The sequence below is a fragment of the Lathyrus oleraceus genome, chromosome 5 (assembly GCF_024323335.1).
Source record: "Lathyrus oleraceus cultivar Zhongwan6 chromosome 5, CAAS_Psat_ZW6_1.0, whole genome shotgun sequence".
Taxonomy (NCBI): domain Eukaryota; kingdom Viridiplantae; phylum Streptophyta; class Magnoliopsida; order Fabales; family Fabaceae; genus Lathyrus; species Lathyrus oleraceus.
Window position 1 is genome coordinate 150,217,893 of NC_066583.1, and position 72,089 is coordinate 150,289,981.

Here is a 72,089-nt window from a genome sequence, read left to right on the forward strand (position 1 = left end):
TACTCCTTCTGAAGTTCCTCAAGAGTCTTGAGAACCAGAGGGACAAAGGTAGAGGACTCCCCCTGAGTCAGAGCATTCTGTTTTTCAACACGGCGAGCTTCAGCAACAACTTTTGCTTCAGCTTCAGCAGCAGCGTCAGCTAGAGCTTTGGCTTCAGCTTCCTTAACCCTTTGAATTTCTTCTTGCCTTGCTTTTTCTTCTGCTTCCTTTCTGGCATGTTCCTCAGCTTCTTTAGCTAAGCGCTCCTGTAGTCTAACTTCAGCGTCTCTGATGAAGTCGTTTCTGACTTGCTCAGAGAGGCTCTTCAGTTTAAAGGCTTCAGAGGTCATCCAGCCAATAACTATGTTCGAGTGTGTCCTAACAGCTGAAGGATCATCACTGATGCCAGAGTTGATGGTCAGAGACTTGACCTTGTCAATTGAGGCTCCTGCAAACAACATAATTGCTTCCTCTAGGGTTGGCAGGGAGTTTTGTGGTTCATATGGTAGAGGTGGAGAAGTGGGAGGGCTTAGGTTGAGAGTTTGTGGTTCAGCGGAAGTGTTTGGAGGGGGTATGTCAGAGGTATTTGGGTCAGAGGGTTGAACGTCAGATGGTGTTAGGTTTGGTTGTTCTATGGGTGGTGAGGTTACTTCAGGTTCAGGTGGAGATTGTTGTGGTTGTTGTGAGGCAAGGTTCTAAGTCTGAAGTTGGGCTAGAGTGGGAGAGGAGGGGTCAGAGGGTTCTGTGTCGGATGAGATGGTGAAGTAGGGGGGTGATTCTGGGGAAGAAGATGAAGAGGTGGTTTCATTCAGCCTTTCAGCTTCAGATAGGGGTAAGGTGGTGGTGGCAAGGTTGAATTTTGGAGTGGTTGAGATGTTCTGGTGGTTGAAGGAGAGGTTTCAGATTGAGTGTATATGAGTGTTGGTTGAGGGATAGAATAAGCAATTGACTGTGTTTGTGTAGAGGGACCAGGAGAGACAGACTTACCAGAAGGCTCATGCAGAGGTGTTGGAGGTCTTGATCTGGAGGATTCTCCTAGTTTTGCTTTCTTCACCTGCGATGTCTTCTCAGAGGGACCTCTTTTATGCCTCATGAAGTTCGGATCCTTATCTGGTAGATCGCTTAAATGGAAGTCTGAGATATCCACTCCTTCGTCCTTTAGACCTTGTAGATAAAAGAGGATTACATCTCAGGGGTCTTCCTTTGAGAACAGATATAGACCATGGGGGATTTCCCTCTGATCTTTTAAAGCATCCCAAGAAGTGTCCATAGTAGGTCTAACGTTGACCTTATCCAGAATCCCCATGCTCTTCAGATTCTTGGCGTTGATAGGTTTTCCAACATCGATCGCCACATCCTCCATGAGTCTGTGCTTTAACAAATGGTCCACCAGGCGACTTTCAATCAGAAAGTCAAAGATTAACCTTCCCAGAGGGATGTAGGTTCTGGGCTTCATGTGATTTTTGGTATCCCGTACAGAGTCTCTGAGGTACTTGAAGAGAAGTGCTGGAAAGCAGAGCTTCAGACCCTTGTGAATGCAGTACAAAATGCATTTTTGATTTGTTTTGATGTAGTCTGAGGAGTTTGACGTTGGGCGATGATGGATGGTACCTAGAATGATCTTCAGCCAAACCCGGAGGTTCTGAAGTAGCTCCTTGTTCTTGGAGGGATTGCCTTCTGCGTTTTGCTTGAAGATTGTTGGGTTAATCTCTTGGGACAAGTATTTTGCCCTAGGATTGATGTTGTAGATTCTTCTGCCTCCATCCTTTTCCATACCCAGAAGAGCAGCAATAGCCTTTTCAGTTATCACAATCTTGACTCCCAGAACATAGGAGACAATGAAGTGATCATCAGCATCTGCGAATCTCCAGAATTCCTTCACAAGATTTGGGTAAACTGGACCATAGAGACGTTGAAAGTAGTTTCCCCAACCTTGTTTGTTGAGTTCTTCAGTGAGGTCTATGTCATTCCTTTTCATATTGTCAAAATCCACCAAGGATTCACATAAGACTTCCAGTTTTTCAAATGGCGTTGCAAGATGAATATGAGGCTCACGATCGAGAATGTGAGGCTCCTTGTAGATTGGTGTTGTGGTGACGCCTGTAACTGTTGGGTTGCTTGAGCTTTGAACTTGTTCGCTTGAACCCATTTGTTGAGAGAAGTTGTACACAGCTTGTTGTTGAGCATCCATGATGTTGATGAAGAACTGGGATGAAGATGAAGAACTGCTTGCAGAAATGCCTTGAGAGAACTTAGGTTTTAAGAGTGCGTGAAAGTGAAAAGTGTGCAATGTATGAAATGAATGTGTTTAAATACCCAAATTAGGGCGCATGCAAAACGACACATAAATCAGAGTTTAGCACAAAAACCAAGTTAACACGTTTGGAGGGAAAAATGATTACAGCTCATAAATGATGTCTAATCCCAACAACTAGTACACTGCTCGAGGAGATTTCAAGGGACTGTTCCTTGATTACTGCTAGAGAGCTGTCTAGAAGTTCCAAGGTCAGACGCAAGGCACTCCACGTGTTTGATTTATCTGAACTTCAAGAATACCAAAGGATTGGTTCCTGGAGAATTCTAACTCAGATAACTTCTATCTTGGTAGAAGCATCAGAGTCAGAGGCAGAATCCATTGTGTTTGCATCAGAGTCTCATTTTACAACTTCAGAGGCACATATTATTCAGGTCAGTTTTGAATGTTCAGATTTTCTAAAATAAAGAGGAATCTATCTTCAGCTAAGGGTTTAGTAAAGATATCGGCCCATTGATGATCTGTATCAATGAATTTCAATGTGATTACCCCTTTCTGAACATAGTCTTTGATAAAATGGTGTTTTATTTCAATGTGCTTAGCTCTGGAGTGTAAAATGGGATTCTTACTTAAAGAAATGGCAGCAATATTATCACAAAAGATAGGAATGTTACTCTCGAAGATTTGCAGATCTTCTAACTGATTCTTCATCCAGAGCATCTGAGTAGTGCACAGTGATGCTGAGATGTATTCTGCTTCTGCCGTGGACAGGGCAATGGTTGATTGTCTTTTGCTGGCCCAGGATATCAGATTGTTTCCCAAGAGCTGACAATTCCCATATGTGCTTTTTCGTTCCAATCTATCTCCTGCGTAATCTGCATCACAATAACCAGAAAGTTTATACTCTGATGTTTTCTCATACATCAGGCCCAGGTTAGGAGTTCCTTTCAGATATTTGAAAATTCTCTTAACTGTTGTTAAGTGAGTTTCTCTAGGATCTGATTGAAATCTGGCACAAAGACAAACACTAAAGAGAATATCAGGTCGAGTAGCAGTCAGATAGAGAAGGGAGCCTATCATACCACGATAGAGCTTCTGACAAACCTTTTTACTGACTTCTTCCTTTTCAAGAATGTAGGTTGGATGCATGAGAGTCTTTGCAGAGTTGCATTCAGCCATATCAAATTTCTTCAGAACATCTTTTATGTATTTGCTTTGATGAACATACGTGACTTCTGAAGTTTGGTTAATTTGAATTCCTAGAAAGAACTTTAGTTCTTGCATTAAGCTCATTTTAAATTTTGTGTGCATTAACTCAGAGAATTCTTGACATACAGAGGCGTTAGCTGAACCAAAAATGATATCATCAACTTATATCTGGCATATCATGAGATCATTGTTAAGGTTTTTACAGAAGAGTGTGGAGTCAACTTTCCCTCTGATAAAATTATGTTCCAGAAGAAAATTACTTAATCGTTCATACCAAGCTCTAGGAGCTTGTTTAAGTCCATATAAAGATTTCTTAAGTTTAAAGACATGTTCTGGAAAATTTGGATTTTCAAAACCTGGAGGTTGGTTGACATACACTTCTTCTGATATATAACCATTAAGGAATGCACTCTTGACATCCATTTGATATAATTTGATAGAATGATTTATAGCGAATGATACAAGTAGGCGAATAAATTCTAACCTGGCGACTAGAGCAAAGGTTTCATTGTAGTCAATACCTTTTTGTTGACTGTAACCTTGAGCCACCAATCGAGCTTTGTTTCTGACGACTTCTCCTTTCTCATTCAGCTTGTTTCTGAACACCCATCTGGTTCTGATAACGTGAGTGTCTCTGGGCTTAGGAATAAGATCCCAGACATCGTTCTTTGTGAATTGATCTAGCTCTTCTTACATGGCTAGAACCCAGTCGCGATCTTGAAGTGCCTCATCACAGGACGTAGGCTCGATCAGAGATACTAGTCCTAGAGGAGTTTCTTCAGAGGTCTGGAAGGTGGACCTGGTTCGGACAGGTTCGTCCTTATTTCCCAGAATCAACTCTTCAGATATGTTGAGGCGACTTTTAGCTTTCTTTGGGATTACTGGGAAGTTAGTTCCTTTTGGAGTTTAACTGGCAATTGCTTCTGGAGCTTCAATCTTCTTGTCAGATCCTGCAAGAGTGATCTCCAAATCTGCAAGTTTTTCAACTAGCTTTGACTTTTCAGGGTCAAGCTTATCATCAAATCTGACATGAATTGATTCTTCCACAATTTTGGTTTCTGTATTGTATACTCTGTAGCCTTTAGAGCGTTATGAGTATCCTAACATAATACCTTTTTGTGCTTTGGAATCAAACTTGTTCAAATGTTCCTTAGTATTTAAGATAAAGCAAGAACATCCAAAAGGATGAAAATATGAAATGTTTGGTTTCCTTCCTTTACACGGTTCATAAGGAGTCTTTTCCAGAATAAGTCTTATGGAGATTCTATTCTGAATGTAACACGCTGTATTTACAGTTTCGGCCCAAAAGTGCTTAGCCACATTTGTTTCATTGATCATAGTTCTGGCCATCTCTTGGAGTGTCCTATTCTTCCTCTCTACAACTCCATTTTGTTGTGGAGTTCTATGGCAGGAGAAATCATGGGATATTCCATTAGAGTCAAATAATTCCTCAATTTTTTTTTTCAAATTCCCCACCATGATCACTTCTGACTCTTACAATTTTGGAGTCAAATTCTTTTTGCACTTTGGAACATAAGCTAGCGAATACAGAGTGAGACTCACTCTTGTGCTTTAGGAATTTCACCCATGTCCAGCGACTGAAGTCATCAACAATGACTAGTCCATACTTCTTTCCATTGTCTGATGTTGTTTTCACAGGACCAAATAAATCAATGTGAAGAAGTTCCAGAGGCTTAAAGGTAGAAACAGTATTTTTCTTTTTGAAAGATGTTTTTGAAAATTTTCCTTTCTGACATGCTTCACACAGAGCATCTGAAGAAAACTTCAGCTTAGGTAGGCCTCTGACTAACTCGAGTTTATTTAGCTGAGATAATTTCCTCATGCTAATGCGGCCCAAGCGTCTATGCCATACACATTGCTCTTCGTGAACAGACATCAGACATTTCACATTTTGTTCTTTTAAATCAGAAAGATTTATTTTATAAATATTGTGTTTCCTCTTGCTTGTGAATAGGACAAAACCATTGTTTTGATTTATGGCTTTACATGTCTTTTGATTAAAGATTACATCATAACCGTTATCACTTAATTGACTTATGGATAACAGGTTATGCATTAATCCTTCTACATAAAGGACATCAGATATAGAGGGAAGAGTACCATTACCAATAGTTCTGGAGCCTCTGATCCTTCCTTTCTGATCTCCTCCGAAACATATGAATCCAGCATCTTTAAGTTCCAGGCTTTGGAACATAGACTTTCTTCCCGTCATGTGTCGCGAGCATCCAGAGTCCAGGTACCATGACTGGTGTTTGAACTTTGCTGCATAAGATATCTGCAACATAAACAATCTTATCCTTTGGTACCCAGAGTCTTTTGGGTCCTTTATGATTAGTTTTCCCAGAGTTTCTTATCACTTTGGGTTTTCTAACATTATCAAATTTTTGCTCTTGTGTGTGTGTGTAGTGATATGAGAATGGAGATTTAGGTTGGTCATTAGTAGAAGTTTTATCTTCACAAGGATCATACCCAATTCCTCTTCTATTGTTTTGACTGACTCCATAAATCATGGATGCCATAATACTCATCCCTATCCCATTTTTCAGAAACTTTTGAAAAGCTTTTTCATATTTATAAATTATTGTGTTTTAAGTTTGTGGAGCTTGAGATAACGCTTCTTCAAGTTTTGAGCAATTTTTCTTTGTTGCATCTCTTTCTAATGTCAAAGATTTGTTTTCATCTTTTAGTTCTGAAATGCTTTTCTCAAGTTTGCCACATTCTTCAAATGTTTCTTCAAGAACGCCTTTTATAGCTTTAAATTTTTGTTTTAGTTTCTGATATGAGCTGAGAGTTTCAGACAAACATGATTCTAGGTCAGGCCGAGAGAGTTTAGAAAATACCTCTTATGATTCAGATTCTTCATCTGAGGTGTTCCTGGATGTGGTGGCCATGAGCGCCACATTAGCCTGTTCATCAGAGTCAGATTCTGATGAGTCAGATTCGCTATCATCCCAGGTAGCCATCAATCCCTTTTTAGTTCTGAGGGAATTTTTCTTGAAGCTTTCTTTTCTGGAACTGTCTTTCTTTAACTTGGGGCACTCATTCCTGTAGTGACCTGTTTCTTTACATTCATAACAAGTAACATCTTTATTAGTTTTACCTTTTGAGGATGATTCTGATCGATCCCCTCTGGGTCTTGGTCTCCTGAAGTTATTATTCCTCTTTTTCCAGAGTTGTTTTACTCTTCTGGTCAGGAGGGATAATTCTTCTTCATCATCAGAATCTTCCTGTTCAGAGTCATCAACATCTTTTGTTTCGGCCTGGAAGGCTTTGTTTCTGTCAGACCCGCGCCTTTCAGATCTGGACTTTAATGCTACAAACTTGTTCTTCTTCTGAGGCTCATCTTCCTCCAGTTCTATCTCATGACTTCTGAGTGAACTGACAAGCTCTTCAAGGCTGATGTTGTTCAGATCCTTTGAAAGCTTTAAGGCAGTGACCATGGGTCTCCACTTCTTTGGCAGACTTCTGACTATCTTTTTGACATGGTCTGCAGTTGTGTATCCTTTGTCTAGTACTTTAAGACCTGCAATAAGAGTTTGGAATCTAGAGAACATTACCTCTACAACTTCGTCATCCTCCATTTTGAAGGCTTCATATTTCTGGATTAGAGCCAGAACCTTTGTTTCTTTGACCTGAGAGTTTCCTTCATGAGTCATCCTCAGGGAGTCGAGTATATCTTTAGCTGTTTCCCTGTTGGTGATTTTTTCATACTCATTGTAAGATATGGCATTGAGAAGTATCGTTCTAGCTTTGTGATGATTTTTGAAATCGCGCTTCTGATCATCTGTCATCTTAATTCTGGGAACTTCAACTCCAGGATCTGTTACATGAGGTTTGTATCCATCTGTGACAATGTCCCAGAGATCAGCGTCATAGCCTAGAAAGAAACTTTCAATTCTATCTTTCCAGTAATCGAATTTCTCTCCATCAAAGACAGGAGGCTTAATATTGTAACTGTCTCTTTCATTTGTGTGGGCCATAGTTTTTCTTGTTCTGGATCTCTCTACACGGTTAAGTGTTGATTAGAAAATCAATAACAGAGCCGAAGCTCTGATACCAATTGAAGGTGAGAAAAACAAGAAAGGGGGGTTTGAATTGTTTTGGAAAATAAGCGCTTTTGCAGAATAAGAACACACAGGATTTTATACTGGTTCGCTTATAACACAAAGCTACTCCAGTCCACCTGGCCAAGGTGATTTCGCCTTCAAAAAGGACTTAATCCACTAATCTTGAAAGATTATTACAACCAACGTCTAAGAGAAAGATCTCTTAGTCCTCCCAAGTATACTGACTACGCATAGTCACTTAAGGAACAAAAACAATTTGACAAAAGGAATTTGTAATCTAAAGTGCTTCTAAGATTAAGCAAATATTATAACAAGTAGAGCAAGCAAGTGTTTTCACGTATGAGCAACAGCTCGTGAAAAACTAAGAGAGAGGGTAGAGAATTTCTGTGCGTTCATGTGTTTCTCTCACTGAAGTATGTCGTCCTTTATATAGTGGTGAAAGGACCGTTGTAGTGATGGCAGAATATTTGTCTTTGATGAGAGTTTAATGCCATTACTTCTGTGTTTCTTGCCATAACCAATTTGTCTCCCTGAATAACTTCTTTCCAAATATACTTTCTTTCCATTTGAAGTTGTTGTTTTCATTACTCTTTCTGGATTTGGAGAACCTTCGTCAGAATCTACGTTATCTCTGTCAATCTGAGATGTGTTGAAGTTACATCAGAGCTTCTGATAGTCCTGGTCTTTTTAGCTCATCAGAGTTGATTCTAGTGGAAGTTTAGAGCTTCTGGACTTCTGCTGTCTTGGTTTTGCTCAAAGTCAGAACTTCTAGAGCGCACTTCTTTTTCAGATGCTTCTGATCTTCTAGTACTTGTATCTGATTAGAGTCTGTATCTGATAAAGCGATCAGATTACTTTGTTTTTGTTCAGAGTTTTGCACACTTAGAGAAATTTCGTTAGAGTGCCATTTTTGGTTTCATCCTTTGTTATCATCAAAATCCTAGAATCTATTGTAGAACTAATTTTGTTCTTACACCTTTAACGACGGATTGTCGCCAATAACAGACAATATTTCATCGCATATTAGCTGAGAGCTTAATTTCCGATGATCCTGCGTTGGGTTTGTCAGCAGGCATGTGTGAACTGGACCCATGGATCCAATCTCCCAAGATTCGCTCATCTTTCGGTACGAAGCTAACCTAAAAAGATAGTGCTCATTCGGATGATAAATTTTGTACCTCAATGCATTAGTTCTATCAAATATAAGATCAGCTGATAATTCCATGTGAAATTTTTTAATGGCTTTTACACATTCTTCTTTTGTGCGAAATGTGTCTCCTTGTTTCAAAGATCCTTGCATTTGCACATAAGGATTGTACCATATATCTGATGAAGGTTCATCGGAACCCAAATTCAACCTTGTCATGTGTTAGGGTGGACAATATACATGACTAGCTGGTATTGACTCCTCTTCCTCATCAACGTTCACCATTAAATCAACAAAGATCTCCGCTTCTTCTTCTTCGTCATCTGGAACATTCACCTCAGCTTGTTCGTCATCAGTTTCACAAAACACTTGTGACTGATCAATAAACCGAGACACTTGTTGTTGTTGTGGTAATATATACAACTCTATATCGTTGTACCCAGATTGTTCGTGACTGACAAGCATATGCTGAACATCGTCATCATCTTGAATCTTCTTCTGATAAAACTTCACCTGGTTTTCTGCAAACCAAACCGGATTTTTATAGATGATTTGGCCCACAGGACTGCACTGCAATTTCTTTTCTATTCTTTGTTTCAGATGTGAAAATTTTGATCGTCTATTTATTGTAAACTGAGTTACCTTTGTGTTGCGAAAACAAAAACCGAATAGTTGATGATCAAATATTTCACCTTCCATATGAGCACTGATCATGTAATGTTGAGAGGAAGACATTTTTTTAAATCTAACTTTCTTTTCTATACTGAAATTGAATGCATTGATATGTTGTTCAAATGCACTTAAATAGCGTAAACGTTGAATGCATTGCTCACTCTATTCATCTGCACATAATTGACCATGCATGCAGTGACAAGAACACGCAAGGAATGCATGCATTGACAAGAAAACACAATGCATGCGCCTAAGGAATCTCTGCACACAAGGAATCTCACAAAAGAATCTCTGCCCTAATAGTCCAAATATGCACCCATTCCCTAGGCGCATAAAGTAAACTAGGCACCAACAGCAAAGGTGCCCCTTCATTACAAAGACTCATAGGCGCCAAGATCAAGGGCACCCCTTCATTACAAAGACTCCTAGGCGCCAAGAGCAAGGGCTACTCTTCCTTGCATGTGACTATTCACATACAGCCGCCAAGAGCAAGGGTGCCTCTTCCTTGCATGTGAATATCACATGCATGCGCCTAAGACTATGGCTACTCTACTTTGCCATGCATGCAACCAATCACATGTTGCGTAGGTTACAAACCTAGTAAGACTCCCTCGTCTATAAATAAGTTTCAAATCACAATATCAAATCATCTCAAACACTAATCATCTATACTATTTCTTTAACACACTCTTTCTCTACCACACTCAAGCTCTGCAACATCAAATTATATCTTTGTTGACTATGGATGATGAATACAAAGGAACACTCGAGAATATATCGACATTTGTATGTTATCACTCTCTTTTTACTTATTCCATATTTAATTTGTATACCTTTGTTATCTATGTTTGTATTATATATCACTTATTCTTATTGTATTTCTTACTTATATGTTATTAGGACCCAAAGCGTTTTCAATGCCATGTACATGAATATGTACCCCACGATCATTTGATAGAACCATATATTAGAGATTATGGATTTGGAAATCTCCTCAACATTGTCTCGTACTCGGTGGACTACAAGTTCATTCTTGCTTTGTTGGAGAGATGGAGACCCGAGACCCACACATTTCACCTTCCTTTCGGTGAGTGTATCGTCACACTTGAGGACGTATACATGTTGTTGGGTCTCCGTATAGATGGTAAGGCCGTGAATGGTAGAGTAAACTAGGACAACTCTATCTGCAACAAATTATTGGGTGCCTCTTTGTGTGACGACCAAACTGAGGGAGAGTCATCCGATCAAGCAAGGGGGCAAGGTATAAATTTAAAATACCTTAAACAATATTATGCGAGTATAATATTTTCAGAAGAATCAATCAAGTACGAAAAAATAATTAAAGCTCGGTGTTATATTATGATTTTATTTGGTAATTTTTTATTTCCAGAAAGTATAGGTAATTCAGTAAATATTATGTATTTACCGTTGTTACGCAACATTAATAAGGTAAGCACATATAATTGGGGTTCAACTGTGTTGGCCCATCTATATAGTGCAATGTGTAAAAATGCAAAAAAGAATACTTGTATATTTTTTCATGTGCGTATTTGCTACAAGCATGGGGTTGGTCAAGAATGTCGTCACTCACCCTGATAAACGAGAACCCATTCATGTTCCCGTTTGCAACAAAATAAGTGTAACACTCTACCACTTAATTAATTATATTTTATATTACAATTAATTGTAAATAATATTTTTCAATTTTTTTTGATCTAATATGGTCAGTAAGGGGGATGAACTACAATAGGTGTCCAAAACACGCTATAGTAGTCTATCGCAATCTATTGGACCACATTGGACCAGACGATGTAATACTCTTACACAATTATATTTTAATTTAAAAATACTTATCAAATTATTTATCATTTAATCGTTTCGTATTGTTTTACAGTTTATCTGGAGGCCATATCTGGGTCTTGATCATCATGTGAACCATGACGATGTTGTAGTTTGGACAACAAAGACACCAATTATCTGATTCACTACTATGGAAATGCACCAGAGTGACCGGGTCAAACTGCAGTTCGACATGCAACAACAGATTCCAGAACCTCTGACGTGTTAGGGGAATTGACATAAAAAAAGAGTTGATGCCCAATGGGATTATTCTGACTAGAGAGACTTTGCAAAAGAGATGCGTCGTCAATGGAGGAATCGACGACAACACATCTTAAACGAACCAGTCATCCATGGTGCAAGATCAACTTAACAATATATGGTATGGTTTAGGTCGGTAACAACTCAACAATTTGTGTTTGAGCCACAGTATTTGGTGGATCCACGACAACTAGCTTTGTCATCGTACGCCTAACAACAAGTCCCCGTCCAACACCAATGTCAAACCACCCAAACCCAACAACCAACCTCACAACATCAACCTACTACATACACACAACAACCAAACACCTAACTTCGCAACCCATTCATGATATCCACCCAACAACCAAACACCTAACATCGCAATCCATTCATGTCACCTACCCAACCACAAAACCAAGAATCAAACCCTACCCACCAACAACCATACGATTCAACCACAACCGTCTATAGCCCAAATAATTCATATGCGTCACTTCATCGTAGCCCCCCATCAATGACCACTCAAACATCCCATCACCAAAACACACAATCATTGTTTAACTATAGTATGCCCCAAGAACCATTACTTCGTTTCCAAAACGATTCAATGTCCCAATTTGGGCAACTATATCGTCCACAATCCACCCAACCCCATCGACCTAACTACGATGACATGGGCACCGAACTCCATTACGAAAGCGTCGTTGGTTAGAGCCCCTCCGGATATTGGGAACAAATGATGACACATCTGTCAAATACCGCTGAAACTTCTGCCGGACCTCCACACCAGCCATCACTCGATCATGTCAGCACAAAAGACCCAAAACACCTCAGGAAACTCGTGGGAGACCTCAGAGACAAACTAACGCACCTGGATGTAGAACAGGGGGACGTTTCGATCGGGCCAGTCATTAAATTTTTGTCAATCCTATGTAACACTTATTATATCATGAATAATTTTTTTTACATTATTTTTTATTATTTCATAAATAAATAAAATTAAAATTAATAAATAAATAATATAAGGGTGTATGCGCTAGATGAATTGACGCATACACCACATGCATTAAGTAGGCGCCATAGGCATTGACGTCTCCTTATGAGGCACAATGCAGACGCCATGGGCATTGACGCCTCCTCATGAGGCTTCCAATGTAGGCGCCAAGGCCTTAGACATCTCCTTTTGGCACAAGACGAATGTGCTAGTTCATCTGGCGTATTTTTTTTTAAATGTGATTATTTCAGATTTTTTTTATAAAATTTGTTATTTTAAAATTAATTTTAAAAATATTGGTTATTTTGAAAAAAAGTTCTTTTTATGTTAAAGACTTTAATACAGCAACACGATTATTTAATTGAGAGAATAATTTATAATTCCATTATTATATTAACACAAGATTTTAATATCATTTTTAGAAATTCTTTGATATCCTATAATTTTATCACTTCTATCAATTTATATATTAAAAATTCATAAACTACTTCTATAATTTTTGTATACATATTTTAACGTGTTAAATTCCTTATATTGAGAAAGTAAATAAGAAATTAAATTATTCTTTCTTAAAACGATTATTAATGTTATTATTATACCTTATTTTACTTACTTCTATCAATTTTATAATACTCATGTTTTATACATCAAACTCTTTCAATTATAAGATAGAAATGAACAAATTTATTTTCCTATAAAATCTATTTAAACATTATCATTAAAGACAACCTTAGAATCAACGGAGAGGTTTTTATTAATAAAAATATATTTAAACTATAATATACATAAACTTATTATTTTAATAGATTATTTTATATTTAATTTAAGTTTTTATTAGTTTCTCATGCTAAATCTAACTTATATATTAGTATATATCAGAAATGAAAATAAATTTTTTACATGTGTCAACATCTAATATTTATTTATTTGAACATAAAGATAAATATTAAACAAATGAAATTTCTATTTTTTATTACTTTCTAATTATATTTACTATTTCAAGTTTTTATTAATTTTTTAAAATAATAATAGTATAAAATTGCGTCCTTACAACTTTTAAGTAAAAAAATAAACATTAACCATTACTATAATTTACAAAAATTCAAATTTTGTTTTATCCCCACTAATAACAATTTGACCTTACTTTATTTTTTCCCACTTATTTTAATCCAGAGACTCCCGTTGATTGAAATTTTCAAAAAAAAATTGGGGTATTCACTCCTCTGCCGAACGCCGAGACTGACAGATATACTCACACATTTCGGCGGGAAAATCAATACCCCACAGAATCGGCGGCGGGATTCAGTAACCAATGGCTGGCCGCAGCGTCACCGTCCTTAACGTGGCGGAGAAGCCGTCGGTAGCGAAAGCGGTCGCCCAAATACTTTCAAGGAACCCAGGGATTCGAGGGAGAGACGGTCGTTCTCGTTACAACAAGATCTTCGAGTTCGACTACACCATTCGCGACCAACCCTGTAAAATGCTCTTCACCTCCGTCATTGGCCATCTCATGGAGCTCGAATTCGATGCGCGTTACCGCAAATGGCACTCTTGCGATCCCGCCGATCTCTTCCAGGCTCCTGTCCATAAATCGGTTCCCGAGGTCAATTCTTTTCTCACTCGTTCTTTTTCATTATCACAATGTTACTCTCTCTCTCTCTTCAGCATCGCTGATTCTCTGTGCAATTTTTTGTTTTGTGTTGTTAACCCTAGGACAAAAAGGATATCAAGAGGACACTAGAGGAAGAAGCTAGGCGGTGTCAGTGGCTTGTTTTGTGGCTCGATTGCGATAGGGAAGGTGAGAATATTGCGTTTGAAGTTGTAGACGTATGTACTGCAGTAAATCCTCATCTCACTATCAAGAGGGCTCGATTTTCTGCATTGATCGCCAGGTTTGATGCCGCTCACGATGGTTCTAGTTGATTTTTTATTTTTATTGAAGTGCTTGCAGCATACATTTCATATTGAAGGCATATCTATTGTCCAACATGTGCAACACATTAGTTTAATAACTTCTATTTTCTTAAATTATTATAATTGTCTACGGGTCAATGTCTATGATTCAGTTTTGTGTCCGGTATCTTTGATGTTTCATAATGTTTGATTGTTGCTGCTTTGATGCAGCGAAATCTATCAGTCCGTTCAAAATCTTGTCGAGCCAAATAAGTGGTTTGCTGATGCTGTGGATGCTAGGCAGGTGAGTTGCATTTTTTCTGACTATGTGATTTTGTGTTCCAATCAAAACAAGAATCTGATATTATATGCTTCTATTCTATCACTTTACTTATACTAATAACCAAAATATGGTAATTGATATTGTCACTTTATGAGGGTGGTTAATTTTGTTGTTGTTTTAGGAAATTGATCTTCGTATAGGCGCTTCATTCACCAGATTTCAGACCATGTTAATGAAAGATGCTTTTAACATAGATACTGTTACAGATGGCAGAAATACTGTCTTGAGTTATGGCCCTTGCCAGGTGGGCTGATGTTGACAATATGGTAACATCGTGTAGTTTTTGTGCTTAAACTGGTACAGGCTTATTATGAGTTTCCATTTTACCTTCATTTTTACTATAGTTTCCTACGCTTGGATTTGTTGTGGAAAGATATTGGGAGATACAAGCACATGAACCAGAAGAGTTTTGGTCAATCAATTGCTCTCATAGATCAGATGAAGGCACTGCTAATTTCAGTTGGGGGTAGTATGCAAAGCTTTTGGTACATTCATAGTTCTTGTTGAGTTTTACTAACTACTTATAATCTGGATTCACTTGGCAGACGCGGGCATTTGTTTGATTATACATGTGCTGTCATAATATATGAGATGTGCATCGAAGAACCAACTGCAACGGTAACTCTTCCCTAAATTTTGTGGCTTGACATTTACTGAACTCAACTTACTAATGATACATATTATTACCATTTAGGTGACAAATGTTAGACAACAAGAGAAGCTTAAGTATCCTCCCCATCCTCTGAGTACTATTGAGCTTGAGAAACGAGCTTCACGATACTTTCGGATGAGTTCTGAGCACACAATGAAGGTTAGTAAATGTTGAGAATCCATTTATTTCATTGTTCGTGTTGTACTTATAAGTAATGCGCATTTAAGTCTACAACTCATTCTGGATGATTTATGTTGTTCAAAGTAGACTAACTTCACAATTTTGAACATATAAAATTAAGTAATGCATTTGTAGACGATGCCAAAGAAAAATTCCAAAAAAACTTATGACTAAATGAATCCGTGACTATGTTTGCATGCATATGTACCATGCAAGAGGTGCATTTTGTTCACCAAATTTTCTAATTGCTTTTATGCCATTGTGTTTATTCATTGGACAATTGTTTTCTGTTTACCTTTATCTCTATTTGCCACAATGTGGTGAATAAACACAACAAACTACACAACTAACATGCTTACAATTAGTGACAAACAAACACATTAAACTACACAACATGTTTTTATATGCATCTCTTTCTTTTTCCTTATTTAATTCTTTATAGGTGGCAGAAGAGCTTTATCAAGGTGGTTTCATCAGTTATCCTCGTACTGAAACTGATAATTTTTCTTCAAGGACTGATTTGCACGTGGGTAACTTCTTTTCCAAGCACAAATAGTTATTACAGTTGCTAGTTAGCCATTCTAGATAGATTTGTAGAACATGCTGTGTGACATGAATTTTTGGAACTGTTTCTCTGTGTTATATGCTACAAATAAAATAAAATGGGTTAAACAAATTACGGTTGTTGAAATAATGAAATTGAAAAGGAATTTGAGTGAATCTGCATGTCTCAATTACACCATTTAGAGTATTTTATATAATTAATTAATAAACAAATGCCTAATTACGACAATTACCCTATTTACAATAATTTTAACAATGACTTTGAAGAGGAGTTCTCTATGTCATGATTAAGGTGGAAACAATGAAATATATAGTGTTTATCTCTTTACATGTTGCTTGGAATTCATCAGAATACAGTATGAGTATATGACTACTTGTATATACATAAAGAATGGGTTGGATAAGATTGAATTAAATAATATATCATTAGAAAATATTTCACATGAGTTCTCCTTGTCATGATTTTTTTAATACTTTGTAACATACACTCATAGAATGTGTGATTTTAAATAAGTTAGGATAATCTGTCTTTTGAAGCCACTACTAAAATACGACATTTCACATGCGTTATTTGGCTTGTACTGTAGTTTGTATTAACAATTTCATTGGTTCACTCTTATTAACAGAATGAGATGTGATTTCATCTCATTGAAAAATAGAATTACATTATGTTATATGTACAACCAATTACAAGGATATCTATATCCGTCATTATCTTACACCAATCAAAGGGGGTTAACCTATACCCTTGTAACCTACGGTTTGAGCAGTTGTAACTGCTCTTATCACAAATTACCACATGGCAGAACATTAAAGAATGGAAGCTAGAAAGAATAACAGAAAAATAACAGCTAGTAGTAAGTAGTTCTATTCTAATACCCCCACAAGATCGGTATGGATCAGAGTAGTCAGTCCCGGATAACGGAGCGGAGCGGCCGACCCCAAATATAAGATAGGGTATAGCGGGATAATCAATCTTTAATAATATTTTGGACAAATTTACATGAATAATGTTATAAGCATAAACATACATTTACTGTAAAATTAAACAAATAACTGAATCCATACAACATTCATAAATCAAAACCCGAACCTTAATAAAAAACACTCAAAAGAGACAAAAAAAAAAAAACAGAGGGGAAAGAGTAAAAAAAACATAATAAAAAATAGGATTAAGATTGACAAATAATTGAGGCAAGAAAGAGTATAAAAAGAAGAATGAAATAAAAAAACATAGGGAAAGAAACAAGGAAAAGAAATGAGGAAAAAAATAAATAAAAAATAGAGAAGGAAAAAGAAATGTCTTAAAGAAAGAAGAAAAAGAAAGATGATAGGAGAAGGATGATGAAGGTTGAAGAAGGATGAATACCTGTAAAAGAAACATGCTTGAAACAGCGCATTAGATGGAAGAGGAAGAAGGACGGCTAGGCTAAACAACTTTACCACTAAAACTGAAAGCAAAAACCTCAAATTACCCTTAAAATGTTCTAATTTTTAAGGGTAATTTTGACTTTTTAAGTGAAAAAGAGAAATTGGCCTAAACCGCATCAGGCCGCGACCCGCCCGCTTCTCAACCTGAAAAACCCCTAGAAGCGGCCTTGATCTTATTCCTTGCCGCTACACGCCTTCCCATCGTGGACACCCTCCGTTCCGCCCCTTAACGTCGCGATAGCGGTGCTCCAGACCACTATTGACTTCTCTGATGTGGGTGTACGCGAGTTGGGTTGGACTGAGTTTGTCCTAACCAGTTACCCAACCCGTTCAAAATTCAATGGGTTGGGTCTGTCGTCCAATCCGTAATTTCATTGTCAAAACGACCCGAATCGACCCGTTTATTAATGGGTTGAGTTGGGTTGGGTTCGCGGGTTGTGTTTGAAATAAATAATATATTTTTATGATTTCTTTGGTCGGTTTTAAAAAAAATATAATACAACTCAATAGAATCATACTCATTTATAACACTCAAATTCAATGAAACACATATAATATCTAATAAAATTCATCAACTCGACATAACATTTTATAATAGTATAAAATTCATCAACTCGACATAACATTTTATAATAGTATAAAATTCAACAAGACACGTTATTTCTATAAAATACATAAGTTGGAAATGATACAAAAGAAAATAAGAAACTACATTTAATTTTAGAATTACATAAACTCACTGGTCTAGTAGTATTAATGGTGGAAAATAATTTTTTTTTTGGAAAAATTATGGTTATTAGTGAGATATTAATTTTATATTTTTATTTAAAATAATAAGGAATTACTAAAGGCACATCAATTGATTGGGTCAACGAGTCCTCGGGTTACAAAACTCAAACCTGATACTCGATTCAAAACTACACGGGTTGTTATCGGTTGGGTGGCGTATACCCGTAAATGAATGGGTTCGGGTTGATTTGGGTCAGCGGGTTCGTGGGTCGACCCACACCCATGAACACCCCTAGATGTGGATGTAAATCCAACGCTATAGCTACCATATTGATCTTGTCCCTGAATTCCAAAAGTCTTGTGGAAGTAAAGGGCTCGGTGAATATGTTTGGCTTTTGATCAACTCCTGGAATGTGAAGCACATCCGACTGCTTATTCATAACCTTTTTTTGAAAAAAAATAAATCAATTTCTATATGATTGGTTCTAGCTTGCAAAATATAGGATTGTGTGCCATAGCAACTGTGCTTTGGTTATCCCAGGAGATAATGGGTGGTTGAAAGGGAACCCTGAGCCCAGTGAGCAGTGTTGTGAGTCAAAGGACCTCTGCAACTACTAGGGAAAGACTTTGATACTTTCTGCACTTGAATGGTTGTGAGCCAAAGGACCTCTGCAACTACTAGGGAAAGACTTCGTTACTTTCTGCACTTGAATGAACAACCACAATTTGCTTCTTTGATCACCAATAGAGGAGATTACGATCCATAAAGACGGCTACACAGGAGGTAGAGCAATGATCATATGGGTCGGTAACGTACCTTGCATCAAAGATGGCATGAAGGGAAAATGAGAGATTCAAAGGGGCAATATTAAGTAGTGACCAAGATCCTGAGTGCCAACTAAGTTCTTAGGACTATCTTAATTGCAAGCCAATGAATACCTAGTGAATGAGTCTTGAGTTAACCCACTTCATCGAATACCTAGTGGATGAGTCTTGAATTAACCCACTTCATCGACTGCACAACTAAGCCTAGGTCTAGTGATTGTGACATATTGAATAGCACTAACCACTGACCTATAAAGAGCACGATCTAAGAAAGTAGGTGAACCTATCTTGGTGAGCCTGGTGGTAGATACCATAGGGTGGCCACAAAGTTTGATGACTGGCATGTTTGTTTTTGTTAAAAGGTCACATATGTACTTGCCTTGAGAAAGTACCAAATCGGACTGAGATTTGACTTAAATTCCAAAAAGTAGTCCAATGCGCCAAGTTGTTTAAGTGCAAACACTGTGTGAAATTTAGTTGTGATGGAAGAGATGAAAGGAAGAGAGTTGCTAGTGATGATTGTGTCATCTACATATACTAGGACATATACAATGCAACCACTAGAGCTATAAGTGAAAAGGGATGAATCACACTTGCTAACCATTAAATTGAAGTTAACTAAAGTACTTTTGAGCATTTCAAACCATTGGCGTGGAGCCTGTTTTGATCAATACAAGGCTTTATTCAGTTTACAAACTGACTCGAATTACCTTTGGAGAACCTAGGAGGTTGTTCCATGTACACTTCTTCATCATCAAAAAGGCCATTAAAAAAGGCATTGTGGATGTCTAGCTGTTGAATGCTCCACTTATGAGTCAGAGGTAGGGTTAAAATGAGCCTAATAGTCACAAGTTTGACGATTGGGGAAAAAGTCTCATTAAAATCAAACCTATGAAGTTGGTGAAAGTCCTTGGCTACCAACCTAGTCTTGTATTTGTTCACTGTGCCATATGCTTTCTCCTTGACACGGAACACCTACTCCACCCAATGGCCTTCCTATTTGGAAGGAGAGACACAAGGGACCAAGTTTCATTCTTCTAAAGAGCATTAAACTCTTCATTCATGGCTGCCAACCACTTAGGGTCTTTTAGGACTTGTTTATAGGTATGGGGTTCGGTGTTGGCAATGAAAATTGAGGGATGAAGCTTGGCTAAGGGAATTCCAAATTTAATTTTGGTTTGCATAGGGTGAGTGTTGGCATGGTTAATCGTTTGTAAGGCTTTTAGGACCTGATAGATGGAGATACATGAGTATTGAATGAAGGAGATGGAGTGGGAGTGGGCACAAGAGAAATAAGACTAAGGGAGAGACGAGTAGGAATGGATATAGGTTGGAGAGACATGAACAAATAGATCTTTGTAAAGGAACATGGACTCCTTAGGCAACACATCTTTTGAGATATAAAATCTTTCAATGGGAGATAGGCATTTGTACCCTTTATGAGAGGTAGAGTAATGAAGTAACAAACTTATTTTAAGGTGATAAAACCATGTGAATCTAGTGAAGGCATCAATAAATGTTATATAATATTTGAGTTGATTAGCGGAAACAAAAGGAGGAGGACCCCATAAATCACTATTTATCAATTCTAAAGGTGTCATGTGTTGTATGAGTGAACGGGAATAGTGTAATATGTGAGCTTTACCCATACAACAAGCCGAACAAAATGTGGAAGAGTTTTTATTAAGAAATGGCATATTACCTAGGTCAAAAACAACTTTCAAGGTACGGGGATTGAGATGCCCTAATCGCAGATGCAAATTGTATTGAGCACTAGTAAAAGGGGATTTTGTTACATTTGGGGATTCATTACTAGTGCCTATAGTAGGGGTAAAACTACTGACCAAACATGATGCATTGGATTGGAAATTAAGGTGAGGAAACTCATAGATACCATCAGGACCCACACTGCCATGGAGTAGAACTTCATTGGTGGCCTGAGATTTGACAACACGATAATTAGGATGAAACTCAGAAAACACTATTGTCTTTTGCGAACTTACTTACATTTATTAAGTTTTTGATTGTAGAAGGAACACGACTAAGGTTTTGTAATACAAAGGAATTAGGTTGAATAAGAGATTTAAAATGAGAAAGACCAGATGGAAATTTTCAAACCTTGTCCATTTCTTATGAAGAGTTGGCCAGGACCTTCAAAGGGAACCTAATGTTGGATGTTTTGGTTGATGTTGGTGTCATGAAAAGAGGCTCAGAATCAGGGAACCAAGCAACATTGGTTGTAGGAATAGTATTGATTAACATTGCCTTAGGTTAAGGATTGAACTAGGTCTAGTATAAGGTTGAATTGGAGGACAAATCCAAGGGTTGGCAAAACCATAAGGTGGAGATCCTTCTTGAGAAGGAAGACCCAAGAAACCTTGTGAATATCCCTAGAAATCATAAGAAATTGGAGCCTGTTACTAATCATTGAAACGATGATAACACATAGAAATTGTAGAAGGAACACGACTAAGGTTTTGTAATACAAAGGAATTAGGTTTAATAGGAGATTTAAAATGAGAAAGACCTGATGGAAATTTTCAAACCTTGTCCATTTCTTATGAAGATTTGGCCAGGACCTTCAAAGGGAACCTAATGTTGGATGTTTTAGTTGATGTTGGTGTCATGAAAAGAGGCTCAGAATCAGAATCAGGGAACCAAGCAACATTGGTTGTGGGAATAGTATTGGTTAACATTGCCTTAGGTTAAGGATTGAACTAAGTCTGGTATAAGGTTGAATTGGAGGACAAATCCAAGGGTTGGCAAAACCATAAGGTGAAGCTCCTTCTTGAGAAGGAAGACCCAAGAAACCTTGTGAATATCCCTAGAAATCATTAGAAATTGGAGCCTGTTACTAATCATTGAAACGATGATAACACATAGAAGCTATGTGACTAAAGCAAAAACAAACTTGACACTGAATATTGACAAATCGTCCCCTGCCACGTTCACGACCACCACAACCTCGTGATCCACCACCAAAATTAGGATTCTAAGATCCACATCCATTCTCAATTGAGGTATGATCAATATTGAGGTTAGCTTGAGAAGATGAGTTTTGATTTTGAGGCAAGGAGGACGAATCAAAAGAATATTGATTGAAGGAGAGTCAAAGTTGAATTTGCTTGTTGTACTCTGACATACACATCCCATGTGCAATAAGGAGTGCCTCAAATTCTTCTAATTGGATGTCTCCAAACTTGCTCTCAATTACGTGGCAAGAAGTTTGATATGAAGAAGATAATCCTCAACAATATGATCATCAAGCATCATTGCCCGCATCTCAGGTCGACGTTGACGAACATGCACACTCGTGTGTTTCTGAAAATGATCATGAATATGCTCCCAAAGTTGTGAAGCACGCCCGCATCCAAGAATTCGAGCCATAATTGCATTGTTGATCGAAGCCACGAAAGCAACCACTGATCTTGTTGAAGCCATGTAAGATACACATGATTTTCCACAATGGAGTTCGTAACATATCAATAATGTACTGATCTGAAAGTTCAGCAAAATACAAGAAACCATAAGATTGTGAGCGTTCACAACCGGTTCAGCTTGTTGACGCCACACTAGACAATTCTTTTCAACTAATTTCTCTGAATTCTCCATGAACTCACCATGATTGTAACCTAAGCTCTATAATACTATAACAAAATGAGATGTGATTTCATCTCACTGATAAATAGAGTTATATTATCTGTTATATGTAAAACTGTTTACTAGGACATTTATATCCTTTGTTATCCTACACCCATCAAAGGGGTTAAGGTAAACCCCTATAACTAACTGCTTGAGCAGTTGTAACAGGTCCTATCATAAGCTGGCACATGGCAGAATATTCTTGAAAGTAATCTAAAATAACAACCTTTTAATACTTATTAATCTATTTATTTTTTCTGAAGTGTCTGACCTTTTGTGCCTCTTTGTATTTTTATCTAATTGTAGGCAATTGTGCAAGAACAACAAGCACATCCTGAATGGGGAATATACGCTCAACGGTTGTTAAACCCTGAGACTGGACTTTGGAGAAATCCTAGAGGTGGTGGTCACGACGACAAGGCCCATCCCCCCATTCATCCGACTAAATTTTCTGCTGGAGAATCAGGATGGAGCCAAAACCATCGTGTCAGACAATTGCTTATGCATACCATTTTTTTTACTCTTAAATCCTTCATTTTACTGGACATTCATATTCATGTTATTTCTTAAATGACAACAGAATATATATGAGTTGGTTGTTCGCCACTATCTGGCATGTGTCTCAAAGCCGGCTGTAGGAGCTGAAACCACAGTGGAGATTGATATTGCTGGGGAACTGTTTTCTGCATGTGGGAGGGTAATTTTAGAGGTGAGATTTCTCAGTCATGTATGTATATATTCCACTTCTAGAATTTATGTGATTTCACTGGGTTGATTTATTGATTTCATAAACATGCTTTAGACAAGAATTTTTGCGGTGTAATAACTTTTTTATGTGCTTTGAAACCAAACAATTTTTTAGTTATTGTAGACTAAAATTTTGGAGCTTATATATGAGATTAGGATGACATAAGATAAACCATAATTTATTACTCTCAATTTTTTATTATAGGTCGTTTTTGACTTTTCATACGTGTTAAAACATGTAATAATTGTTGTATGAAAAAGAAAAATTATGAAGGATTTTACAAAATTGTCCTTCATTAATGGTATTGAGAAGACAAATTTACATAATTGAAAGGAAAGATAATAAATATTTAAAGGTATAATAGAAAAAATGACATTAATAATTTACTGGTATTATAAAACGACTTATATTGTGGTACAATTTTTTTTCTCAAAGCGACTTATAAAAAACCCCGGAAGGAGTAGTTTTAAAAAAAAGCAAATACTTGCATTGTTCCCCAATTTTCTGCTGCCATTATTAGAGAATAGATAGCATTCAGTTGCTCCTATGTGGATTTCTTGATGAGATGAAGTATTTTTTCTTCCTCAAATATATGAAGTCCCAATAAATATGTTGCATTTATATAAGAGTAGAAGGGTAGAAAAAAGTTAGGGTAGTTGGTTAGTTGAGGAAACTCAACTAGATACAGCGAAATTGTTTTTTAAGATATAGTGAAATAGTTGAAAGTAGACATTCAGAAAATTTCAAATTTGTAATCAAGGGAAAACCCTTTAAAAAGAAATTTTTCTGTAGGTTCTTTTTTTTTTCTTTTTTCCTTTTCTAATAATAATACAGTAAACATTGAAAGCATTATTTTATTTTTCTTTCTGTTTCTCATCTTTCTCTATGGAAGAACCTATTGCTGTGTTTTATAAATATAAAATATGATTATCTTATGATTGAATTTCATTGCCCTCTATTAAAAACTATCTCTATCTTCACACCCTTTCCTTTTTGGGGTCAAACTTTGGTTGCCTAAATGCAAATGTCAAACTAATAATAATAAAAAATTCTTTTCTCCTAAAAATGCAAGAGAATGAATTGCAATCCAATCAACGACATTGTGCAGATTGTCAAAGCAAAATTGAGAAGATTCTTTATTCCTTATAGCTACAATGAACTAACCATTATGAGTTTAATTTTTTCAGCTCATCTCTTTGAAATTCGGTTTGGCTATTCATTTTTTGCCATACTACTATTAGGAAAAGATAAAAGAGGCATAATTGAGAGAAATGATTGAATCAGTTAAATTCAATGTAACTGAGTTGAGTTAATATAGTTACATCAATCAGTATTTATAGAAATACTGATACACTAAGTTTGTTCTATTTGACAACTCAACATAGAGGTTGTTATAGTCTAACAAACACTTAACTAAGTAACTCATCAAGAGTATATTAATTCTAATATATACTCTAATATCTTCCCTTTAAAGTGAGGATTCTTCCTAGGAAGGTACTCCTTTTAATGTATAATGCAGAGTAGTTTTATCCACAACTTCTGACAAGGGTTTTGTTAGACGATCTGCATTTTGTAGATGAGCTGGAATGTGCTTGACAAAGAAGGTCTTATTAATGACCTTTTCCCTTAGCAAAAAGATATCGAGTTTCATGTGCTTAGTTTTAGCATGAAGCACAGGATTAGAGAGAGCAAATGTACTAAAATTGTCACAATAGAGGACTGGTGGAAGAGTGTAAATTCTGAGCTCTGCAAGAAGAGACTGAACTCAGAGTACCTTTGCTGCTGTGCTGGCCGGACTTCTGTATTCAGCTTCTGTACTTGATCTAGCAACAATGGTTTGTTTCTTAGACCTTCAGGACACCGGACCAAGATAGAGACAAGATCCTGATGTGGACTTTCTATCATCTGGGTCAGACCCCCAGTCAGTATTAGAAAAGGCAGTGATAGGTATAGGACTAGAGGGACTTGCTGGAAGAAGTTGCAGACCATGTTGCAAGGTACCTCTGAGATATCTCAGAATTCTTTTCACTGCAACCCAATGGCTCTGCAAAGTTTGAGATACGAATTGGCAAGCTTTGTTGACTGCGTAGCTAATTTCTGGTCTAGTAATGGTGGCATACTCTAATGCCCCAACTACTGACCTATAATAGGTTGGATCCTGAAGATAATTAGAGCCTAGCCTAGTTAGTTTGAGATTAGTGACCATAGGAGTGGGCAGACTTTTGACATCACTCATGTTGGTTTTAGCCAAGAGGTATCTAATGTACTTGGTTTGAGAGAGAAATAGACCTCCATTAGAAAGACGAGGCACCTCAATACCTAAGAAGTAGTCAAGTTGGCCTAGCTGCCTGAGGGAAAATTGTTCATGTAGTTGAGAAACCAGTTGCTGAATGTGACTTGAAGAATTGCCTGTGACAATTATGTCATCAACATACACAAGCATGAAGATGGTGTAAGCGGGCTTGGTGAGAGTGAAAAGTGATGGATCACATTTGCTTGTGTGAAACCCAAACTTGTGAAGAGTAGAGGCCAATCTTTCAAACCAGGCCCTAGGAGCCTGCTTCAGGCCATAAATGGCCTTGTTAAGTTTACAAACCAATGAAGTATCAGTGGCAATAAATCCTGGTGGCTGCTGCGTATATACTTCTTCTGCCAATGAGCCATTTAAGAATGCATTATTCACATCTAGTTGAGTGATATGCCACTTTTCAGAGATGGCTAGGGTTAGTATGATCCTGACTATGACTGGCTTTCATGGCTTCAAGCCATTTAGGATTTTTGAGTGCAGTTTTGTAGGAAGTAGATTCCAACTGTGTGAGTAGAAGAGTAGAACAAAGTCTTGGTTGGACTATTCCATCCTTAGCCCTAGTAATCATGGAGTGGGTGTTATGAGGATGAATTTTGGGTGATGGAGTTTGTTGAGTATGAATAGATGAGCTTGGTGGGGAAGGTAATTGAGTAGAAGCTGATGAAGAAGAAGTGTTATAGGTATGATTGGCAGATGTGGGATTCATGGAGGATGAGAAATTCATAGGGTGGTCAGGTCCAGAACCAGAACTGTCAGGGACAGTTTCAGAGCTAGACATGGAGTTTGAATGTTGAGGTTGAGGTTGAGTAGAACTTGAGTGAAGGCTAGGAGTATTGTGCTGAGTGTAGGTAGGTGTAGAAGGTGAGACGGTAGTGGATGAGGTGTTGAAAGAAGAGAATGTCAAGGGAACAGGAACATACACTTGAGTTGAAGGGTTAAATGTCATTGAAGATGATGAAAACATGGAGTGATAGGGAAATCTGATCTCATTGAAGATCACATCCTTGGAGATATAAACCTTACCATTTGCAGCCAAGCACTTATACCCTTTATGATGAGTGGAGTATCCCAAGAATAGACATTCTTTGGAATGATAGGCAAATTTATGAGAGTTATAAGGTCTGAGATGAGGATAACACACACATCCCAACACTTTTAGAAACTTGTAATCTTGTTCAAGTTGGTACAAAGTTAGATATGGTGAATCCATGCCTAGCACTATAGTAGGCATTCTGTTAATGAGGTAAGTTGCAGCTTGGAATGCATGATCCCAAAACTTCAAGGGCAGAGAAGCTTGAGCTAAAAGTGTGAGGCCAGTCTCAACCACATGTCTATGCTTCCTCTCCACTGAACCATTTTGATGGTGAGTGTGTGGGCAAGTGAACTTGTGAACAATGCCTAGCTTAGTGAGAACAGAAGAGAGAGGTTGAAACTCACCTCCTCCATCAGTCTGAACAATCTTAATTTGACTGTTAAATGGAGTTTTAACATAGGCAATGAAGTTAGTAAATACTGAACAAAATTCAGACTTCAGTTTAAGAAGGAATGTCCATGTGTATCTAGTGAATGCATCCACACATGTTAGGAGATATTTGTATCTAGTTGTGGACACCATGGGTGCAGGACCCCAAACGCCAGCAAATACCAAATCAAAAGGAGCATTATAAACTGTAGTTGAATGAACAGATGGCAATCTATGCACTTTGCCAAGGCAACAAGCAGTGCATAAATCAAACTTTGATTGAGTGCGAATAGGAATGTTACATCTTGATAAAACATTTTTAAGTACCTCATGATGAGGATGCCCTAATCTGTTGTGTCATTGAGCATACAAAGATGACCCTAAAGGAGTGACACTTTTATTTGCACAAGAATCCAAAACAGCTAATGATGATGAATTACTAGTGAGTGTGTGAACATCAGGTGCAGAGTTCTTAATAGAAGGAGAAGAAGTAGCCTGTAGAGATCCAAAGGAATAAACCCCATCCTTTCCAAGTGCTCCTTGTAGAAGAATATCAGATGTAGCCTGAGATTTTACAAGGCAAATATCAGGGTGAAATTCAAAGTAGACTTGATTGTCCCTTGCAAATTGGTTTACTGAAATAAGATTTTTAGTGATTTTTGGCACTAGCAACAAGTTGTTCAGTGTGAGTGTAATGTGTGGCTTGTGTGAGGATTGAAAAGAAGTAGATCCAATTGAAGTAATGGGCAAACCTTGACCATTAACAAGCATGACTTGGTCAGAGCCAGAGGTAGAGATACTGTCCAGAAAATTATCAGAAGAGTGAGTCACATGATGTGTTGCTCCAAAATCCGGATACCATTGAGACATATTAGATTGACCATTGAGAGATTCAGTTCCTGCAACATAGGCCTGAGGCTGTATGGATGAAACTGATGAGTAAGGTGGTGTGAGGGTCTAGGAGAAAAACCAGGTGGGGGAGTGCGCCACTGTGAGACAGAAGGAGGAGCAATCCACTGATTGCTGAAAGATTGATTTGAACTAGCATTTTGCCAAGGATACGTGAAGTGTGATTGAGGTAAAGGTTGAATAGTTGGATTCTTCCACTGATTTGTAGGTGCAGTTTGAGGAGCAAGACGAAAGTAGCGCACTCTTGCATCATGCCCCATTTTAGAGCAAATTTGTCATTGAACACGTGTTCTGCCACCAGATCTACTTCCTCCTCTAGAGTTAAAGGCTCTGCCACCACGAGTATTTCGTGAACCATCAAAGTGTGGTATGATCTCTTGATCTGATACATGTGACTGTGCACCTTGAGCTGTGGATACAGTAGAGTGAGAAGCAGGAGTATCAGCACCTTGGGTGACGTTAACAGAAAGAACATCATGAACTGGCGTGCGAGGTGCTCTATCCAAGCGTGCTTCATGTGAGAGCAACATTGTTTCAACAACAATCAAGTCACACGGTTGATCACGATATTGAATGATCGAGGCTAAGGCTTGATACTCTGGAGGTAAACCTTCCTCAATCGCTTCCAATTGGTCTCTGCGAAACAGGATCGCCAATTGATTCAAGAATATCAACAATCTGTTGAATTCAACCTAAGTACTGAGCGATGATGCATTTCCTTTCTCCATGCTACGAAGCTCATAGCGCAACTGTCGTGACTTCGCATAGATCTGAGTCCTTTGAAATTGATGTATGACGGACCAAACTTCGTGCGCATGAACCCATTTCACCACTCGAGGGAGAACTGAATCTGAGAGCATAGTTAGAAGCCACGTAAAATGGAGTGAATCCTCTTGATGCCATAAGAGATACACAGGATTTTCAGTATCGGATGCGCGATCCGCAGTTGAGAGAAAGCGAGGAGGAATCGAAGGATTCAAGAGATGGCGATGCAACTTGTGAATTCTCCTGATACCTTCAACTTGCTGCTTCCATGAGAGGAAGTTCGTGTTATCAACTTTGATGCTGATTTGTTGCGCGAAAGTTTTGAAAGCATTCTTCAACGAAGAAGCTTCAACAGTTTTCGAAGAAGTTCCACCTTGCGATTTGGGAGGATTGAGAGGTTTCAGTGGAAGCCATGGCTATGGTAGATCACAAGCTCATGGTACCATATTAGGAAAAGATAAAAGAGGCATAATTGAGAGAAATGATTGAATTAGTTATATTCAATGTAACTGAATTGAGTTAATATAGTTACATCAATCAGTATTTATAAAAATACTGATACACTAAGTTTATTATATTTGACAGCTCAGCATAGAGTTTGTTACCGTCTAACAAACACTTAACTAACTAACTCATCAAGAGTATATTAATTCTAATATACCCTAATAACTACTATTTCAATCATTCAAAAGTTTGTTTTCTATAGTAAAAAGGACCACTTATTCTTGCTGCCTCCATTGTTCTGTACTATTGAAGCCCATAATTTTTTTATCGTAGCTACTATCAAACCATCACTTTTGCCATTTTACAAATACTGAAACTATATAATTATGATATATCATTGAGTTTCTTTTGGGAATAACTAAATTTTGCATAGAAGTGTGAATAAATATATATGCATTTTCTTGCTGCCTTTTTTAACCAAATATCAATAAATGTGTGGGAAAGCTACAAATGTTCTGATTATTTGGTATTGCCTTGTTTTAATTTGAACAGAAAAACTACTTGGATGTCTATCGCTTTGAATCTTGGGGTGGATCAGTGATTCCAACATATACTATTGACCAACAGGTTTGTCTTTAATTATTACATCAGATTATATGCATCACCCCTTGATTTTTGTTGATTATTTTGTTATTTTTCTTTTTCATATGATATCTAGTTATTGTTATTCTATCGCAAGCTGTTCACTATCCTTAATGTCAGATTCTTGATTGAATTCTACACCAAACAAATCCCAGCATCCTTGGTTTACAAAAATTATCATACTTACTGATAATCTTATGTGAGCTTCACTGTAGCATTTAGTGCCTATTCGATGCTGAAGATTTAGATGTTTGACAAATTTTATCTTCACGAGTAAATGAAGATAAAATGATCCATACATACATGTTGCAAGTAGTTAGCCTAAGTATCCATGTTAAAGTGCCAATTAAGTTTAAGAAAGCTTATGTATATTTTACTTTTTTATTTATTTATACTTTTACCTTCTTTTCATCAATTTAACTAAAGGATCTCTTTGGTTTTTAAAATCAAACCACATTTTCTTATTTATTTAAATGATGGTTACCAGATAAAGGACTATTATCAATTTGCATAACGGCATTCTAATCCGGCAAAATTTGTTCACATTGAATTCCATCCACATCCACTACAGACAAATTACCTTTTTTCCTTGCATATTCTTAGAAATGGAGTTATTTAGGATATAGTTGGGAACATATGCATCACTAAGTCCAATTTCTCAACAAAAATTTTTAGATCCCTTTTCTATATATTTTTTGATATAATCCATGGGTTTTGGATGCACTGTATGAAATTGCATCTCAGTCCAAAAATAAGTATTAATGACAGAGCTGTTGATATTACAGTTCATTCCAACAACATTGACCCTTGATCCAGGAGTAACCAGACCACCTCCTCTTCTTAGTGAAGCGGATTTGCTGAGTTGTATGGACAAGGCAAGAATGATATTGAATCTTACAGACTTAATCATATAATTAGCAGTATCATCATTTCCGGCCCATAAGTCAAAATATGTTTCATTAAATATTGACAATTGTATAGGAGGGCATTGGTACGGATGCTACAATGCATGATCACATCAAGAAGCTGCTTGAACGATTTTATGCAACTAAGGATGCTAGCATGCGTTTCACACCAACTAATTTGGTAAGCTCATATTGTTGATTTTGAAAGGATTTTTTTTTTCTGTCAGTGATCTCCAATCTCCATGTCATTTTTCGTGGATTGTTGACTTGTTTTACTACTGTTATGAGAAGTTACCGTGTAAGGTTAGTAGATGATATAGAAAGTAATTAATGAACCATTATGTGATTAATTCTCTCTAATAAAAGTGATATTATGTTCACTGTTGGAGCATTATTCTACAAATTTGTGATATTAACTCTAGATTTATGGATTGGGCCCTATGAAGCACAAACACCCCGAATATGATCCTGACACTAACACGGTGACACCAGTAATAATTTTTAAAAATGAATAAATTAAACGTAATAACAAGTGTCGGTACAGGAGTCTGCTACCGGCATGGACACAGACACCTTTTTACAGAGGTGTCGGTGCTATATAGATTGGGCCTAACTCAACCCTACAAAACCAGCTTGTAAGGTGAGGGTTGCCCAAGCTTTATAAACACTACACATGCCATATCTTTCTAAACAATGCGAGACTAAATCCACTTCTTTAAACCCAATACAATGTAGGTGTTGGGGGTTGCATTGAATACAACAAGGCAAATGCCACAATTGAGCGACTAGGGGCGGATCACATTGAATGCGGAATTCTCAACACACCCTCTCACGCTCAGGCCTCAACTAGCCCGAAACGTGAACGTTGCGTGATTTCCAAGAGCAGATATAGGATAGGCTGAGACAGTGAGATACCATCAGATATAGGATAGGCTGAGACAGTGAGATACCATCTTAGAATTTTGGATTAGGCCTAATTCAACCCTACAAAATTGACTTGTAAGGCGAGGGTTGATCAAACTTTATTAATACTACACATGACATATCTTTAAGCAATGTGATACTAAATCAACCCTTCAAACCCAACACAATGAAGGTGTTGGAAGTTGCAATGAAGGCAAGACAAATGCCACAATTAGGCGACTAGGGACGGATCACAATGAAGGCGGAATTTCCAACAGTAATTGAAAGCTTACATTAAGTTGTCAACCATATAGTTTAGGTTGACAACTTCATTTCTTGGAACATGAAATGACTGTGACTTCTATAGGAGAAATAACTATGATATGTGTAAACAAGAATTGATATGCGTTCTGCATTAATTTTGACAAAATCTAATATACAATTACATTACATAAGCAAAGAGTACGCCTAACACAGACCAGAGATCTGCATAAAAATAATTCCCCTAAAACATGGTACACGGGCATTGGTTATTTTGTATGTTATAAATCCTTGTCATTTTATTTTCTGTAGATATGTAAAATAGAATGACATGAGCATGGTTATTTGTTTGAAGATATGTTATGATTATATACGTTTTACTCGTGCAAAGTTTTTCTTCATGTTAATGCTGGAAGAATCTTTTTTCTTAATTGTGTAGCTTTAGTGTATTTTATTCTCAAAGATGTAATTGTGCTGCTATAAGAAGTTAGTTAGTTAGCAGTCCATGCAAAATAATGAAGTACAATATTTTTCTTAACTTGTATTCTTTTTACTGATCATGGATTTGATATTACTGTAGGGCGAGGCACTTGTTATGGGATACGATGACATGGGGTAAGTAATTCCCTTTATTTTAAAGATGTCGCTTGTCTCACTCAATGGGATGTCTTGATTTTGTAAACTTTTCATGATAAAAACTGGAATTTAGGTGGAATTGAATTTTGGAAATATTAGATCGAAGAGTTTTTGATAGGTGTATTTTTAGTTTAGGAACAAATGAACAATTAACCATTCAACTATAGAGATGTTCACGATTTCGCTCGTCCTCATAGTGATTGGCATTGGTTAATGGTTTTCAAAAAGTGGTAAATGGTTCACCAACAAGTAATCGTTTGGGTTGTTTATTATTCCTAAAATGAAAACAATTATTTCTCAAAATTTCTTCATTTCTTCACTCACGTTGTTTCAATCATGTATATAAATTAAGACAAGGATCCATTTTGGATAAACTTTTCGTATTATACTCAAGATGAATGAGCCATTTCTCTAAAATGACAAAACTTATATATAGTACCCTACCTGCAGCTAGTATTGTTCTCCAATGAAAATATAATATGTCAGATTCTGCTAGACTACAATACATTGTGAAGAAATGGACGAAGGATCTTTTACGACCTCACTAGTTGATGTGGGTTCTCATCACCCATGTCATCTAGGATAGGCTATGATTGGTTGAAATGAAGGCAACCCATTGTTGGCTGCAATCAAGGTAGCAAGGGATGAGGATTGCAAAATCAGAGTATCCTAGATTGGGAACTTCGATACTATCTTAGAATTTTTAAACCTAACCCATTTCTTAAAGTCAGCTCAAGGAGTGAGGATTTCCCCAATCTCATAAGGCTTTCTTGTGATAAGGTTGGAAAAACTCTAGCACCTCGTGTAAAAGATACATGGCTACGATTTTTTTTGATAAAAAAGGACACCCTCACCTTACAAGTCGGTTTTGTAAGGATGAATTAGGTCCTATCCAAAAATCTAAGATGGTATTAGAGTTTATCCGCCAAACCACTCATCATATTATCTACGCACCCAGACCAATATTGCTGGAGCGAGGAGGTGTATTTGGAAAGCTGAAGTCCCACATTAAGAAGAGATAAGGTGTGAAACGAGTTAATAAAGAAGAATGACCTCCACCCTACAAGTCGGTTTTGTAATTATCTACGCACCCAAACCAATATTACTGGAGAGAGAGAACATGTATTTGGAAAACTGAAGTCCCACATTAAGAAGAGATTAGGTGTGAAAAGAATTTATAAAGAAGGTTCCTCACCCTACAACCCAAATTCAAAGAGTAAATTAGATTGAGGGTGGGCAATAGCTGGATATAGAAGGAGATCAAGAAAAGTTGCAAGTTAGAATTAGACTATTAATAAGGTATTTACTGGGGATTTCGGGAATTTTTTCTTTATATTTTAAAATGCGGGACAAGATAGAATCCTTTCGTTATGCTCTTTTTAAAGAAAGCGCTTTTTTGCTCTAACTTGAGAATCAAAACTGGGATTTGATTAGGAAATTCAAGACTGGTAAAAATAAAATACACTACGATTATTTAGTGGAGGTTACATTAAGAAACATATTGTAAGATACAAAAATGATTCAAATTTATAAAGGAAATGTTTGCTAAACTTGACACATTTCACGAATGGATATTTGATCCGTCAACCTTAAACTATAGTATTTATGGTGCTCAATAGAGGCTCCTCGTTCTCGTGGGAACATATAGTGAGACAAATCCTGCAATATCTTGTTGACCTTGTCTAGAACCATTATGAATTGCCTAATGAGATTAAAGAGTATATCAATAATAGACTTGGTCTATGGTTACTATTCTTCCTGGCATGATCTTTGATATGCTATAACCATGCAAATATTAACACACGATCAACAACTTGTGAAGTGAATATGTATAAATGCACATAATCTAACGACTAAATAATCAAAGTTTGTAAAAACAAAATTCTAGGTTTGCAACACAGTTCGAGTTTCACCCAAAATGGTTCGATTTTGTTGGAGATGAGAAATAGGAGATTAGAGTAAAATGAGAAAAGTAGGAAAGGGTCAGAAGAGATGAAAAATACAAAACTTTTCACAAACTCAGATGAAAAATAGGTGGTTTCACATTTTCTACTTTCGTCTATGGCTACACCTAAATATTCACTTTTCCACACGCGTACCCTATCTATATACCTAGTCACTTGATTAAGATATGCGTTTTGCATTAAAGAGTGAACCTAACACAAATTTTGTTTTGCATTTTTATTATTCTATCCGTGAGGTTTCAGGTATAAACTATGGAAACCATATCTGAGAGCAGTTATGGAACGTGACATGAAATTGGTCGGTGAAGGGAATAAAAGCAAAGGTGAAGTCCTGGATACTAGCTTGCAGCAGATGAAAGCTTGTTTCTTAGATGTATGCTACTATTTCGTTCTTTCTATGTAATTATTAGTTTTAGCAATCAAGGTTTGGTTCTGCCGTCAAATTTATAACCCTTATTTAAAAATATGTCATGTTAATGACATGTGAAGGTAGTAGGAAGTTCTATTATATCTTGTAACTTTTTTCCTGCTTCAAGATATTTTTCTTCTCTTTTATATATCTTAATCTCCTTTATACTTTTGCATATTCTATTCTTATGTTATGTTTCTTCTTGAAATTTGGCATATAAATCTCATTCCTCTTTACAAGAAACAATATAAATCTAATTGCCATATGTCACCAATGAAGAATGTCTTCACAATATAAGTATTGTACCAAACCTTTATGAATTATAAAAATGTCAAATACTCCTTAAAATTATTTTCGGAGGTATTGATACAAAATTAATTTAAGTAGGTTTTCCATGCGATCTGGCCAATATGATTTTTCCCCCCTGATTATGGACAATGTGTACTTCAATAAATGATCACTTGTAAATGTATGCAGGCAAGATTAAATAAAGTGAAACTTTTAGAAGCCATGGCAATATTTTTCGAAAGGTAGTCATCCCTTCACCTTTGGCCTCATGGATTCTTCGATATATAAAATGTTAATGGATCTTCGTCCACTCTTGCAGATCAAATAGAGTTGGCAGTGAGCATCAAAATACAACCGAGGAAGTTGTTCGGCGGTGTGGACTTTGCCAAGAATCAGATATGGTGCTAAAGAAAAATCGAGTATGTTCTTAGGTAGCTGTGGTTCCTAGGTGGAAATAATGGTATTTCATGAGGTCTGGGAGGGGGTTCTAATGTTTGTTTAATGGCTGGGTGAGCGTTTAAAGAGGGTTTAAGGTTTGTCTGGGAGGTTACGTCAATTTAATAATAATCATACACAATAATTTTATTAACAACTTTTTTTAATTAGCCTAAAAAGTGTCGATGGATCTTATAACTTGGGATGGGGGGAGTACTAACAATATTAGCATTGGCCGTTTCAAAAAAAGTTAGGCCATTTTTGTGGATTCTTTTAATGTGGCTGTTAATCAATTGGACTGTCAACAAGAAGGAATGTAGTTGTGGAAGTTAGGTTGTTGGATTTTATGGTTTGCAACATGAAACATAGGGGGAGCACGATATATCTAGTTGATATAAGATTGAAGTATGAAATAATTTATCCTTGAAACATAGGGGGAACACGATATATCTAGTTGATATAAGATTGAAGTATGAAGTAATTTATCCTTGAATTACAAGTGAATTTTGCGGTGTTTATATATTATGTACATTGTGCAAGAGAGCATGCTTAATTATATTGATATTGTAGTTTTAAATCTTTTATCTTATTCAAGTTTAATATTATATTATCATCTACCAGGATGGCAAATTTATGGTTGGATGCTTGGGTTATCCTCAGGTTTTTGTTTTTTGACCCTTTTTTGTTTCAGACTCTTGTTAATTTATTAATATAAAAAAGCTTTACACTTGGAATTGCCAATACATCTTGGAAGTGTTGTCCCTCACTGTCACTTCTATTGATTATAACCTACTGGCACTAAAATAAATTTGCCTTTCTCATAAACAGTGTAGAAATGTTGTCTGGCTCCCTGGATCAATATCAGAAGCGGTTGTGACCACCAATACTTGCAACAATTGCACTCCTGGTTTGTGATTTAATAGATAGCATTAAGATACTTGATTAGCTTCTTATTGAAAAATACATCAGTGTTTTGCATGCTAATGCATGGTTTTGGCTCTCTCTCTCTCTCTCTCTCTCTCTTTACCCCCATTTTAAATTAAAAAACTTGTGAGCACTTAAGGAGGCAAAGTTTTATGTTGTAAAACTAGAAAATGCTCACCCAACACATACTTAATGTGAACTGTTGATTTTTTTTTTCTTTTCTTTTAATTCTAAAATATTGGAAAAATAGCTCTGATATCTTAGATTAGTTCTTTAGGATTGGTAGTGGGATCCACAAGGCTGAACCATTAGTCTATAAACCAGTACTTGGAATGTGTGCACTAAGCAGCATGAGAAGTAACTGTCTGATAGTATTATTGAGTATTGACCATGAAATAATATGTGGAAGATTTGATTAATGATAATTTGTGATCTTGATAGATGGATTAAGAGGTTTGAGACATAATGTGAAGTTCAAAATATCAAGTTGGCCAAATTAAGTATGGAGGGAGTCACATCTAGTGTTTGTCAAGGAGGATCCTCTCATGAAAAAATAACTTGAGGGGACAATAGCGTCGAGATTAAGGGGGAAAACAATGGAAATTCCTACGAAGAATTAACCAAATTAAAGCAAATTGGAAGTGTATAATAGTAATTAAAGCAGTTGAGATATTTCTCTGATCTAGTTTCCTTTATCTTCTACATATATTAATGTGGCTTGGTCCTATCCCCATGATAGCTAACTTTTAAGAGAGGGTTCCCCAAGTGTTGAATACATATCGAATGGCGCCAAAACTGGTTATTAGTATATCTCAGGAAGGGCTACATATAAAGGGGCTAACCGGAAAGGCTGAGTGAAGTGTAGTAGAGCGCAGCTGTTGGGAGGTTAGCTTTCAGGGGCGGTGCTATGATAGGGACTTCAATATTATAGGGTGCATATCTGTGACATCTAGTAGTATGAGATGCTAAATGGAATATTTAAGTGGCTTGGTTCTCCCTCCTTGATAACTAGCTTTTAAGGGAGGGTTTCCCATGTGCCCGAATACTTATCACATCATCGGTAGTTTTGTCAATTCAAATGATCAATTGCTGGATGCTTTTACAAATGTTTTAGAGCTTCTTGAATAGGCTATATTTATAATATGATTGGCACATATGACCTATGGCTCAGCTTGAGGAGTGTCAGAAACTTGTATTATTATGTAAATAAATGTCCAAGTTCAGCGTACTATGTAAATATAGTAACTAGGGAAATTGTAACTTCTATATATTACATTCATCATATAAATATTTAGCTCATGGTGTAGTTGAAACACATTGTTTTCGGTATACGCCTCTCATATCTCTCTCAATAGTATAGGTCAACTGGTCTGATATATATTTTAGTGATGTTTGTTCCATGTCTTGTGTTAGATATTATTTTAATCTCTAATTGTAGAAAATATTACAGGTCCTGTTTTCTTAATTCAATTCAAGTTTCGGCAGCTGGAAATACCACCAAGCTACAATGTCAACCATTTGGGTAGGTGCATGTCCTTTTTAGATTTTCTTGATATTTTTAATTTGTGAGATTACATTCCCAACTTTTTAAATATATATGTGGACCTTTACATTTTTTAAATACCAATCTGGTGGCAACATTCATTGCAAGTTTGTATGCTTTGAAAAATGAATTTTCCCATTATTTAGTTTTTTTATTATCTGGCAAAGGAGCAATTGGAAAGAAAAGAATATGCAAAAATGATTCTTTGAAATATTGATTCTTCAACATATAAATTCATTCGCATTGATATGAGAGTTACTGAAACCCTTTTAAGTTGAAGCACTTACGTTTTGTAAATGCATGTGTTAATAGGTTGCATTGGTGGCTGTGACGAGATTCTTATACAGTTGACAGAAATATGTGGCACTGGCCCTCGCATGCCAGGTCTGTATAGATGGCTAAATAGTTAGTAACATTTACAAAAATATATTGGATTGTACATATTGTTTCATATGAAATATTGGCTCAGTGTAAGCTATGTTTAAATTGAATTAGATTGTGTTAATAGTTTATTCTGCTGATATCAGCTGCACATAACGTACAATTGTCAGCAATATAGGGTTTTACTTCCCACCTATCAAAGTCAGTATCAAGGAGATTCAATTGAGATGTTATATAGTTGCTGCTTCTAAAAATAAAATGAAACCGGGCTGTTATGTAGTATATATATATACCTTTGCATTCTGTTCACTAGTTACATCAAATAGTGACAGCATATAGTGGAGTTCCAGGCCCTTAGGTTTTTGTGATTGACTTTATATTTAATCAATGTTATAGTTCTACTTGCTCACTTTATAGGCATAAACAAACTCACTCTAGAGGAGCCTTCTTTAGGTTTTCCCTTATTTTCTTTCTCTGATTCTCTGTCTTTTGATAATTGATAGGCTGAACAATATTTGTAAGCATTTAAAACTCTTGAAATTAAAACTTTTTTAGGATATATTATGATTTATTTATGGATATTGTTATGGACCTTAAGCATGTTTTTATGCTTGGCAATTTTTATCTTACCTTCTTTGGCTATTCAGTATTTTGGACAATATATGATCTGAACATGTACTTATAAGGGGGGGCCACCCTCACCCTACAAGCAGGTTTTGTAGGGATGAGTTAAACCTAAACCACAATTCTTAACATGGTATCAAAAGTCTTGTTTAAAATCCATTGGACCACCCACCATTTATTTCCACGCTCCAGATGTCCACTTTAGGCGTGAGGGTGTGTGTTAAAAGTCCCACATTGGATAATATATGGTCCAACCATGTGCTTATAAGTGGGGCTATCCTAACCCTACAAGTCGGTTTTGTAGGGATGAGCTAGCTAAACCACAATTCTTAACACAACATAAAATGAGATTTTATAGAATTTCGCAGCTACAAGTCAGTAACAGAGTAGAATGCATTTTAAACCTGTTTACTGGCATTCCGATTGATTTCATGGATATGTATTAGAATCCAATAATTATACCTTATCATTTTTTTCCAGCAAGAGCTCGAGGACCTACTCCAGCAACCAGCAACGCCCATCCTACTCCAGCAACCAACAACGCCAATCATACCAACCCAAGGCAGTCAGCTTGTTTGCACTGTCAAGAAACAGGGCACTCTTCTAATGATTGTCCTTCACAAACTCGACGCTCCAGGAATGCCCAACATCCTGAAACGAACCAACAAAGTGGTAAGGTCTCTGGAATTTAAAAATGCCATAACAGTGTAGACAGCCTAGAGAAATAAGAAATGTATCTTAGACATTTTAGTGTGGACATTGGGAAATGAGCAAGTAGTGAGAGTCAACCAGGGAGTTTATTATAAGACGGTTTGTTATAAAACTTCATGGTAAAGGCTTTTATTGTTGTCTACTAATTTATATATCTCATTGTTACACTAGTTGAGATTATGATTTGTGTTGATATGTATATTTTTTTTTACGAGGATCTAAAAAATAAGAATTGAATTATTCTCCAAAATAGGAAAGAAATCTTAATTTTGTACTATTTTAGATTTTCTTGCAAATCACTTGTAAATATATTTTTCCGTCATTGTTTACCAGCTATCAATATCAATACTGAAATTTAAGGGATTGTATCTTTTAATAAACCTTTACACAATGTAGGAGAATCATCTGTTTCATGTAGCTCATGTGGAGCACCAGGTGTTTTGCGAACTGCAAATACAGCAAATAACAGGGGCAGGAAGTTCTACACATGTCAATCACAGGAGTGCACCTTCTTTGTGTACGTGAACTCCTAATTCATGCCAAAATCATTGACACTTGGCGATGTCTATAGTATATAAAGTAGAGTAAATAATATTCCAACCTTGATTTCTTTTCATCCATAAATAACACAAGCTGACCTTAATTTCAATTTTATTTTTAAAGAGACACACTCTGTTTCATTATGTGCTTGATAATATCTTTCGAACAGCTTTAGAGGAACAAAACATATTGCTTCTTATTGAGATAGCTATTTGCTCATGTAAATCTTATAACCTCTATTACAGATGGGAGGATAGCATCAACAATGGCACTGGAGGAAGAGGCTCTGCACGTTCAAATAATGTTCCAACATCCACCCGTGGTCGAAATGGTGGTCGTGGACCTCGTGGTAGGGGTCGGAGTGGATCTAATTCTTCTAGTGGGACATTTGTGACAGCCACCGGGGATCCTATTTCTGGTAGAAGGTGCTTTACCTGTGGTGATCCATCCCACTTTGCTAACGTCTGCCCCAATCGTGGAGTCTGATGTCTCTTGCTGATTCTCATTAGCCAGAAGGAAATTTTGGTGGGAGATCCAGAACCTCTATTTTGTACGTGTTTTAAGAAGCAATGATACATCAATTATGTTAAATATAGTGTAGTACGATACTTCATCTGATCACTGTTCATGCTTGGCATAAAGGAACTTGAAGAATTTGCTTATTGAAAACCATGAATCTTTAAAGAGTCAATTTCAATTTTATCTTTTTAGGTCAGGGTGCATATTTAATCCCCGGATCCCATCACTTATGGGATACATGTATCCCCTGAAGCCACATGATAGGATTTGTGATCTATCAACAAGGGTATTGACACATTTTGATTCCTGTCAGTAGGTCATATATGCAAACTTCAAATTATTAGGTCCCTTTAATCTGCGTGACTTTTTTTTAAAATTTTAAATTGTGTTAGTTTTACTTATTAACAAAGAAACTAGATCCTACACATGTTAGGTTTTTGTTTAGAGGTTGCTCTTCCCACCCTTAGTGGTGAAGAACTATTCTAATGAAATTTGAAAATGCCCTTCAATAAATTTAGAATTACATCTTTGATCGCACCTATTCCACACCAAAACACGTATTAAGTAAGACCCACCTTTCATTTTTTTCAAAATTTGTATGGAAGTATATATATTATGATTAATTTATACAATGATTTTGTTTATTTCAAAATTTAGTGGCAACATTGGAAGTGCAGTTCTGAGTTCCAAATTTGTCAAATGAGAAATTTAATAAAACCCCATCTTATATGTATGTTTCACTAATGACTATACCACACTTTATTCTTCAAACTGTACCAAAACCTTCTTTAAAACACAAATAATATTTTTACTTCAAAACAAGAATCTAGAATTTAAGTTAATGTACATGTATTTTCTTCCTCATTACTTGTTATAATTTAGTTTTTGGTTTGAAAAAATGAACGTTGTGTTTGAAACTGTAATTTCAGATTGTCGTTGAATGTCATATGGAATTGTATTTCTAGATTACTGCATGGTTGAATTTGGTGCATTTTTAATTTTTTTGTGCTATGATTGACTTTAGATATGGTGCATTGTGATGCTGCCCCCAAAGCTATTGTGTCTATGAATACTAAACCGGTTAATGTCAAGGTAGATATTGGTACCATATGCTCTAATGGATCCATATAGAGGGTGTCAAATTGGGGTTCGACGTTGTAATCGTGAGGTCAGATCATAGTTCTGATAGAAGATAGACATTTGTGATATTGAGATGCAAAAGAAGTGACAAGTACACAAAATCTATCGGAAAGTTGAAACGAGATGACATTAGTTTGAAGAGACGTGAGTGTCCTTTTAAGTTGCACGGGTACCTTATGGTGAATAATACATGAACATTTGATGTGATTTGTGGTTTACATATTCATGACATGTGTTAGGAGTTAGCCGATCATCTCAGTGAATGTCGCCTTAATCCTGAGGAGAAAGAACTTGTTTATGACATGACACTGAACATGGTCCAACCTAAAAACATGCTTGCAACTTTAAAACAGAAAAGATCTCAAAATGTCTCAAATATCAAGCAAGTATACAATGTTCGTGCCCATAACAACAGGGCGATAAGAGATCCAAGAACTAAAATGCAATAATTGTTGAAGCTTTTGGATGATAACCATTATGTGTCTAGGTGCAAAGTGTGCGATGATGGAGAAACCGTTTAAGATATATTTTAGAACCATCCTGATTCCATCAAGTTATTCAACACATTTCCCTCTATGCTCATTATTGATTCAACATATAAGACGAACAAGTATAAACTTTCTCTTTTGGAAATTATTGGTGTTACTTCTACGTAGATGATTTTTTAAGTTAAGTTTGCATTTTTGAAAAGTGAACAAAAGGATAATGTTACTTGGACTTTATAAGTGTCCTGAGTTATGTTGAAGGACCAAGAAAACATGCGAAAGGTCATTGTCACCGATCACAACAGTGCATTAATGAATACAATTAAAAAGAAGTTTCCTACATCATATGCATTATTTTATAGGTATCACATAACAAAAAATGTGAAATGTACACTTAAGCTTGCGGTAGGGACCAAACAAATCAAGGGCGAATATGAGAAAATGATCAAAGCTGGTATGATATTGAAAAGCATAATGGATGTTTAGAATGTTATAATAAATTATTCTATGAAAAAGTTATATGCCAAATCCCTAATACATTTTAAGAGTGTGAAAAATATCCAGATTCTTAAAATATGTTGAAAGTAAAATTCTTGACCAGATGAAGGAGAAGATTGTTTGTGCCTTTGAAGATTAGAAGATAAAATCAAAAGGTTTTAAGCAAGAAGAATAATACATAGTATAAAATCAAATATTCCTTCCACTACACTAAATGTGGATTAAGGATTGTACTATTGCACAATTTTGCCTCCCATTTTGCAAGTCACTATGCAAGGTTACAACTGCAATTTGGTACTCCAATTCTACCATCCAACGGATCTTTTCATTGCATATTTAAAGGAGACTTGGAAGATTGAAGAGGTTGATATTCTCTACACCAATTTATGTGACATACAACACTTTTGTTGAATTGAATATTATTGTGTATAGAGAAAAGATAACACACATAGAGCTTTTGTTTGTTATTGTGTGATAAATACTTTATATTGAAATTTGTGTAATCTTCCTTTAAGAAGAAATCTTGTAAACGTGATTCTTGTAGTCTCATTGATTGAGTTTGTATTCCTTGAGTGACTAGGGCTTAGTCAAATTACTCAAGAAGACATTGACGAGTAGTCTTTGTGTGTCTGTAATCAGCTTAGTTATAGTGGATTAAGTCCTTGTTGATAAGGTGAAATCACCTTGGCGGGTAGACTAGAGGTATCTTAGTTAACAGCGAACCAAGATAATTGTTTCATTATTTGTGTTCCTTGTTTGTTGTGTTGGGTTTTAAAAACTTTTCTTTTTAGAAACCCAATTCAAACGCTCATTTCTTGTGTTTCTTGTCAGCTTCAATTGGCATCAGAGTTCCGGTTCTGGTCTTGATAGGATTTTCAAACATTTAACTATGTTAGATAAAGATCCAGTTTGTGAAATACAATGGGTGTTATCCCACCTCCAATTGCTCATGTAAATGATAAACATCACTATAATGCTAAACCTTATGTCTTTTATGGAGAAAGATTTGATTACTGAAAATATAGAATATAAAGCTTCTTTCTAGGCCATGATGTAGATCTATGAGATATGGTAGTTGATGGCTACATACACCCTGTAGATGCTAGTGGCAACAAAATAGAAAGAAGAGTGACAACAGAACAACAAAAGAAAGATTATAAAAATCATCATAAAGCTAGAACTATCTTGCTGAACGCCATTTCATACACTGAGTATGAAAAGATCACCAACAGAGATACCACAAAGTCCATATTTGATTCTTTAAGGACGATTCACGAAGGAAACACCCAAGTCAAAGAAACCAAGGCATTTGCCTTGATTCGGAAATATAAAGTGTTCAAGATGGAAGACGATGAAACTGTATTGAACATGTTCTCAAGGTTTCAAAGTCTTGTTGCAGGACTAAAGGTTCTGGACAAATGATATTCTACTGTTGATCATGTGCAGAAGATCATCAGAAGTTTACCTAAAAGATGGAGACATAGGGTAACTACGTTGAAGTTATCAAAGGATCTTTACAACACCTCTCTTGAAGAACTTGTTAGTTATTTAAGAAGTCATGAAGTTGAGCTTCAAGAATATGAGCCCAAGAGAAAGAACAAATTTGTTGCTCTGAAGTCTTTGGGAAAGTCTGAAAAGACTAAAGCTCTTAAAGTAGAAGAATATGAAGATTCTGAAGAGGATTAAGAAGAAGATGAATTGTCTCTTCTTTCTAGACGTGTCAACAAACTCTGGAAGAAAAGATATAACAAGTTCAAAGGATCCAAAAGGACAGGTGGTTGTTCTGAGTCTACTTCTAAATTCAAGAAAGTTGGAGCCATCAAAGACATCACATGCTTTGAGTGAAAGGAGCCATGCCGTTTCAAGAATGAATGTCCCAAGATGAATAAAGACATACTTAAGAATAAAGACTTCAGAGGAAAGAAGAAGGGTTTGATGTCTACTTGAGATGACTCATAATCCTTAGAAGATGACTCTGAGGAAGGGCAAGCTAATGAGGCCCTGATGGCAGGCAGAAAAGCTCCTACTGAAGGACCAAGAAAACATGCGAAAGGTCATTGTCACCGATCATAACATTGCATTAATGAATACAATTAAAAAGAAGTTTCTTACATCATATGCATTACTTTATAGGTATCACATAATAAAAAATATGAAATGTAGACTTAAGCTTGCGGTAGGGACCAAACAAATCAAGGGCGAATATGAGAAAATGATCAAAGCTGGTATGATATTGAAAAGCATAATGGATGTTTGGAATGTTATAATAAATTATTCTATGAAAAAGTTATATGCCAAATCCCTAATACATTTTAAGAGTGTGAAAAATATCCAGATTCTTAAAATATGTTGACAGTAAAATTCTTGACCAGATGAAGGAGAAGATTGTTTGTGCCTTTGAAGATTATAAGATAAAATCAAAAGGTTTTAAGTAAGAAGAATAGTACATAGTATAAGATAAAATATTCCTTCCACTACACTAAATATGGATTAAGGATCGTACTATTGCACAATTTTGCCTCCCATTTTGCAAGTCGCTATGCAAGGTTACAACTGCAATTTGGTACTCCAATTCTACCATCCAACAGATCTTTTCATTGCATATTTAAATGAGACTTGGAAGATTGAAGAGGTTGTTATTCTCTACACCAATTTACGTGACATACAACACTTTTGTTGAACTAAATATTATGGTGTTGTGCCTAAAGGTAAAATCTTTTCAAAACCTAAGGCTAAATAAAAAACGCAGTCCCATTTCAACTATGCATACATGTATGATGATCCGGCATGAAAATCCAAGTTTGTTAAAAGTTCTAGGAAGACTAGCCAAAAAGGATCTAGAAAGTTTTGGGTACCTAAGGATAAGATAATCTATGTTTCAGACATCCTTAGCAGCGCAGTTGAGACAACAATCAGGGTATATGGACTCTGGATGCTCGCGCTTAATGATGGGGAAAAGGCATATGTTCCAAATCCTGAAGGCATATGTTTCAGAGGTGATCAGAAAGGAAAGATCATTGGCTCTTAAACAGTAGGTAATCATTCTCTCCCTTCTATTACTAATGTTTTATTAGTTGAAGGATTAATGCATAACCTTCTGCCCATAAGTCAATTAAGTGACAATGGTTATGACATTATTTTTAATCAAGCGTCTTGTAAAACTATCTGTCAGAAGGATGACTCAGTTCTTTTCAATGGAAAGAGGAAAAACAACATTTACAAAGTTAGACTTTTTGATTTAAAAAGTCAAAACATAAAATATCCAATGTCTATAAATGAAGAGCAATGGACGTGGCATAGACGATTGGGCCATGTTAGCATGAGAAGGATTTCTCATCTAAATAAGCTTAATTTAGTCAGAGGCCTACCAAGTCTGAAGTTTGCTTCAGATGCTCTTTGTAAAGAATGTCAGAAAGGCAAGTTTTCTAAAACTTCTTTCAAAGTAAAAAATGTCGTTTCCACCCCTAGACCATTGGAACTTCTGCACATTGACCTCTTTGGACAGGTGAAAACTACTTTTGTCAATGGTAAGAAGTATGGACTAGTCATTAGTGATAACTATAACAGATGGACATGGGTTAAGTTTCTAAGACAAAAGGATGAGTCACATTATGTGTTTTCTACCTTCTGCTCTCAAGTGCAAAATGAGAAAGATCTTAGAATTATTAAAGTCATAAGTGATCATGGCGGAGAATTCGAAAACAAAGATTTTGAAAACCTTTTTAATGCAAATTGCATTTCCCATGATTTCTCCTGCCGTAGAACTCCACAACAAAATGGAGTTGTAGAGAGAAAGAATATGAATCTGCAAGAAAAGGCCAGAACCATGATCAATGAGACCAATGTGGCTAAGCACTTCTGGACAGAGACAGTAAACACAACATGCTAAATTCAGAACATGATCTCTATAAGACCTATTCTAGGTATGACTCCCTATGAATTGTGGAAGAATCATAAGCCTAACATTTCACATTTTTATCCTTTTGGATGTGACCGTTTTATGTTGAACACTAAGGATAATCTGGAAAAGTTTGATTTTAAGGCACAAAAGTGTATCATGTTAGGATACTCCGAACACTCAAAAGGCTATAGAGCATATAACACTGAGACACAAATTGTAGAAGAATCAATCCATGCCAGATTTGATGATAAGCTTGACCCTGAAAGTCAAAGTTAGTTGAGAAGTTTGCAGATCTAGAGATCACCTATTTAGGTTCTGAAGGTAAAAATTCAGAAGCAAAAGGTGATGAGGCAAAAGACTCTGAAGCTACTCAACCAGAAGTTGTTGAAGTTCAGACTCCTCTGAGGAAGCACATACATAGATCTTTACACTCTGAATAATTGATTTTGGGAGAAACATCTGAACTAGTGAGAACTAGATCCTCATTCAAACCTTCTGAAGAGAAGTTTCTGAGTTTGGTGTCCTTGATAGAGCCTACGTCAGTTGATGAAGCGCTTCTAGACACATATTGGATTTCGGATATGCAAGAGGAGCTTAATCAGTTCTCCATAAATGATGTGTGGGATCTTGTGCCAAAACCCAAAGGAACTTATGTCATTGGTGACAATTCTGGTACGCAAATATCAGATGTCTTATGCAATGTCTCGACACTAATAACATGACTTCACACAACAATAATAGTAAGCAGATAACATATGTCGTATACGATGTCACGACACCAGGATCAGTACATATCACATCGGAAATAATTATGTAAATAACAAATGTTGTATACGATGTCACGACACCAGGTTCAGTACATGTCACACCAGAAACAATTATGCAGATAACAAATGTTGTATACGATGTCATGACACCAGGTTCAGGACATATCACACCATAAACAATAAAAGAGTAAAAAGCAGGAAAAAAATAACACAGGTCAATTGTTAACCCAGTTCGGTGCAACGTCATCTACATCTGGGGGCATCCAAGCGAGGACGGAAATCCACTATAACAATATTAGGTTGGGGTTCTAAACAACCTCTGGTTTTACAAACTTCTCAGTTAATCACTACCTGTGGAATTTCTATTTAAGACTCCTCTAGATGTGAGACCCTTCTCACTTCCCTTCAATCACACAACAATGCTAACAACTGAAAAACAAACAAAGAACAGAAGACACACTTTTAATGAAACAGAATGCACTCTTGCTTAAAATATCATGAGTGATTCACAATTACAACTCAATAAACTCAATCCAATTCAAGTCAAATGTTTCCTTAAATATTTTGATATCCATTATGCATAATCTTCTGCAGAATCAAATCAAATATGATCTAATGTTTCCTTAAAATGTCTCAACATCCCTTTTTATGAAATAAGTGCACAGTTGGAAACGAAACAAGAGTTCCTAGAATAAACCTTCTTGGACAGTTAAATATGATAGCTAAATATGCAGAGAATCTTCAAATATCTTATAATAAAATAAGTCTTCCAAGAAGTAAAACAAAACATGCAAAGATGTCTGATCAACATGTCACGAAGCTCAACATCTTGTTGTGATACAAGTTTTAACAAAATTGTTGCCAATCATAAAAACACAGAACTAACAATTGGTACAAAGCGAGTCTACAGAAATAAGATGAACGAACAAGGAGAGGTAGTAAGAAACAAGGCCAAACTGGTTACACAAGGATATAGTCATTAAGAAGGGATTGACTATAATGAGATCTTTGCACCAATTGCCAGGTTAGAATATATTTGTCTCTTAATTTCCTTTTTTGTTATCATAACATCATCTTGTATCAGATGGATGTTAAGTGTGAATTTCTGAATGGTTACACTACTGAAGAAGTGTATGTACACCAACCTCGTGGTTTTGAAAATCATAAAAACCCATATTTTATTTTCAAACTTAAGAAATCATTGTATGGTCTGAAACAAGCTCATATAGCATTGTATGAAAGACTAAGCAACTTTCATTTAGAAAATGATTTTACTATAGGGAAGGTTGACAAAACTTTGTTTTGTAAAACATTAAAAAATTATATCCTTATTGTTCAAATCTATGTGGATGATATCATATTTGGTTCTGCTAATGATGCTTTGTGCAAGAATTTGCAATGTTTATGTAGGTAGAATTTGAGATGAGTCTGATAGGAGAACTCAAGTTCTTTATGGGAATTCAGATTAATCAAAGTACATAAGGGACATATATCCATCAGAGTAAATACACTAAAGAACTTCTCAAGAAGTTTGACATGTCAGAATGCAAGATAGCAAATACTCATATGCATCCTACATGTATCTTTGAGAAGGATGAGGTAAGTGCAACGGTAGAACAAAATATATATAGAGGTATGATTGGTTCTCTCTTATACTTAACTACTTCTAGACCTGATATTTTTTTAGTGTATGTTTGTGTGCTTGCTTCCAATCATATCCTAGAGAGTCCCACTTATCAACTATTAAGAGGATATTTGGGTATTGTAGCGGGGTTTTCGTTACTTTTAGGTTTATTGACTAAACCAAAAGTCAACATTCAATTCGAGTCGCCACCGCACTTTTATTTGTCCAAAGGAAAGGCTAAAAAGCAAACAAAAGTCAAGGTAAGAAGTTTTTCAAATCAAAAACTAATAAAAATGTCAGAGATCTAGGTAAGGGGGTTGGTTATGAAACGGGAAGGTTTTATGCACCCAAAACATCCTTAGTACTCTAAGGGAACCCTTTTTGAAAATATGTGTTATAGGTTGGTATTTGTGAAAAGATTTGTGCAAAAGATTGGAGGGATGAGAAGAGAATAAATTATATTTACAAATTTTGTTGTTTGAATGGATGAACCCATTGCCTACGTACCATCACAAAGGAGGATCAAAACCTCGTAGTTCGGGGTAAAAATCTCAAAGATTGGTGAATTGATTTTTATCAAAAGCCTTAAGGTATTTTGTTATCAATGGTAGAAAACTCAACCTAAACCAACAATCCACCATGTGAGGGAGGCTTCAACATGCTAGTGAGGGGTTAACCCTATAATAAGCATGAAAGGCTTATAATCCAACTGTCGCATCACGCGAAAAACCGGCGGGAAAACAAGAACAACAGAGCCGCCACCGTGCGTTATTTATCCCAAAAGAGGGAAAGGAAACGCTCAGAGTAAACCTGGAAAAGAACATGGTCTCGCGACCAAAGAGGATGGGTTCGGGAGTCGGTTATGCGAAGGGAAGGTATTAGCACCCCTACGCATCCGTAGTACTCTACGGGATCCACGCACACTAGAAAGGAAAATTGGTTGCTAAACACTGCTCAAATACTCACACACACTGGCTGAAAGAAACACAAGAAACTGACTGAAACTGACTCGGCAGGATATCGCATCCTGGGCCTACTTAGTCTATCAGGCATAGACATCAGAGTCGAAGTAGTTCGGACTGGGAAAACGACACATGCTCGCTAGGATATCGCATCCTATGCATACGTATCTTCTCGGACGAGAGAAGAATCAGAGCATTCGTAGCTCGGCTGACACGCACACAAACAAACAAAGGCAAAGGCAAACGTGGAGCCTGAATGCCAATCGTTGGACTTATATCAGCATCCGAACCAAAACACACACAAGAAGGCAAACATGGAGCCTGAACGCCAATCACTGGACTTACATCAGCATCCGAACCAAACACACGCAACAGGTTGATAGGGAGTCGGGGACTCAGCCTATAACTGTCAAACACACACAAACAGACGGACAGCAAATGCTAAGGAGTCACAGACTCGAGCCTAGCAAAGGTCAGACAACACACACAAAAGAAAGAAAAGGCGCCCGGAGAGATCAGCTCAATCTCCTGCCTACATACTTCATCTGGTATGAAGATCAGGGCGATGTAGTTCCCCTACAGAGGGATAAAGGATTAGCCTAACCAGATAACAGAGGGAGACACAACACTAGGGAGACTACGACTCGAGCCTAGATGTTATCATGCAAAATCAACCCTAAGTTAAAGTTTCTAGCTAACTGGCACAAGGGCCAACCTATCCTAAGCATGGCTCACACAGGAAGCAAGCCACACACACTTAACTTGCACAGGAGGCAAGCCAAGCAAAACCTAACTTGCACAGGAAGCAAGTCTAAACTAATCCTAACTTGCACAGGAAGCAAGTCAAACAATCCTAACTTGCACAGGAAGCAAGTCAAACAATCCTAACTTGCACAGGAAGCAAGTCAAACAATCCTAACTTGCACAGGAAGCAAGTCAAACAATCCTACAAGCACAGATAGCACACGCTATACACAAGCAAGTGGCTCAAACAAGGGTTAGGTTTTAGTCAAAGGGTCATATCAACCTCAACAAACAAACCTCTGGAATGGGGTGAATGTGCTCTTAACCTTGCCACTGAGGGGCTAAGGTGAAGCAGATGAAAGGTGAGTGAAGATAAGACTTCACAGCTCTTATCCCTGGCCTGGGAGAGCTCAAGACAAGAATGTGTGGGTTCAGAAAGTGGGAACCCTTCTACACATTTAGAACTGACTCAACTGTACAGTTGTACAAGATCTTGGGTTTGTATCTGCAATGCATCAACACAGTGGTGTGAGCAAAGCAGATGACACACTGAATAGTGGGGGATAGATTGCATATCCCTACCTTCCACCAATTGCCTCTTCACTTAGGAGGACTTTGACTCTATGCAAGGACAAAAGTAAACAGTCACAAACATTGCCTCTTAAGGAGGACTTCAGACAGTTGCCTGGCCAAGTAACAGGCCAGGTCTTCCAGACTACATGAAGTAAAAGAGACATACCTCAATGCAGATTGCTTATACAAGCAAAGCAAAGCAAAAGTTTACAAGGAACTAAAAGCAACTAAAGTACCTGAAACAGTCAAGCAGATGTTAGTATACAAGTCAGAGTTAAATCAAGATGAAACAGACATCAACCAGTCAACACAAGCTAGTGAATGTGCAAGGCACAAAGCTTAAGGCATGTGAGCCAAGCCACCTACAAAACAAAGAGGTTAGACAATGATATTTAAGCGAGCTCAGTCAAATGAATTGGTCTTAATGGCCATTTGATGGTCAACCTGAAAACACAAGCTCAAAGGTGAGTAACAGGACCTCTAGGACAAGCCTAGGGTCAAAAATGAATGAGAAAGTCAAAACAGCAAGGGGTAAGTATCCAAAATCATGTTCAAACCATTAAGAAACACAACCAATTGGGTTCACATCCATATCAATCATCATCATCATTTCATGAACAATTTAGGTCAAAGTATGGCAAACAGAAGCTCATAGAAGTCAACAGCAAGACTTAACTCAAAAGCAATCTTAAACATTTCCAAAAATCACCAAATAAATCATGATCAATCACAACCCATAGCATGGTAAGCATGTCAAATTTCATCTCATCTGGACAAGTGGAAGGCAGTCAATGAAAATCAGAAAGTCAAAACCATTTTGAACATGCTCAAAGAAGTCAACCAAACATGCATCAACTTAGAAAAATCATAAGTCAAGAATGGTGTATGATAAATGAATGGGACTAAAACCATGGCAAAGATTAGGATGTCTAGTTATCTCATGTAAAATTTCATGTCCATCTAATAAAGTATGAGAATTTCACAAATGAAATGGGAACAAGTGTCACACAAGGTCAACATATGACTAACCAGGGGAGAAAATCTCAAACAATTAGGAAATGCCACAAATAATTCCAAGAAAATTCACATGTAAACTAGACATACCAGAGTAGGCTCATGCAAAAAATCAGATCAATTGGAGGTCAAGAAGCATGGTAATGAAAATCATGAAGTTGGTCATCAATGGTGTGACACAAATTGTCACACCCTAATTCAAAAAATCATAACTCACAAACCACAAATGATAAATTCACAAACTCTACACCAAAATCACCATGAGTGTGTCTAGTTTAAGCACAAAAAATTTGGGAGCCGCTGGATACATTCTCATCATTTCACAAATGATTTGGCAAAGTGTACAAATTTTGGTCACATGTCACAAACCCTAGCAACATTTAAAAACCACTCATCCAAAAATTCTGGAAAAATAATGATAAAACAGTAGAGATCATGATTAACACAACACAAAAAATCCCATTCAAATTGGATCAAAATTGGGCAAGTTATGAATTTTGGAAGTTTGAGTGATTAAATGAAATAAAATGGAGAGAAATAACATGTTTTAATGAGTCATGTGGGCACGCTGTGGCAAATTTGTAATTCCCTGAAAAAATAAATGAAACGCTGCGTTTAAGGGATACAGAGGAAATGAATTGATTGGTTGTTGGCCATGCAATAGTGTAAAAACATACAGCTCACGTGGAGAAAATTCTGGGAAAATACAAGTTAGGGTTTCAACACCTTCATCCCTCTTTCAATCGAATTTTACAAACTTTCCCAAAAATCTCAATTGAGGACATCAACATGATCAGCAAGCAATGGCAAACATGAATCCACTATTGATTTCCATTAAAACAACATACAAGCCAAGAATCGAGCAAAGTAAATAAGCATCATCAAACTTCCAAACAGCATAACTCCACACATACTTAACCATTTTCAAAAATAAAGACATCCCTAAACTCAGCATTGAAAGACCTACATTAAGCATGCACTAATTTCACAAAATAGGGAGATTGAAAATTTACCAATTTGGGAGAACAGTAGTGGTTCAGTTGGTATTTGGTGACTTTGACTCCAAACAGGTACACTTTAAGCTTTCAAATGATGAGTGTGAAATTGGCTTGGCTTGAGAAACCCTTGAAATGGCTTAAAGTTGGACTGCCATGGATGAGTGTTTTAGAGAAGACAGTAGTGGAAAGGTGCATACAGTTGGGACAACATGATGAAATCAAGCTCACAAGGTTGCTTGGATACTGGAACAAGGCTGGCCAAGTTGTGTTCCTTGAAGGTTTTTGGAAGACGTTTTGGAAAATGCAGTTTTTGTAGGATGAGTAATTTCTGTGATTTTGGCTGCTACTGCTGGTTCCTTTTGACAGGAAATGAAGTTCTAATTTGCTGCTTTATGTTGCTTGGATGAGAAGAACCAATAGAGCTTGCTAGGGTTACTTGAGGTTTTTGAAGATCTTGAGGAAAGTGGCCAGGAATGAGCATTGGCATGAGTGAAACTTCTGTTGGTTTGTGGTCTCTTGTGGCTGCAATGCTGAGTTTGGTTTGATGAATGGACAGTCAAAGTAGTGCAAGGCTTCGTTCTCTGAGTTTTGGGACAGAGTTTTAGGAAATGGCCAAGATGAATCTTTTAGCAAGAGGGAGTTAAACAAGGTTCTTGCTGTGATGTGGATGCAAGCAGTGTTTGTAATGACAGGAAAAGGATGTTCAAATGGATGTTGAAGTTACTTTTGGCAGGGCAAAGCTCTTGTCACTTTGGTGTTTTGACAGCCCTTTGGAAGATGACCAAGATGCAGTTTTTTAGCACAAGGTTTTTCTGCTGTGTTAGATGGTGGCTAGTAGTGTTTTGATGAATGGATGGTAAAATATCAGTGCCAGGCTCAGCTTCGTGGAAGTTTCTTTTACTGGTTTTTGAAATGGCCAAAAGCAAGGTGATGTTCTTGGAGCAGGAATTCTGGGTGCAGTGTGTTTTTTCTGCTAGGTAGAAGTTTCATTTTGACAGTAAATGAGAAAAAAACTGCTGTTGGATGTTGTTTTGTGGTAAGGCAAGGTTTTGTTTTTGACAGCAAAAATGAGGAAATATTGTTATCAAAGCAGGGCAGGGTTTTTGTTACTTTTGTGAGTTTGGACTGAAAAATAGAAATGCCAAGCCAAGTCAATGGATGAGTGAAGCTCTTGGTTTTGCTGGTTTTGTTATGACAGGAAAAAAATGCTTAAGTCTGCTGTTGGACAGTGCAAGTCATGGCATGGAAGTATGGTGTTTTTGACAGCTTTCCTCCAACAGTGCCAAAGTGAAGCCTTTGCAGCATGGAGTTCTGCTGTGTTGTGCAGCCAGTAGTGTACTCCCCTGACAGAAAATATGATGCACAAACTGCTATGCTGTGGTAAAAGCATGGTTGTGGAAGTATGGTGAAAACATGTACTTTTTCTCAATCCAAGCAAGTAAGGGATGGCTTTCTTTTTGCTGGTTTTTTGGCTGCAAATTGAGGCTTCAAATTGACAGAAAAATGATTAAGAATGCTGCTAGAAGTACCAAGCATGGCAAGGTTCATGGGAGTATGGAGTAGCATAGTGAAACTTGTACTTTTATCCAAATTTCAAGCAAGTTAAAGAATGGCTTCATGTACTGCATAATTGAGCTTGCAAACATATTTTAAATGACTTTTCCGAGCTGTTCCAATTGGCCAAATGTTAGAAAAATGTTTATTTCAAAAAGTCAAACATTGGTCAAACTTGCATTTAAATGAGATAGGTCAAAAAATGCCATTTTGATTGGTGAAGTTTTGGCTCATGAAATTTATATTTTTGGAAAGAGGGGATCAAATGTGACTTGTAGGAAAAAACCCCACCAAAATTGGCCAAACGGTTTGGGAGATATGGCCCTTTGAAGTTCAAGAATTTCTGAAATCGATTCGATCATAACTTGCCAACCACACATGGGAATTGAGAGTTCTTGGACTTTTTGGAAATGGGAGAACAAGATCTTCAACTTTCATGTTGGGCAAAAATTCATTTGAAGCTTGTATCAAGATGTAATTTTGAGGATCAAGACTTTCCATTTTTGGTAAGTTTCAGTTACAGGTCCAGTTTCCATTTTTGGAAACTTTTGATCTGGCTTCAAATTCTTCCATGGTGGTGTTTGACATGATATATGAGGCCTATTTGGACATGAGTGAGCTCTCACAAACCAATTCCAATCATCAAATCACTGATTAAATGGACAGTTGACCAACAGTTGACTTTTAGGGTTTCTGACTGTCTGCTCATTGACTGATGACTTCCAAACCCTAATTCCTTGAGAACTTGACTTCAAATGATGTCCCAAGTTGTATGAACTCTTGATTATTGATCATGGTGCCCAAATTCCACAAGAATGGCCACCATCCACTGCTTTGACTGACAGTTGACTTTCTTTGACTTTTGACTGTCTGTGTATGAACTGATGATCTCCAAGCCTTCAACCCTTGACTTGAACACTTCAAATGGACCTCCAAGTCATGTGATCTTGTTGGACAAACCCTAGGGCCTTGGCTCCTTGAGAATTGTGCTTGCTTGCTTGTCTGACTGATCTCCTGATCAGTTTGACCTAATTCCTTGATCGGCTTGCACTTGAGGCAAAAGAGGCAATGCAATGCTATGCAATGGACCATGATATGCTATGACCTAATATGAAAATGTATGTACAATGATAGGTGCAAATTTGAGGTGCTACACCAACACTAAGGATGAGGTGAGATTTACATCAACCACTATGATAAATCAAACCTATGACTAATGTTTTTGAAAAGATTTTAACAAGTGGCCATTGGAACCACAAAACAACTTGAAATTGGTTATATTTACAAGTTAGATTTATTTACAAAATGAGGTCAAAGTTGGATTAATAGTTTATTTACAACGGGTATTTATGAAAATGGTTTTGAAAAGTCAAAGGCCTAAGGCCTAGGTTTCTAATTTGAAATAAAGTCAAAGTTTTGAAAATGATTTTTGGCTTGGTTAGAGTGGGGAGAAGAGAGAAGGACTATTCCTAAAGTATACAAAGATAAGAGGGGAAAGATAACCCTTGGAGTTCCTTTTCTTGGAGTCATAGAGATGACTCAAGATGCTCCTTTCCTTTGGATTTAGCACACAAAAAAAGCAATCAATAATTTGAATTCAAGCTCCTAGGATCTCCATTTGGCTTAGCTCTTAACTTGGCTACTCATGACAATGGTCCTCTTTTCACAATCTTAAGATGGGATCCCTATCACACAAAAGCACACATCAAAAAGCTCATAACATAATAAGGGGAATGGACAAATAATAAATTTGAGGTGAAGTCCTTTGAGGTCAACTTTGAATTTTAGCATTCTAAAGGCATGAGGCCTAGTTGCTCTTCAACAAATTTTGCATTCTAAAGGCATGAGGCCTAGTTGCTCTTTAAGCATGGATAAATCCTAATTCTATTATAATCTAAAACTAAATCACAATGAATATCATTCAACCAAGTAAAATTAGCAAAACCTAAGTCTAAGTTAGCTAACTTATCTGCACAATAATTCTCATATCTATAAATGTAAATGTGTCATCTAAAAGATACAATTATCCCATCAATTCTTTATCCTCCAAGACACAATAGAAGAACTACTATAGACTTTAACAACCAAGATAGAATTTATCTCCAACCACAAATTTGTCCAATTATGATAAATAGCATGCTCCATAGCCTTGTTCCGATTAACTCTTCAAATAAGACACTTCCTAAATCTAGGTTACAAGCAAAATTGTTAAGACGATGACACCTGTCATTTTTTAAAATAACGCCGCAAGTAGCAAGTAAAGGTATGCCCCCGAAGCGCCATCCTTATTGACTTTTATCCGACCCTTTCGAGAAAGATTCCATAGAATCTCAGAAACCACAAGAGCTTTTGGAGGATGAACATAAACTTTAAGAAATGAAAACAAAAAATATTTTTACAAATAGTGATCCTGTAAACGAAAATGTTTTTAAATAGTAGTAACATGCATGTGAAGTGACAATAATTAGTAACAACTATCACATACAACTTTGAAACTAAGGGTTTGAAGTTAATTTAATATAATAATATCAATTAGTTGAGTTATTGAGTTTTTGGAATTCCAATACACTTCTTACTAATATTTTTAATTTATTTTAGAGTATAAAATTGAAGTTTGACATATTAATATTTAAAACATTTTTTTGGAGGATATAGTAAGAAAGTGGACATTAAATCCACGACTTGTTTTTCTATGGGGTAATAAAATGTGTCTCAGAAACACAAGTTAAAAATTAAATAAAAAATTATTTTTAATATTAATTTTTAATATAAACTTTTTATAAAAACATTTTTTAATTTGTATCATTAACATAAAAAAGTGTTACTCCTTCTGTTTTAAAATAAATATCAGTTATTGATAATTTTATATGGATAATTTAATATAAAAAAATAAAAAGAATAATAATTTTATAAAACTATTTTTATTAACTTATTTTAATTATTATTAAAGTAAAATGATAAAATAATAAATTAAAAATATTATTTATAAATACAATTAAAAGAGAAAATTTTAAAATTAGATTAGAAACTAAAAATAACTTTTATTTTAAGACAGTTTTTTAAAAAATATAATACGATGAAGAGAACAATAAATGGATAAAAACTCTTACAACTCCCACGAGTTGTTCTAAAACTCTACAATTTCTAGCTCAAGTAATTGCATATTAAACTATAATTGAGATGTGAGAAAAGAGAAACTAATGTTGGGACATATAAAACTAATATATCAAATTATAAGTTGTTTTTACATTATCATTGTAACATTAATGATGTTTTTTCTTTCTTTCTATTTATTAACATCCAGTCTTCTAATTATTATTTTTTCTATGTTATTTTGTGAAGTTACACATAATTTTTATTTTATACAAAATTAATTATACTTTTTAAAGGTGTAAAATGACTAAAACATTATATAATATGAGACTAAAAGAGTACTTTGTAGAATTTGATTAATTGTCCATCCAGTAGGAGGTAGACTTCCTTCTTCAACATGTTCACTCTCTACCTGCTCGTTGTCCCAGATAAATCTATAGTTTGGGTGTAGGTTCAATGACTAAGTGGAGTCTTTCTCAAAGGTATACATTTCCTCTGCAGCATAACATGACGCTATTTTCTCCAAGTTCCTATCGAAGTCTATTTTTCCGAACTTGCCCACTTCAACTTTGTAGTGACTTTGGTCGGCTTCTATATTTTCGAAGATACCATCCTCTTTTCAAATGGCAACTCTTTGGTGCAGCGTTGAAGGCACCGCCCCAATTCCGTGTATCCACTCATGTCCAAGCAGAAGGTTATAATTAGCATTGGACTTGATGACCATGAATAATGTCAACCTGGAAGTCGAGCCAACAGATAGGTCAACCTGGATCACACCTAATATGTTATTGGTTTTGCCCTTATAATTGGACAACACCATATTATGAGGCATCAGATCTTCATATGTCTTCCCCATTTTCTTGAATGGTGAGTACGGCATCAGATTTACTGTTGCGCCTCCATCAACAAATACTTTGTTGATGGCCAAGTTGTCTACCTTTGCCATAATAAATATGGGTTTTAGGTGGTACATCATACTCGGGTCAGGCCTTCGAACATAACATGTTGTTCTTCGACCACACCATTATTCATAATGTGGTAGCACATAGGCTTCTGGTTAACAACCTCGTCTTGGATAAAGTCCTCTTCGACTTCTGACACTTCAGACACCTTGTCGTATTCAACTAGTAGCACTGAGTCGACGCCACAATTAATTTTCAATTCGACCTTGGACTCGTCCTCGGAGTTGTCTTCGACCATTTCATCATCATATTTGGGGGTGCACTCCGGTTCTTTATCCTCCGACTGGGGAGTATATTGGGGCTCCTCCTCTTCAGGATGGGGAGTATACTCTAGAGCTTTGTCCTCACACTATGGAGAATATTCTGGCGTCTTCGCCCTCACCCTTGGTGCCCCATTTCCCGTGTGGGTCTCCTTCGAAGTTGTCTTTGGAACAAGTGTTAGATGATCCTCCTTGTTTAATCTCTTTGGGTAAGGCTTCTTACGAGCCTTCGACGCAGATTTATTGCGCTTCTCCTATGGGGCATCGCGCTCAGTTGTGAAGGCTTCCTTTTCAACCTTCTTTTTCCTTTGATGACGCCTCCAATGGATATGCATCATGTGATTATTACCCTTGTAGGTCGGAGGGACATAAAATTTCCCCTTCAACTCTTTCTGCCCTTTGTAACTTGGCATCCCCACCTCGAGATCGACCTCCTTCCATTTAGGGTGATTTGCCCTCTTTTATTTGTAGGCTTCACCCATTTTTTCTTAGGTGCGCTTGTTGGTGGTCAGAAAGTTTTCTATCGAGACTATTGAAATTGCCTTCTATGCTCTTCTTTTCTACGAGGTTTGCCTCAATTGTTCAGGGCGAACTTAGCAGTCTGACTTCTACCTCGTCCTCTTCTGGGGTCGAACCTCCTTGTTCCCTCTAGCTTATTTGCCTTTTCTTCATCAAATACAGAACTACGACATAGGAAAAGTATTATCTTAGAATCATTGAGCTTGCAACGCTTAAGGAAATCAATCAATCCCTCTTCAGACTAGGGATAGACTGCTTACCTGTCAGAATCGGCCACAACGAAGATCTGTTCACCTCTGTCAACTTCCATGTTGAAGCCCTTAACAACTTCAACCATCAAGATCTCCACAAGCTCAACATAATGAGCATCTTCTATCTGCATGAGACCTGAATCCACTTTCATTGATGACTTTGGCTTTTTGCCGAATTGCAACCTTTCATCTTTCCGAGCTTTCTGAACAAAGTCCCTGAAAATCACACATTGAGAAGTTTTATGACCTAGGAGATTACGGTACTTACAAAAACCTTTCTTCTTCCTTTGTTCTAAAGGAGGAACTTTTAGGCTAGGATGTACTATAATTTGACCATCTGCGACCAACAAATCAAATATTTCGTCACATTTTGTAATATTAAAACTCTAAGTTCTAGTGGCGAATTTCTTGTTTTTCTTGGTTTCGACAGGATTTTTCCTGTTCGATGGTTTTAACAATTTACAAACATAAGGGGGTTCTGGCTTAAGTTCACCATATTTACCTCACCATCTTCAGAACATTTGTCGCCTATATCATAGACGTAATCATCTGTTTCTATATAAGCGACTTTTTCCTTTTTGTGATACTTACTTGTCCTGGCCTTTTCAGCTTTCAGGCATTCAACTTGGTGAACTCTATCTGCCAATTATGCCATGTCCCTAAGGTATTGGGTGTTTAGATTTTTCCTAATTGAATAGTCTCGGCGACCGGCGACCATCTTGACTAACTCATGCTCAGACACCAGCGTGAACACCTTGCCTTGATAGTTCTAAACCTATTAAAATAGTCGTCTATCGACTTAAGGAATTTTCTCCTAACACTCGCCAACTCCTTCAAACAAATTTTTTACTGTCCTATATAAAATTATTCATGGAATAGTCTCTCCAACTAACTCCACGATTAGACAAAGTGTGGAGGGAGAGTTGTGAACCAAGTGAAGACATTTTTCGTTAGAGAATTAGGGAAGTATTTAATTTTCAAATTCTCACTGTTTGCTATGTCGCCCGCCTCAGTCTGGTACCGGGCAACATGTTCTACTGTTGACTCATTGGTGTCTCCAACGAACTTGTTAAAATTTGGGACTTTCGATCCCTTGAGTAACTTCGTTTGTCAAACATACACTGACAAATGAGATATAAAATTGGGTATGTGGAGTCCCACATTAAGGCCATTCTGAGCCAAAATTTGTTCAACCACATTTTCTATGTTATTTTGCCCTCCAAAATTGTTTTGTTGAACATATCTAAGCACTTGGTGAGAATTTTGGTTTCTCTGCACGATCAAAGGCCTGAGGTTATTTTGTTCTATTTGCTCTACCCCTTCCCTGTTTGGGGGAGGTTCTGGTTGAAACCCTATGTTTTGGATTACAGTGGCTTGTATTGCCTCATTTTACGGAGTTTGGACCAACTTAACGTTTGATATTTGTGGGGTAGGTCGCATTTTCACTTGATGCGTGCCAAAGAAATCAACAATACGCCCCATTTAATTTGCCATTACTTATTAAGTTTGATTCGTATTTGCAATCAAAGGGTTGAAAATGGTTCCCATTTGTTGGGTGAGAGTATTAACTAATTCTAAATTACTCTCGTCCATTAGTTACCTCATAGCCATCATAGAGGTCGTATTTAAAGATGGTGTATTATGGGGAATGTAATTTATCCTTCCAGGTCGTTCCATATTATTGATGGTTGACGTTGAGGCATTATAGGGGTTGTATAATGGTGTTGTGGCCACTACATTGTCACTAAAGGTTGACATATTTGGTTGAAGGTTAACCATCATGTATGTTGGCATACCGTAAGGATAGTCTCTACCAGTTTGTGGCATTGAAAACTCAAATAAAGGTCTCACAATTGCAGGGTTAGTAAGAGGATTCCCTTATTGCGGTGAGGGTGATGCTCCCTGCGTCTGGCATCGTTGACACCACCGGAGCAGTTGTCCTAACCGATGTTGAGATAATTGGCTCTTCAACTGTCGACACGGCTGGTTATTGCACTATATTTTGAGGATTGTTCTGGGGGTTGTCATTATCTACAGGAGGACGCGACATTTTGGACAAAGCCTTTCCACTCCTTAATTCCATACAAACTACCCAAAAAAACTCATGAACATAGAACAAGTTTTAAAAGAGAGAAACACACTAATATCTATAAAAAAATATGAAACTTAGCCCCAGGTCTCACTGGACGTTCCAATTTGTTTACGCTGAAAATTGATAAATAATCGCTAGTCTCTTAATTAAAGGTTACTTGCAGGATCAACTAGTGAATCATAGGATAGTGCCAAAAACCTTGTTTTGATTCTCAGTTGACGGACAACCTAATTTCGACTTAGTCAAAATAGTGATTTAAGTGAGTAAAAGGATGTAAAAGATGTCGACTTCGACTATTTTAAAAATGTCAAGAAAATGTAACAAATACTGAAAGTGTAAAGTAATGTAACTTGAACAAGATCGAAGGTAAATTGATAAGGCAAAATAAAAGGGAATTTAAAGACTTTGTATTAAAATTAAAGAATGGTGTTTCATTATTCATACATTCTCTCGCCAATGACTCTTTTCTCTGGACGCTGGTACTTCGAGTTTTATGTGAGATTTTTGTAGTAAAATTAACACACTTGAATCCAACAAATTAACTCCTATATATAAAAGTACAAAAATAACTACTTCTTATCTTCAGAGTTCGCCACGTAAAGCTTTGCATGCAACCGGTGTTTGTGCTCTCTCCATGCGTCCTTCAGAAATCCATGTGTCCTTCAGAAATAAACCCTTAGGAAGTTATTCATGTTTGAACGTAACATCTGCATGCTTAAATAACCACCTTTTCAACCCATTTGTCGTTGTTGAGAATACCACACGGTCGAAATGTTCTTACAACATCCCAAAAAACTAAGTCCCAAATCTAGTAGAACCAAGACTCTTACGTACATGTCATCAGTGTACCTTCACCTTCGTCCTTTATTGAGATTTTTATCCTTGTCAAAAAATCCAACTAACATCATCCTAGAGATATGTAGTAGCAACTCATGATCAAATGGACGGTGGTGAATATTTCCTCTCTTTGGAGATGCAACATATAAGTTAGTCTTAAGGTAAAATCTATTTAACGAGTGTTTTTATAGTAAAATATGATTATTAAACACCTCGGTTTTATTATAAAACTTAGGTTTTTTATCTTCTCCTTTTAACTAACACCTCAGTGATGACGAAAACTGAGGTGATTAATTTTTTTTAAAAATTACATTGTTTACACAAAATATTAAAATAAATTATTTACAACCAATCTTTGCTCTTATTACTGAATATCTTTGTTAATATCTAGATTTAGTTGCATTCCCTTCTTTATTTAAAGGTTTAGCTTCATTCCTTGTTGGTTAAGCTCCATTCTTTGTTGGTTAAGCTCCCTTCTTTGTGTAACTTGAAGCAAGAATGATTTTATGCACTTGCAATCTCTCAAATGGGTACTCTTCAAAAGTTGAGCTCTCTTCTATAACTGAGGTTATTCTCAAAATACAACAACGACAACATCAACACCATTATGTGAGATAGATTGCAAGGGTAGAAAAAAATATTTTGTTCAAGATATAAGAACATTGGAGATTTTTTCTATCTTGCAATCCATCTCAAAGAATGATGCTTGCGAGTTTGGGGCGGCTTCATATTAGTAAGGATTAGGGTCAAATATGTTTAACAAGTGCTTTTAAAATAAAATATTATTATTGTATGCATCGGTTAAATAGAAAACTGAAAGGTTAGAATATTTTGTTTACACTTATAAACAAATAAAATCATAAACAAGGATAGTTGGGAATCGAAGCTTGTACTGAGTTGTTTTTTCACCTCGGTGTTATGAAAAATCGATGGAATGTATGATTTTTTATTTTTTATTTTTTTAAAAAAAATGTGTCTTGGCTTTATACATCGATTTTCTATTGTTTGAAGTGAAAGCATCGTCGTGAAAAATGTTATTTATTGTAGTGATTGTCTTCCATTTGAAGCAATTCAATGTTCTTTTGTGAGTTTGTAATCTCACCTCTTTTACCTTTTCAGCGCCTCCAAAAAATTTCTACAAGATTTATCATGCTTCTTTTGACGATTCTACATCATTGACCTTTTCAAAATTATCTGCATCAACACATTGATGAATTCTAAAGAGAGTTTTACAAACTTTCTTCTTCAATTATTTGTGTGCAAACTTTTCTTCATCCGTTGTATTTTCTAGAAGCAGCGTCACTCCCTCCTTCACAAGATCCTAAAAATCTTGACAATAGAAAACAACCTTCATCTGTTTATACCAATTCTCATAATTCTTACTCTTCAAAATTGGGAGACTCGCCGAAAAATATCCATTCAGATCATTCAACGATATCATGTTTTGCTTCCCGCGAATCGCTCAGGCAGTGCTTTAGATACCAGACGTTGGAATTCGCTAATTCCCATTCAAGAATCTCACCAAAATTTGATGAATTTCAAACCAAAGCTTGATGAATAAGAATAAATCTTTCTGATTGATTAATCCTCTTGTTCTTCACTCTTCACTCGAGTGAATCAACCACACTTAGGTTGCAAGATTTTGCTTCACATAGATAATGAAAGAAGAAAAGAAAATTGAATTTGGGAAGAGAGGAATTAGGGTTTATCGAGAGAAGAAGGAAGAAGAAGAACTTGTTTTTTCAGAGTTTCTCTTTACTCTCAAACTTTGCAATCTATAGTTAGTCACTTACAAATTACAATCAATAATAAGGTTGCTCCCTATTTATAGGTTGTGTTTGCTTGCACACCAAACAAATCCTAATTAACTCGGCTGAACAAAACAAATAAAACTAAATCAACATTTCAACCGTTAATCTAATTCGACACACGTAGATATTTTGACAACTTTCTTGACTCTATCGAACAATCTGTTTCGACACAAAAAATTACAAATTAACAAAAAAAATATAATTATAACATAATATATATATATATATATATATATATATATATATATATATATATATATATATATATATATATATATATATATATATATATATATATATATATATATATATATATATAGATAGATAGATATCAAATAAAATTTTATAAAATTGTTATGACACATAAATTATTCTCAAACAACTCCAGGCTCCAGTAATTTCATATTCTTTAAAAACAAATATTTAAACAACCCCAGGCTCCAGTAAATTCATATCTTTTAAAAACAAATATTTAACTACTTATAATATTATAATATTGTAACACAAAAGTGTAAGAAAGGAAAAGAAATTAATACAAATTAAAAATATTTTTGAGCGTTCATCTTATAACAAAACACCAATATTATAAGACTTTTCAATAAACACCAACAAAAATCATCGCATCTCCTACGAACATAAAATCAGACATATGTGGAGAGATTTGTTTAGCCGGCTCTTGCTATGTCTCTCCCTCGTAATCAATGCATGTTCCCTCTGTGTTGATTTAGGTCGGTGTGAGCCCTGCATGAACCTAAAGTCGCTTAGGTTTTTTGGTCAATCTTAAAATATACTATAAATATACAGAAAACCTAGTGACACCGTTTATCTGATGAGAACGTGATGGATAGGCTGTTTGTGACAAAACAGTCCATTTTCCAAATCTGCATAACCATGTGCTTGCTAGGATGAATGCTGCAAATTAAGAAGCCAAGAATTAGCCCTATTATTAAGGACTACTACTTGTTTAAGCATCGTGTTGTAAAATTAATGCAACATTTTTGAGCGCGCATATCTTTAACATCCTGTCATTATTTTAACCGATGTATAAACATTGATATCATTACCGACGGAGAAACATTTTTAAAAAACGTGGACATCAACACAAATTAAACTTTTTGGTTTTTGGAAGATCCACACATTAAACTTTATCTAGCATCAAATGATAACAGTGGGTGCCGGGTGGCATCATTTTGTCAATTGTCACAGACATAGAAAAGAAACATATCTCTGTCATATATTCTTTCTACAACTAAAATACTTCTAGTATTTTAAAATGCTGTTTTGCCTTTTGCATCGTATGCAACAAAAGCTACCCTTTGTTTTTCTTTTATTTTTTAAATTGATTTCACGGTGATACATCATGGGTTTCCAGGTAGGGAGAAGCCACAAAAATTAAATTATATTTTTATATCCATCACTTTATGGATCCATTTCCTCGCTTTATACCCACGTTAGGTAACTACACATGTACATGTTTTTTTTAGCAAAGATTCCAGGAAGACAAATTAGTAGTCTAAAACATGTGCCCACTAGTCTACAGCATTAAATTAATTAATACAAAGTTCTTCTCTTTATAAAAATTGACACAAAGTTGAAAGCTCCATGGACTAAAAAAATGGTAATTTTTGTGACAAGTATCACATCATGTTAAATCTTGTTAAATTGTAAAAAATTCAGTGCAACGCTAATTTTTACTACTATTCAGGATTTGTTTTTTGGAATGGGATTGATTCATCATTGACCATAAAAGAGTACTTGATTGTAGTTACTGAATATATTTGACTTATTCTCTTTTCTGGCTTTAATTGTTGCGGAAAGACCATAAAAGAGAATCGACGTTTCTCAATAGTCACAACTCCTAAGATGCATGAAAGGGCTATTTTCTACACAAAAATATTACTCATTTTAAATTTTTTATTCAACAAATTAACTTCATGCACATGCAGTGTGACTAATTTAATAATTTTAAGTTCTATGAAAAAATATTAATTTTTAATTTATCAAAAAAGACCATTTTTAGTCTCTATTTTATAATTTGTCATATTATTACAATTTGTCATAACTAAAGGTTTGTTCGAGTTAGTTATGTTTATTTTTTTATTTAAATTTAAAAAATATATATTATTTTTACTTTTATTTTAATGTCATTACATCACAATTACCAATAGTCATTGATAACAATTCCAACTGTTTTTGATATTTACTCTATTATTGCTTACACTTCTAATCACAAATTTATTCACTTATACATCTTTATATGAGTACATCAAACACCACATTGAGCATCAATCTAGACATTGTCAAACATCACTTTGACCATTATTTATCACTATTATAACCACCTTTCATCACCACTTTATCCATCTATGATCTATAATTTGACCACGATCGACTACCATTATGATTACCACTCAGTAGACCATCATCAAATGCCCTTATGGCCATTGCTAACTGATCGGTCACCATTTCCATTGAATTTCCACCGTTAATCCGACATATTTTCATCACTTTGGTAAGATTTATGTTTGTTTTTAGTTGCTTTGGAGTCATTTATCATGTTTTGTTGGTTTGATATCACATTGCATTCGATTACAAGTTTATGTCAAAAAGATCTCGTTTATGCTTCGTTTGGTAGTGTCATTGTTACAGGCCACTGCACAGGTTTAAAAGCAATAATGGTGAAGTTATGGATACTCAGAAAGGCAAAAATATGAAGAAACAAGAGGTCAACACGGGCACCCTTATGCCACAACACTGCCCGTGTTGTTGATCAGACAGAGCAAAATGGGAGAAGAAAAACAGAGATCAACACGGGCACCTGTGTGTCACCACACGGTCGTGTTGATTAAAATAGTGCATTAACACGGGCACCCGTGTGGAGGAACACGGCCCGTGTTGTTGCCTCTGTAGCCTGTGCTGAAAATAATTATAATGAAGAGCAACACGGGCACCCGTGTGGTGACACACGGCCGTGTTGATTGGACGCGGCTTGGAAACCCTAACTTTTGCTTTGTGAACCGATTCTGCTCATTAAGGGTAGTTTGAACCTTTTGCTTGGAGGAGATTCATCTGAAGTTATAAGAAGGCTTGGAAGAGAAAGAAGAAGGCACTTTTTGACGGACGAAAGAAAACATTGCATTGGAGAAGATAGCTATTACGAAGGATTTGAAGGCGGCGAGATTCAAGGGCATCAACCATTGAAGATCAAAATCTCCTAATTCTTTGTAATGTCTAATTTTTACATTATGAATTCTTTAAGTACTATGAGAGGCTAAACCCCCTGATGCTAGGGGGGTGGTCCTGAGGTTATCGCATGTTATGAATATGAACAAATGATTTCTTGATTACTATGTTATTTATTTCAATTCAATTGTGTGATGTTATTATGCTTTTGTATCGGACAAATACAAATTGATCTATGACTTTCAATAACAGGAGTGTGATTGTTAGGGTTTTCACACAATTGGGTTTATGAATGCATCATCTAGGACTAGTAACTTTCGTAAATCACCGTAAACCTTAATATTATGTATGATTAAAACCAATGATTAATTGAATGGACATTTGAGTAAGAATTGGTAGTTTAATAGTTTCTTCCTTAAGGACATAAGTAAGAACATTCCGAGGTTAGATGATTGAATGTTTCATATGTATTAAGGAAATCTTGACTGAATTCATAACTGGTTAACTCAACCACTCACCCTAGCATCTTTTATCTTAAGCAATTACTTTTACTATTTTTGTGTTTACTATTATAAATTCCAAAACAACCAAACCATTATCCTTTTGTTCTGATAGAATCAAATTAAAATAAGTATTTCCTACGCAATCCCTGAGATCGATACTTGGAAATAAAACTCCTTATTACTACATCGGTAAAAATAGTACACTTGCTATTTTCCCGATCAAGTTTTTGGCGCCGTTGCCGGGGATTGCCAAACTACATATTTTAATTTCTATTCTATCGAAATTTTGTTGCTCGCCAACCAAAATTTTATCTGTGACAATTTTGTTATTCAATTCTAATATTTGTCTAACTAGTGTATGCGAGGTAAGGCCTCAGCGGATTTTTCTTTTGACGCAGATCCAGAAAGAACTCTTTGCGCTAGACTGAGACAAGCTAAACGAGAAAAACTGGAATTAACAGAGAAAGCAAAGGAGGAAATTGTTTCAGTGCACTCAGAGAATTCAGATTCAGACGCAGAAACAGTTCCTGAAATCATGGCTGAAAACCCACCACCACCACCACCAGAGAGACTTCTTGGTGACTATGGTGGAAACAACACTCCGGGTGGTCGTATGACAATTGTCAACCAACCGGTTAATGTAGAACAATTTCAGCTGCATCCCAACACAATTAATCAACTCGAAAGGCGGTCCTTTTTTGGAAGAGTGAATGAAGATACCAACAAGCATGTCCAAAGGTTTTTGACTATGAGCACAACACTGAAAATGCTTGGACATAACGAAGAAGCAATAAGGCTTCGTATGTTCCCATTCAATTTAGCAGATGAAGCCGAAGAGTGGTTCTATTCCTTACGAGCTGGCAGTATCACTACATGGGAGCAGATGGAAACAGCATTCTTGCAGGAATATTTTCCCGCATCTGTGTCACTGAGAAAAAAATACGAGATCCTAAACTTCAAGCAGAAGGAGGGTGAGTCACTAGGAGATGCCTATAAAAGATTCAAGAGAATCCTAGTGGCTTGTCCTACTCACAACATGGATGAAACTGAGCAAATGCAAATGTTTGTTAATGGTCTTCGAATTCAAACGAGACAAATCCTTGATTCAGCAGCTGGTGGCTCAGCTAACTTTGCAACAACCACCGGTATGAAGAAGATAATTGAAGCAATTGCCTCAAATGAGCATCTGGAGTTGTATGATAGGGTGTCAAGCAAATCTGCAGTAATTGATTTGAAGCTTGAAACAAACAAACAGGTAAAAATTGAAGAAGCAGTTGCTGCAGAGGTGGAGAAAAGGTTGAAGGCACTAAACATAGGTGCTCAGAAAGTGGCTCAAGTGCAACAGGCACCAAACGATGTGTGTGGCATTTGTAATGGACCACACAATACTATTCATTGTTTTGCAACACCACAGCAGATAGAAGATATCAAGTTTTTAAAGCAAAACAATCCCTACTCCAACACATATAACCCGGGGTGGAAGAATCATCCCAACTTTGCATGGAAGGATCAGAAAGGGAATGTGCAACAGCAGGTACAAGGTCAATATTAAAACCAATATCAGCAACAGCAACAACAAGTCCCAAAGAAGGTAGATTGGGAGATTGCAATTGAAAAGATGGCAGCTCAAAATGGGCAATTTGAAGAAGAGACTAGAAACAATCAGAAACACACCGCCGCATCCCTAAAGAATCTCGAAGTTCAGTTGGGGCAGATAGCCCAGCAACTGGCAAGTTCTCGAACACCAGGTTCCCTACCAAGTGAAACAGTTCAAAATCCGAGAGGTCAGGAGAATGTTAATACTGTCACGACGACAAAGAAAAAGGCGGTTAAAAAGAAAAAAATTACATCACCAAGCGAGCCGACTAAAGAAGAAACTACCAAAGGAAATAAACCGGTGATTAAGTTTCCCTATCCTCAGAGAATGACAAAGAAGGAACCTAGTGAGTCAGACTTGGAGAAATTCATGACAATGTTCAAAAGGATTGAGGGTCATATGGCTTTGTTTGAAGCACTTGAAAGGATGCCCATGTACAAGAAATTCGTGGAAGAGGTAATGGCTGAAAAGAAACCAACCACTGAAGAACAAGTATCCGGTAAGGAACAATATAATGTAAACTCCCTGGAGCAGAACATTCCTAACAAACAAAAGGATCCAGGAATCGTCACAGTACCATGCACAATCAAAGAAAGAACCTTCAAAAAGGTACTAATAGATTCGGGAGCTAGTGTGAATCTGATGCCATTATCGGTCTATCACAGGCTGGGTATTAAAAATATCAGTGATATAAAGACCAATCTGAAGTTTGCGGATCACTCAAGAAAAGATGCATATGGTATAGCTGAAGATGTGTTGGTAACAATAGCGGACTTGACTTTCCCAGTCGATTTTGTAATCCTAGACATACCTGAAGACAATGAGGCACCCATCATTCTGGGTCGACCCTTCATGAAGACGAGTCGATGCAAGCTCGACATGGATGAGTGAACGTTAACCTTGAAAGTTCACAACAAGGAAATAACATTGAATGCTATTGAAGACCAGGAGATGGAGGAAGATACAGAATCTCAGTATCAAGTAGGCTTAATCAAGACATTGAATACTATCAAAGTCTCACCACTGCCAGTAGCCACCCGAAACGGAAAGATTCCTAACACTGAAAGGAAGGTTAAAAAGGAACCTTGGCACAAAGGAGTCCACACTGATAAAAGAGACAACGTCCGAGTTGTAGACAAGAGGTGTAACAAGGTTTTGAACCTGAAATACCCCCCATGATAAGGGAAATGAACCGTCGAGCCATGCGACGTTAAACGAAGCGCTTCGTGGGAGGCAACCCATGCGTTTGATTTCTAATTTATTTCATTTTTTCTTTTTCTTTGTGTGTGCTAAAATTTTGTTGTAGGGTAGGAGGAGAACTAGAAGGGCAAAGTCGCAAACACCTCAAAATGGAAGGAAACCACACAAGTGCAGTAAAACAACAGTAGTCGCTGTGAGGTCCCTTTGTATCTGGATTTAAACATTGAGGTCAATGTTTAGTTCAGGTGTGGGGGGGTTTTTCCTTTCATGTTTTATTTCATTTTCATTTTGTTCATGTTTTCCTTCATCGTTTTTTGCTTTCGTTTTTTTTGTGGTTTACTTGTGTGTACAGAGTGATGAGAAATGGTTGGAAGAACCCGGGATCAATGGTAGTGGATGAAAGACACCCCTCATACTTATTCTGATAAGGCACCCCGGAAGTTGATGCAACCCTGAGAAAGTAAAGTCGGACACAATTTGGTGACACTGGACCAAGAGAGCGGTATGGTAGAACCG

The 72,089-nt window shown here is 36.4% G+C and overlaps 1 protein-coding gene across 1 annotated transcript; it reads left to right on the forward strand.

Moving 5' to 3' along the window:
• The first annotated feature begins 13,594 nt into the window (after positions 1 to 13,594).
• Positions 13,595 to 41,177, forward strand: LOC127079131 (DNA topoisomerase 3-alpha). The gene is made up of 24 exons (XM_051019554.1): positions 13,595 to 14,028; positions 14,139 to 14,317; positions 14,550 to 14,622; positions 14,783 to 14,905; positions 15,006 to 15,127; positions 15,207 to 15,279; positions 15,356 to 15,472; positions 15,936 to 16,019; positions 22,991 to 23,170; positions 23,265 to 23,393; positions 29,873 to 29,947; positions 30,748 to 30,837; positions 30,944 to 31,048; positions 32,612 to 32,646; positions 34,875 to 35,004; positions 35,518 to 35,570; positions 35,648 to 35,747; positions 36,385 to 36,423; positions 36,592 to 36,670; positions 38,138 to 38,209; positions 38,543 to 38,614; positions 39,716 to 39,907; positions 40,343 to 40,463; positions 40,732 to 41,177. The coding sequence occupies exons 1-24, from the start codon at positions 13,738 to 13,740 to the stop codon at positions 40,970 to 40,972; spliced, it is 2,775 nt and encodes a 924-aa protein (XP_050875511.1). The 5' UTR covers positions 13,595 to 13,737; the 3' UTR covers positions 40,973 to 41,177.
• Positions 41,178 to 72,089: the final 30,912 nt, after the last annotated feature.

What these genes read in the sequence shown, in the direction of transcription:
- LOC127079131 (XM_051019554.1), top strand. Translation starts at nt 13,738, where the DNA reads ATGGCTGGCCGCAGCGTCACCGTCCTTAACGTGGCGGAGAAGCCGTCG. An exon ending in TTTTCTGCATTGATCGCCAG is followed by an intron (nt 14,318 to 14,549) that starts GTTTGATGCCGC and finishes GCTTTGATGCAG; the next exon opens with CGAAATCTATCAGTCCGTTC. An exon ending in ATGGCAATATTTTTCGAAAG is followed by an intron (nt 35,571 to 35,647) that starts GTAGTCATCCCT and finishes CCACTCTTGCAG; the next exon opens with ATCAAATAGAGTTGGCAGTG.